The sequence below is a fragment of the Chenopodium quinoa genome, unplaced genomic scaffold (genome assembly GCF_001683475.1).
Source record: "Chenopodium quinoa cultivar QQ74 unplaced genomic scaffold, ASM168347v1, whole genome shotgun sequence".
In the NCBI taxonomy this organism is placed as follows: domain Eukaryota; kingdom Viridiplantae; phylum Streptophyta; class Magnoliopsida; order Caryophyllales; family Amaranthaceae; genus Chenopodium; species Chenopodium quinoa.
In genome coordinates this window covers 1,410-73,498 of record NW_018743602.1, presented here as the reverse complement: position 1 = coordinate 73,498, position 72,089 = coordinate 1,410, and the positions used below count along the sequence as shown (strand labels likewise).

Genomic DNA, 72,089 nt, shown 5'->3' with positions numbered 1-72,089 from the left:
TCAAAGACCATAGACATAGGTACCCCAAACCGGGTGATAATATTCTTCCAGATGAAGGAAATGACATCCTTTGTCTTGATGCCTTTGACCGCCTCTATTTCTACCCACTTGGTGAAGTAGTCAACGGCGACTAGAATATGGCGCCGTCCGCCTGGTGCAGGCGTATATGGACCCAGAATGTCCATGCCCCATTTGGCGAATGGTACTGGGCTATGGATGGCCGTTAGATCAGTGGCTGGACGGTGTATGAGTCTGCCGAACCTTTGACACTTATCACACTTTTTCACCATTTCCATGGCGTCTACCTCAAGAGTTGGCCAAAAGTAGCCTTACCGCCTGGCCCTACCCGCTAGTGCTCTGCCGCCTATGTAAGAGGCGCAGTAGCCCGAATGCAATTCCTCCAGAATTTCTTGCCCCTTTTCAGGGGTGATGCCAAAAGAGGTTGCAGAAAACCCTTCTTGAAAAGCTCTCCATGATGAATTTCAAATTTAGCCGCACATTTTTTCATTGCAGCCATTACTGGATATGTATCCGGCAGAGTTCTGTCTAGCAGATAGACCCGGATGCCGTCCATCCAAGTTGAGCTTTGGTCCAACACTGCAATGGGAACCTCTTCAATGCTTCGCTTGTCCATTACTTCCCAGAAGACTGACCCAGGTGTATCACATAAGGCAGATGAAGCCAATTTGGATAGAGCATCTGCCTGATTGTTCTCAGATCTAGGCACCTAACTTAAGTGAAATTCATCAAGTGTCCCAGCTTCAGCTTTGACCGCCTGCTAATATTTTAACATGGCCGGATAGGTGGCCTCATAGTCACCATTGTACTGGCTAACGACCAATTGTGAATCAGAATAGGCGTCAATTTTTCTTGCCCCTGCCGCCTTGCACATGCGGATGCCGGCTAGCAGGGCTTCATATTCCGCCTCATTATTTGAGGCTTGGAACTTGAACCGTAGTGCATATTCGTACTTGTCCCCTTCAGGAGACTGACATATAATTCCGGCACCACATCCGTTCATAGTAAAGCTCCCGTCTACATACACTTTCCAAACCTGGTCAAGATTCTCCGGCTTATCCGGCCTTGTCATTTCGACAATGAAGTCGGAAAACGCCTGACCCTTCACTACCTTCCATGGTTCGAAAGAGATTTCAAGAATTTGCATTTCAATAGCCCATTTGAGCATCCTATCGGATGACTCCAAGGTTGTCATTGGCCTCTTGAGGGGCTGGTCTATGTAGAACACAACCGGATGTGCCAAGAAGTAAGGCTTCAACTTCTTGACTACCATGTAAAGAGCCAGGCCAAAATTTTCAACCATTAGGTACCGTAGTTCAGCATTTCGATGAACATGGTTGATGAAATAGACCGGGGGTTGGATGTCGTCTCTTTCAGCAAGGAGAACAGCACTGAGAGCATGGTCTGAGACGGCTAAGTACATGTAGAGCGCCTCCTTTGGCAGAGGGCTAACAAGCCTCGGCAAAGAGTGTAAGTGTTCTTTCAATTTCTGAAAGGCCGCCTCAGCAGCTTCCCCCCATTCAAACCTAGTCTTCTTTTTGATAGCTTGGAAAAAATAGAGGCAATTGTCACCTGACCGGCAAAGGAATCTCCCCAATGCCGCCAGATAACCTGTTAGCTTTTGAACTTCTTTGATGTGCAGGGTGACTTCATGTCAATGACCGCCTGTATCTTCTCTGGGTTGGCCTCTATTCCCCTTTGATCAATTAAAAATCCGAGAAACTTCCCAAACTCAACACCAAAGACACACTTCTTGGGATTGAGCATGACCTTGTGCCGCCTGAGTGTGGTGAAGGTTTCTCGGAGGTCAGCAAGATGAACCGTCTGTGGCTTGGATTTGACTATCATGTCCTCAATGTATGCCTCTACATTCCTCTTAATTTGATCAATGAAGACTGTATTAATCATTCGTTGGAAAGTAGCAGGTGTTTCGGGGTTTTCTGATGTCCTGCGGGAGAGTTACAATTCCGAGACTGGAACCGGACGCCTGTACCTGCAAAATAACGGAGACTCCTGAGAGCTCCGCCTCCAACGGTCAAGTTAGTACCTGATTAAGGAGTAATTAATACGGAAATTAAAGTAATAAGATCTCTCTAGGTGAGAGTGCTTAGTGTTGGTAATCTGCGTCGTTAGCGAGATTAGCCGGTTGTTGATGTTCCGTAATAACTCTGTTCTTCTCTGCTTGATTTCTTGATTTTTCGATTACCTAACTAATGAGGATTAATTAAGTATTTATAGCCTTGAGAAGCGTGCCACTCTCTAGGTTTAAGGTAAACCTAGGGCTGATCGGGCCTCTAGACTGAATTGGGCCTTGATGGCCGGTTTTCCCATTTGGCATGAGTGGACACGTGGCGTGTCTAAATTGGTCCGTAGAGGACGTATCTGTGATTGACACGTGGCAGGCTCCTGTTGGCCTTCGTGAAGGACACGTGGCGGAACCTGGTTGGTCCACTTGTCAGACGGTGATTGGTGGATAAAATTCCCCTAATCATTTGCCCCTCACAGGTGGCACGTGACTGGTCACGTGTCGCCTGTGACAGGTGTCGCACGGTGACAGGCGACGGCCTGTTACAGGTGTCACCTTGCAAACGGCCGAGAGATTTTCCCGCCCAAATTTTGAATTTGGAAGCGACCTTTCGCCTTCTCACCATGCCTATATAAGGAAGTGCTGACTTCGGTCATTTTCACATTTGAGAACTTTGCGAGAACATTCGGACCCCTGAACTTGCTCTGACATTTCGGACCTTTTCTGCCTACCGCCTGTTCTGACAAGCCGACTGACCCGAACTTCCAGGACTTCATCAACCATCACTCGTTCAGGTAACTCAGTTCTCTTACTCTTAATTTTCTTTTTATTTTTTGAAATGGCACCATGGAAGCACACGACACGACCTAAGTTAGTGATCAGCCGGTCACCGGGGACGGCTGAATCTAGGACTAGGAGTGCCGCCTGCCCTTTTCTGGACCCATCTTTGCCCTTTATACAAAGTCCGACTGTATCTGTGTCTATGCAGAACGTGATGGCCAGAACGAAACAGACTGCTATGATATCAAACTCAGACGGCTCCTCCCAAAGGGTGCTCCTTAGTGAAACATCTGACCAGGCGCCAGATGTAGAATTGAAACGAGGCGATTGTCAAGCCGACAGTTCTGAGAGAGGGGCCAAGGTGTTCCCTTCCCATCTTACTGTTGACATGTCTAATTTTCCTCCTGCTCCTTCTAAGGGAGAGGAGGCGGGCCCCTCTAGGAGAGGGGAGGAGTCGTCCTCTTCGGACTCGTCAGAGGACGAGTCCGAGTCCAGCTCTTCTGGCCACAGTTCTCCAGGCTCAGAAGAAAAACATAGCCGCCTACAAGAGGCGAGACTTTCTCACGCAGTTGAGAAGGGGGACAATTAGGCGGAGCCGTCCGCCTCTTACAGAGAGGAAAACGCCCCCTACTACTGCATGGTACCCCGGGGCCGGATCGCAACCATGCAAGACAACGTGGCGAGCTTTATTGCTAACCACAAAATGGGCCCGGAATTTTTACTGTTTGTGCCGGATCCAGAAGACACTGTCGTCTGGCCGGCTGGTACCAGCTATGGTAACGGCTGCTTTGGCTGCTATGTGGCGGCCATCAAAGCTGGACTGCGCTTCCCATTACATCCGGCTGTTCAGCGGATTTTAGATGGGTATGATCTGGGGTTATGGCAATTAGCCCCCAACTCTTGGGTAAACGTACTCGGCTATGTGGCCGGGTGCGAAATGTACGGGGTGGAGCCAAGCTTTGAGGCTTTCGTCCACATGAACTATCTCAGCCGGACCCCTAAGTCGGGAGGTACCGGCTGGTACCAACTAACAAGCCATAGGGGTTACCTCATGACGAGAGGTAAGGCGAACAAATGGAAGGATTGGCGGAACACCTTCCTTATTATCGAGGGTTCAGACACGGAGCTGAACAAACGCTTTAACAAGTGGAATAGGGATCCGCCTCTTCTCGCAGGCGGCCGCAGCATGCCGCCTGTTCCCCCAAAGGCTAAAAAAGAGATCCTAGACAAAGGACTCTTCAAAGTAGAGACTAGGGTGAACTCTACTTCAGGGGTACGAGAGCAAGTACCCCTAAACTGCGTCCCGAGCTTCAAGTGGCTCTATGACGAGTACTTTTTGGCCGCCTGTGGCCTCAGCAGTCGGTGCTCTAGAGGTAGCCGGCCTGATAAATACTCTGCTTTTTCACGCCTTGTTTACTTGGGATTTTTACTAACTTTGCTGTTTATTTCTTGCAGCTGACGCCATGAGTAAAATAACAGCATCCAAGACTGCGGCGGCCATGTTGCGGGCCTCGCTCATGAAACAGTCGTATGCCGACTCCCCTAACAAGGAGGCACCCTTGGTAAGCTTCGAAAACACTTCCTCTTTTAGTTGTCTTATGCATATACTAACTCTTTTTGTTTTCAGTCTGGCACTCCAAGGGCTTCTTCCTCGCAACAGTCGGACCCCAAGGCCCGGAGGACGACTGTTGCAAGCTCTCCTGGGTCTTCCAGGAAAACAGTGGCGGCTGAGAAGCAGCCGGCCACTTCTTCTAAAACCCCGGCGGGGCCGCCTAGATGTATGGACACTCACTTGTAAAAACTCACCCTTGCTTCCTTCTTGACTAGGTCTAACTTGTTTTTTTTTTTCTTTCGCTTAATGCAGCCGGCCCCCAGGGACTTGACTTGGTTGAGGTAGCCAAGTCTATGGTTAAAGTAGTTCCTCCATCTGACAGGGAGGCGGTCAGGGGTGCTGGCACCCTTGACCTTGATGGGATTTCAGGGGTCCTTGCTGAGGTATATACTTAGCATTTTTTTTATTTTTATTTTTTTTTTTTTTTTTCGAGTTCCAGGACGCCTGTTAACTTTTCTGTTTGGAAACTGACGCCTGTTTTTCTTTGTACTTAGGCCCTGCTCCGAGTCAACAGCCTTCGCAAGCCGATTGATCGGAAAAAACAAAGAGGTAAAGGCCGCAAAGGCTATGGCCGCCTCCAGCTGTGATAAGGCAATGTTTCAAATTGCCCAAAATGAAGTACTGACCATTGATCTTCTTTATTATCAGGCGCAGGCTACCGCCGCTGTTCGGGCTCAGTTAGAGGCGGCCCAAAAGAAGGTTGACGAGCTGGAGGCGACCGTCACAAACCTTAAGGCCGAGCTGAAACCTCTTCGCCAAAAAATGCACTCTTACGAAGCCATGGAGAAATCTTTGGCCAACGTAAAAGAACGCCTGGTGAACCAAGAGAAGAGTCTTACCCAAGAACTCTCGGATAAGGCCGAGCAAGAGAAACAAGAGCTCGTCCGGGAGATGGTGGAAGACTCCGCTCAAATCCAGCGCATGACCTGGGAACGACTGTTCCCCAGTGCCGACTTTGCCTCATGGGAAAGAACGTACCGCCAGTGTTCGGAAATATATAATCAACAGATCCTGGCGGCTGCTGAAGAAGAGGCGTTGGACGGTGCGTTGGAGGAGGAAGAGCCGGTTGTGGCGCTTGTGCCACTTGGGGGTAAGGCATCAAAAGAGGGTGCAGCTAAAGCCGAGTCCAGCAAGAAGAGTGCTGACCAGGCGGCAACTGCTGATACTGAACTGCCCCCTACTTAAGCTTTTAGTATTTTTTTCACGGCCTGCGTGCCGTTTGCTTTGTAATTACCCGGCCAGGGGGCCGGGGTTTTGAATATTCTGCTGGTCTTTAATGGCCGGCTCATTTATCAAATTTTTGTTTTGGTTCAAATTTGTCTAAGTATTTTTAATTTGTTCACTAGACCGACTGTTGTGTATGGCCGAACGTTAAGACAGGTACAAATAGTAAGTATGCCGCCTATGCCCCTGGACGACTGGTGGTCTGTTTCCAGGGTAGATGATCAGTCGGCCATTTATTCAATCGGTATTCGAACTATTTATTCAATTTGTCTGACCAAGTAAATAGAATTACCTAGTCGCCAAGGAATTAAGTAGGAAAACAAGCGGCGGGTACCGGTTGTTTCCCTTTATTGCCAATGTTGGCTTTTAACTCGTAAATTGTTAACCTAGCAAGAGTATTGGTTGAGAGCCTTTGTTTATTAAAAACAAGTGGACGACTCATACCTTTTAGGCTCCATACTAAGTTTGAGTGACTATTAAGTTAACATAGGAGTTACTTAGTCTTCGTCACAATCTAGATTGAGTAGTAGAGGTACCAGGCGGCGTAGGCCGGCTAAACCCCTTGATTCGCCAATGTTTGTTGGCTATTAACTCAATAGGTTACTTAGTAGGAATAGGGGTTCGAGTGCCCTTGTTTGTTTAAAACAGGTGGACGACTCAAACTTTTTAGATTCCATACCAAATTTGAAGGAGTGACTATGAGTTAACGTTGGAGTTACTCAGTCGCCGTCACTTTTGTTTGAGAAGTAGAGGTACCAGGCGGCGTAGGCCGGCTAGACCCCTTGATTCGCCAATGTTTGTTGGCTATTAACTCAAGGGTACCCCCTGCATTTATCCCAAGTAATACAGGCGGTCATCTGACTCAGATGTCAACTGCTACCACTGATTTGGTTAGTGATAGAGTTATCCTTTTCTCAAAAACGGCTACGTGGTTGCCCTTGGGGACAGTCGTATAGGTGTCGTGTAATTAGTTTATAGAACAATGTTCCACCCAAAAGGGAGCTGCTCTCTGCGACGAATTTCATCCGGAGGGATGCCGTCGGACGCCTGCTATGATGTTGGGACAGGTCGTATTAGTTTTGTAGATTTGATCAGGTGGCTTGGCGCCTGGTCTGATCATTCGGCCGGTGGCCTTGGTAAGTTCTTGGTGAACGTAGGTGCTAAGTAAAAGAAGGGTAGCCGCCTGTTAGGCACAGGGTCGGCCAGGCCCTAATCCTTTTAGCTAAGTGTTTGAGTAAAATACTCAATGGAGAGTAGCCGACTGTAAAGGAACAGACGGCATGCCCCTCTGAAGATTGAGTGAAAAACTCAAATGGAGAGTAGCCGACTGTAAAGGTACAGACGACATGCCCCTCTGAAGATAGAGTGAAAAAACTCAATGGAGAGTAGCCGACTGTAAAGGTACAGACGGCATGCCCCTCGTAATACAAAAATTGAATAGTAAGTGCAAACTTTATTAAGTAGCTCTTTACTTTACATCTTTCAGAAGAAATATTTTTTAAGGTTATCTACATTCCAAGTTCGAGGCAACGGTTGTCCGTCTGGTGTTTCCAGACGGTAGGTACCGTCCCTGACTTCCGCATAGATTCGGTAGGGTCCTTCCCAGTTGGGAGTTAGTTTGCCAGACTCATTAGCCCTACCTACTGCTTCCATTTTTCTAAGTACAAAGTCCCCTACTTTGAGTGGACGCCTGTGTACTTTTTTGTTGTATGATCTAGTCATTCTCAGGCGATAGATCTCATGGCGCAAAACAGCATTGCCCCTCTTTTCAGGAAGTGAGTCTAATGCCAGGCGCATGGCTTCCCAGTTTGCCTCTTCGTTATACAGCATTACTCGAAGAGTCGGCTCGTAGTGTTCTATTGGAAGAACAGCTTCTGCACCATAAGTTAGGAGGAATGGAGTTTCTCCAGTCGCCCCTTTTTCAGTCGTCCTAATGGCCCAGAGAACATGTGGTAGTTCATCTGCCCATAGGCCGCCTGCTCGTTCAATCTTTTTCTTGAGACCGTCCGAGATGATTTTATTAAAGGCTTCTACCTGGCCGTTTGCTTGTGGACGGCCGACAGATGCAAAGTAGTGGGCAATTCCTTGGTCTCCCAACCAGCTTTTGAGAACAGGCGTCTCAAATTGGGGACCATTATCAAAAACCATAGACATGGGAACCCCGAACCGAGTGATGACGTTTTTCCAAATGAATGAAATTACATCTTTCGTCTTGATTCCCTTTACAGCCTCCGCCTCTACCCATTTAGTGAAGTAGTCAACGGCAACAAGTATATACCTTCTGCCGCCTGTAGCAGGCGTATATGGACCCAGAATGTCCATGCCCCACTTAGCAAACGGTAGTGGGCTGTGAATGGTAGTGAGGTCAGTAGCCGGACGGTGAATTAATTTGCCAAACCTTTGGCACTTGTCACATTTTTTCACCATCTCCATTGCATCTGCTTCCAAAGTTGGCCAAAAGTAGCCCTGCCGCCTTGCCCTTTGAGCAAGCATCCTACCACCTATATGGGAAGCACAGAAACCAGAGTGAAGATCATCTAGTATCTCTCGTCCCTTTTCAGGAGTAACACACTTTAAGAAGGGTTGAAGGTACCCCCTCTTGTGAAGTTCTCCCTATATCATTTCAAAACAGGAGGCTCGTTTTTTCAGTGCTGTCGCCTGTTGAGGATCATCCGGCAGTGTACCGTTTGTCAGATATGCCCTGATTGAATCCATCCAGGTTGAGCTTCTGTCTAGGATTCCAATAGGGTTTTCCTCGATGCTTCTCTTCTCCATTACTTCCCAAAAATCAGTTCGAGGAGTATCGGAGGAGGCGGATGATGCTAATTTCGAAAGTGCATCTGCTTGGTTGTTTTCTGATCTCGGCACTTGGATCAGATGGAAATCCTCAAGGGAGCCGACTGCTTGTCGGACCGCCTGTAAATACTTGATCATGGCCGGATGAGTTGCTTCGTATTCGCCATTGTACTGACTCACTATCAATTGTGAATCATAACAGGCGTCTATTTTTCTTGCCCCTGCCGCCTTGCACATGCGGATCCCGGCTAGTAAAGCTTCATATTCTGCCTCATTGTTTGAAGCCTGAAAACTGAAGCGTAGAGCATACTCGAACCTGTCGCCCTCTGGAGATTGACATACGACGCCTGCTCCACAACCGTTTGACGTAGAGCTTCCGTCCACATATACCTTCCAGACTTGGTCTGGAACTTGAGAGTCAGGAGGACGAGTCATCTCTACAATAAAGTCAGCAAAGGCTTGCCCCTTCACTGCTTTTCTAGGCTCGAAAGTAACTTCGAGACTCTGCATTTCTATGGCCCATTTGATCATTCGTCCGGACGACTCCATGGTGGTAAGGGGCCGCTTGATTGGTTGGTCGGTATACACGACGACTGCATGTGCCAAAAAGTAGGGCTTCAATTTTTTAACATCCATGAAGAGTGCAAGACCAAATTTCTCCACTAGGGGATACCTCAACTCGGCATTTTTCAGTACGTGACTGACAAAGTAGACCGGGAGCTGACAGCCGTCCCTTTCAGCTAGGAGCACAGCGCTTAACGCATGATCAGAGACGGCCAGGTACATGTAGAGATCTTCTTTGGGCAAAGGGCTGACCAGCCTCGGCAAGGAATGCAAGTGAACCTTTAATTTCTGGAAGGCGGCCTCAGCATCCGGCCCCCATTCAAACCTTGCCTTTTTCTTAATTGCCTGGAAAAAGTATAGGCATTTGTCGCCTGATCGGCTTAGGAATCTCCCCAAGGCCGCCAGACAACCTGTTAACTTCTGAACCTCTCGGACGGTACGAGGCGACTGCATGTCAATGACCGCCTGTACCTTCTCAGGGTTCGCCTCTATTCCTCTCTGATTGATAAGGAATCCGAGAAATTTCCCAGACTCAACTCCAAATACACATTTCTTGGGATTGAGCATGACATGGTGCCGCCTGAGTGTGGCGAAAGTTTCTCAGAGGTCCGTCAGATGATCTTTCTGAAGTTTAGTCTTGAAAATCATATCATCAATATATGCCTCGACGTTTCTCCCAATCTGATTAAAGAACACTATGTTTATCATTCGTTGGAAGGTAGCCGGGGCATTCTTAAGACCAAACGGCATGACCGTGTAACAGTACAATCCCTGATCAGTGACGAAGGCCGTCTTCTCCTGATCTTTCTTCCATAAAGGAATTTGATGAAAACCAGAATAGGCGTCCATAAAACTCATCAAGGCATGGCCGGCTGTTGAGTCGACCAGGTTATCAATTTTAGGCAGAGGGTAACTGTCTTTGGGGCACGCCTTGTTCAAGTCTGTGTAGTCTACACACATTCGCCAGGTGCCATTCGGCTTTTTAACAAGCACCACATTTGCAACCCAATCTGGGAAGTAACATTGCCGAATGAACCCTGCATCAAGTAATTTTTTGACTTCGGCGGCTGCCGCCTGACCTCTTTCTTCACCATGGTTCCGCTTCTTTTGCCGTACCGGCTTCTTTTTCGGATCCACAGCGAGTTTGTGTACTGCCAGATCAGGACTAATGCCTGGCATTTCATGGACTTCAAATGCAAAGATGTCCTTGTATTCTTTCAACAGGTTGTGAAAGTCGTCACCAAGGTTTCTCAGAGCAGTCGTCCCAACTTTGACTGTTCGGTCAGGACGGGAGTCGTCTAATATCAGGTCCGCATGCTCACCAGCCGGCTGAGGGCGGAACTCATCCGGCCGCTCCTCTGCCAATGATTGCTATTTTCTTGCTTTTCTTGCGGACTCTGTCTGGGACGCCTTTCTCTTTTTGTCGCCTGTTTCTTGAACAGGCGCACTCTTCTTGACATTGTCAAGGTCTGTTTTTTCTCCACTTGACCCAGTGGCCATAACAGTGGGCTTGACATCCGAGAGATAGCACTCTCGGGCCATCCTCTGATCTCCCCTTAGGGAGCCGACTGTTCCATTATCCCTTTCAAACTTAAGCAGCATAAGTGACGGGATTATAACAGCCTTGGAATTATTCAGGGTTGGTCGACCCAGAATCATGTTGTAGGCCGAGAGTTCCTCTACTACTAGGAACCGGACTACCATGTGTCGTCCTTCCCCTTTTTCGCCCAAGCGAATGGGTAGATCTACTCGTCCCAATGGGTGAACGACTCCTCCTCCAAACCTTATTAAAGGGTGGGAGGCCGGATGTATGCAGTCCGTCTGATATTTCAGTTTTGACAGACATTTGCTGCTGATGAGATCTGAGGAGCTCCCGGTATCTATGAGGATTCGGCCAACTCTCTGGTTGGCCACTTTACATTCAATAACGAGAGGGTCGTCATGCGGCCCCCTTACCCCTCCTAGATCCTCTTCAGTGATGACAATCTCAGGGAACGTATATTTAGACGGCCGTTCTTGGTGAACGGAATTTACATCTAACCACCTTATATTATCTTTGTTGCCCCTAATAGTGGGGCCGCCTCCTGAGAAGCCGCCTGCAATGGTGTAGACGACTGCATCATCTGTATCGGAACTGTCGGCCTGTTGATTCTTTTTGGCCGACTGCTTTTTTGAGGAAGTGTTCCCCGTAGATTTCTTGACATAAGTGTCAAGATCACCTTGCTCAGCCAAGCGGTCTAGGTACCGCATGAGACTGATGCAGTCATTGGTGTGATGACCAACGTCATCATGATAAGCACAGATTTTGTCTTGGTTCCGGTTGCTTGCAGAACCCTTCATGGGGAGCGGCTTCTCAATTGAGAACCGTCCCTTTATTTCTTTTAGGATAAACTGGTTATCCTTGTTAAACATATACTTTGGGGAGTATGGTTTGAATTCTTTTTTCTTTTTCTGAGTCGGCTGTTTAGAGGAGTCAGCCGCCCAGACCTCTTTTCTTTTCTCATCTTTGTTGGACGACTGTTTCTGTCGTCCCTCTCTATTGTCGAACCTCTTCCCGTCCGACTGTTTTATCGTACACAGATCAGTCGCCTGTATATAGGCTTCTGCTTCAATCAAGGCCTCTTGAAGAGTCGCCACCCTTTTTCGAACTAAATCAAATTTGAAGGTAGACCCGTCTTTGAGACTTCTAAAAAAGTCAGTATAAGCTACCTCATCCGGTAACCCTTGAATCTGTATTCTCATCAGGTTGAACCGCCTGATGTAAGAACGTAGCCCCTCCTTCTCGCCCTGCTGAATTGTTCCCAAATCAAGGGTCGTTTTCTTCGCAGGGATGTTCATAGCGAAGTTGGAGGCAAATAAGTAAGCAAGCGTCCTGAAGCTGTTTACACAACCAGTCGGCAGGTTGCCGAACCATTGCTGTGCAATTCCCTTGAGAGTCGCTGGGAAACACTTGCACCAAGTGGGATCATCCAACCCTTGAAGGTACATCAGGTTGGTGAATGCCATCAGATGGTCTTCTGGGTTAGTAGTGCCGTCATAGGCGCCTACTAGAACATTTTTTACTTTGGCCGGCTGAACGGCTTCAGTAATTTCCTTGGAGAAGGCCGACGGCTGTTCACCAAGTCTAAGCAGCCGTAGCTGCCAGTCCATAGGTTGGACGTTTTTTGCTGCAGGTCCACCAAATGGAGGTGGCTGCATAAAATATTGTTGTTGCGGCACAAATGGTAAGTTTGGTACCGCCTGGGCACTATGAAAGCCGGACTGACGGGAGGTGCCGCCTGACTGACTCTCATGGTACGACTGAGTATGCCTCATCGAGGCATTTCGCAAACTGTCCTGAAAATTTGAAGTAGAAGCCGACTCTGATAATCGGTCACTCTTCTTCTGCTCTAGCAGGAGCCGAGCATCTGTGAACGTTTGCTTTGACCCGTCCGCCTGAATATGACGAACCGGTTTCCTATTTCCCGTAGGATAACGGAGTTTTGTGAAATCAAGAGCAGGTGGCTCCCGCTTCTTGGATTTAGGATGGGGAGTCGCCTCTCGCCCTTGAACTGGCTTCCTCTTCAGTGAAGTGGAAGGTTTCTTGGCCGACTGCTCTTTGACTGAAGCAGGCGGTTTTTTGTTGATCAACTCTTGAATCTCTCCCTTGAAGTCCCTCATGAAGGTCATGAGTTCGTTCCTTGTGATGGGAGCAGACCCATCAGTCGGCTGTTGCCGAGCAAGCGGTGCGCCTGCTGGCTCGCTTCCTGTTTGAAGATGCTCCCGTTCCCTCCTTTCGGTATGACGGGTACGTCGGGCCCTTAGGGTCCCGTCTGGAGCTGTATGAGTTTCAACTTCAAATTCACTTTCGGTATCATGGTCCGACTGAACTTGAGGGTCGTCTAGGGGACGCCTCTCTTCTGGAGTCGGTACAGACTTGGATGCCATCTCTGAAGTACTCTCCCCACAGACGGCGCCAAATGTTTCGGGGTTTTCTGATGTCCTGCGGGAGAGTTACAATTCCGAGACTGGAACCGGACGCCTGTACCTGCAAAATAACGGAGACTCCTGAGAGCTCCGCCTCCAACGGTCAAGTTAGTACCTGATTAAGGAGTAATTAATACGGAAATTAAAGTAATAAGATCTCTCTAGGTGAGAGTGCTTAGTGTTGGTAATCTGCGTCGTTAGCGAGATTAGCCGGTTGTTGATGTTCCGTAATAACTCTGTTCTTCTCTGCTTGATTTCTTGATTTTTCGATTACCTAACTAATGAGGATTAATTAAGTATTTATAGCCTTGAGAAGCGTGCCACTCTCTAGGTTTAAGGTAAACCTAGGGCTGATCGGGCCTCTAGACTGAATTGGGCCTTGATGGCCGGTTTTCCCATTTGGCATGAGTGGACACGTGGCGTGTCTAAATTGGTCCGTAGAGGACGTATCTGTGATTGACACGTGGCAGGCTCCTGTTGGCCTTCGTGAAGGACACGTGGCGGAACCTGGTTGGTCCACTTGTCAGACGGTGATTGGTGGATAAAAATCCCCTAATCAGCAGGCGCATTTTTCAAGCCAAACAGCGTCACAGTATAGCAGAATAACCCCTGATCAGTGACGAATGCCTTCTTCTCTTGATCTTTTTTCCACAAGGGTAATCAACACATGTCCGGCTGTAGAGTCGACCAAACCATCGATCTTTGGAAGTGGATAACTATCCTTCGGACATGCCTTGTTCAAGTTAGTGTAATCAACACACATGCGCCAGGTACCATTCGGCTTCTTTACAAGCACAACATTCGCAACCCAATTTGGGAAGTAACATTGCAGAATAAACCCGGCGTCTAACAACTTTTTCACTTCGGCAGCTGCCGCTTGACTTCTCTCCTCGCCATGATTTCTTTTCTTTTACCTAACTAGCTTCTTTTTTAGATCCACGGCGAGCTTGTGGACAACTAGATCCGGGCTGATGCCTGGCATCTCTTCCACTTCAAAGGCAAAGATGTCTTTGAATTCCATCAACAAATTGTGCAAGTTTGCACCCAATTTTGCAAAAGCAACCGTCCCCACCTTAACAGTACGCTCCGGACGTGTGTTGTCCAAAGTAATATCAGTGTGTTCAACAGCCGGCTGGGGACGGAGTTCATCCAACCGTTCCCCAGTCAGTGATTGCTATTGTCTTTCCTTCTTCAAGGCCACCAGCTGGTCGACCTTTCTTTTCTTGTCGGCTACTGTTGGAGCAGGCTCGGCTTCCTTGACATCGTCAAGGTCTATTGGAACTTCAGCCTGACCGGATGCGGCCACTGTGGGCTTGACTTCTGAGAGGTAGCACTCTCTAGCCGTCTTCTGGTCCCCGTTTAGGGTGCCAACGGACCCATCATCCTTCTCAAATTTCAACAGCATGAGGGATGGAATAATGAAGGCCTTGGATTCGTTCAGAGTCGGACGGCCCAATATCAGATTATAGGCGGTCAGCTCCTCTACGACTAAGAATCGGACTACCATGTGGCGTCCGTCTCCTTTTTCCCCCAGTCGGATGGGTAGATCAATCCTTTCGACTGGGTGCACAACCCCACCCCCAAAGCCAACCAAGGGGTGAGACACCTTGTGCATGCTGTCGGGCTTGTACTTTAACTTTGAAAAGCACTTCTGGCTATTGATGTTAGACAAGCTTCTGGTGTCAATGAGGATCCGGCCTACCTTCTGGTTGGCCACTTTGCACTCAATGACAATGGGGTCATCATGCGGTCGGCGGACCTTGCCCCCGTCCTTTTAAGTGATGATGACCTCAGGGAAGGTATCAGTAGACGCTTGGCCCTCATCAACCGAACTGACATCCAGCCGTCTGAAATGGTCCTTGGTGCCCCAGATGGTTGGGCCCCCTCCAGCAAAGCCGCCTGCTGTTGTGTAGATCGGCTCTTTGTCAGTGTCCAAACTACTAGAAGGTTGGGCATCCTTTTTGGACGACTGTCCGGGGTTTGTCTTTAGGATCACCTTAGACTTCAGGATGTAAGACTTCAACACCACCTTATCAGCCAGACGGTTCTACAGCCGCTTGAGACTATATCAGTCGTTGGTGTCATGGCCAATATCCTCATGGAAATGGCAGTACTTGTTTTTGTTCCGATTTTTGGCGGAACCTTTCGTAGCAGCGGACTTCTCTATGGTTACCCGGTCCTTTATCTCCATGAGGATGGAGTAGCAGTTTTTGTTAAACTCGTACTTTGGGACGTACGATTAAAACTCTTCCTTTTTCTTCTAGGACGGCTGATCAGAGTCGTCAACCGCCCAGATCTCTTTTCTCTTCTTACTCTCTTCAACTTTCTTAACCGGCTAAGCTTGCCGACTCTCTTTTTTGTCAGACTTCTTGGAGTCCGACTGCTTGCTGATGGAGCAGAGCTCAGTTGCATGTATATAGGCTTCCGCCTCCCATCAGCGCTTCCTGGAGGGTGGCAACCCTCTTTCTGACGAGGTCAAACTCAAAAGTCGACTCGTCCTTCAGACCCTTGAAGAAGTCTGTATAAGCCACATCGTCAGACAGCCCTTGAATCTAGATTCTCACCAAATTGAACCGGCTGTCGTACGACCGTAGCCCTTCTCTGTCCCCCTGCTGCACTGCACCCAAGTCAAGACTTGTTTTCTTGGCACGGATATTCATAAAGAAGTTTGAAGCAAACACGAACGCAAGCGTCTTGAAGCTGTTGATGCAGCCGGCTTGCAAATTGTCGAACCATTGTTGGGTAATGCCCTTCAATGTAGCCGGGAAGCATCGACACCAGGTGGTGTCATCCAACCTCTGCAAGTACATGAGGTTGGTGTAGGCCATGAGGTGATCTTCAGGGTTGGTGGTACCATCATAAGTACCCACCAAAACATTTTTAACCTTGGCCAGCTGTGCTGCCTCGGTTATTTCCCTGGAGAACGCAGAAGGTTGTTCCCCAAGTTTTAGTAGACGGAGCTGCCAGTCCAAAGGTTGTACGTTTTGTGTCGCCTGACCCCCAAAGAGGGCCGGTTGCATGTAGGGTTGTCCATACGACATGTATGGCTGTTGAGGCACATACGGGACTGAATGGATCGTCTGAGGGCCAGTGTGGACGGAAGGGCTGTCTGACTGACTCTCTCGTACAGATTGAGAATACCTCATTGAAGTATTCTAGAAGCTTTCTGGGTAGGTCGACGTTGAAGCCGACTCAGACAGTTGCTGGTTTCTCTTCTGCTCGATTAGGAACCGGGATCAGAGTGTGTCTTCTTTGAGCCATCCGGCTGGACATGCCGGATGGCCTTCCTCTTCCCTTTCTCAGGGAATCAGATCTTGGTAAGATCGATCAAGGGTCGTTTTCCCTCCTTTGATTTAGGATGCGGAGTGAGCTCTTGGTCATTGATCGGTTTGTTCTTCTCAGAGGGGGAAGGTTTCTTGACCGACTGACCCCTGTTGGAGCCAGCCATCCTCTTGTTGATCAGGTCCTTTATCTCCCCCTTGAATCATGAGTCCGTCTCGAGTGACTAGGGTTGTGCCTTCCGCCACTTGGTATTGTCCAGACGGCTGTCCGGATGACTTACTTGGACTAGCTTGATCATCGCCCGTTCCCTTCTTTCCATGGGACAAGTGCGTCTGAGAGACCCATCCGCGGCCACATACGTTTCGACTTCAAGGTCGTCCTCACTGTCATGGTCAAAATAGACCTCTGCTTCGGTCGTAGGCCGTTTCTCATTAGGAGGCGGTACAGACTATTGTGAGGCAATCTTGGAGGTACTCTTCCCACAGACGACGCCAAATGTTTTGGGGTTTTATGTGTAACACCCCCGATTTACTAGCTAATAATAAACGAGAATTAAAGAAAAAAATAAACAACCTTTGAATAAAAACTGCAAGCATACACCTAAATCGGAGGTATTACCGCCACACTCAACAATTTGTCAAGTGCTAAGGCTTACAAAATCCCAATATTTACAACACAATAATCTAAGTGAGCTATTTATACAACTTTACAAACTTGTTATAAAATACTAATCGAAACACTTGAGCTCCTTTAGCTACGATTACTTGATTAACCTGTTTAGACAAACTTAACTGCTCACCATTAAGGACAAATTCCAAAATAGATCGTCGCAGGGCCACCATAAGAAAAAGACATGGTCGCAAACACAAGTAGCACAACAAACAAACACACACACACGTCAGCAAAAAGCTGAGTAATCACCACTGATCAAAATACAAAGAATAATAGAATAATTAATATAATTAACCCACTTAAAACATAGTAGTTCGAAACTACATTACACATATACACCTCAAGGGTAAAATAACTCCGTACTCAGAAAATAACCCCTGTCAAACTCAACCTCAAATAATAATAAGTCAAAATCAAGTTGTCACATAAAATTTATTACTTTAGTTAAGAAAGGAAAAGAGAATGCCAGTAAGCCGGGACTAGTCCCTGTCACCACCTACTTTACAGAGGGCCGCGCGTAACCCTTAATGGCCATAAATTAAACAGAATGTCCCTAGTGTGCACACCCCTCACTAATACCCATTGATTAGGAGGAAGACTAAACAGCAATATACATCAATTTAAACCAACTAGTAGCAACCATAACCACTAGTGGGCAACCTGTTCTTCACCCTTTCGGGTTTCATTTCCCTTCTTAATTAATGTACATTTAAATAGATTAAATTGTCCGATCACATTGCACATGAGTATTGCACAAAATCAATTTAATCCCAAGTAACAGTATTTCAATTTCAATATTATTAGAACATAGTCATTTAACATGACATAATAGTTACAACTCGTTTCCCAATAAGCCTTGGAGACCATCAATCACGTATAATCAATCATCCAAATTCCCAAGATTGTAATTTTATATAAAAAAAAAAACTGATACGATACCAATAATCAAATTTTCAAAAATACTATACTAGTACACAATTATAGAAAACTAGTATATAATATGATTCCATAATATCATACGGTAACACATCCATCACATATAATTACGTAAGCACATAGCTGACACACAATAATACGTTGTACAATCAATACAAACAATAAGTTATAATTAAACAATTTCAAAGATTAAGATTGGTGTGATTACATAAAATAAATAATACAATCAAATTATAATCAAACAATACCAAAAGATTGATAGTGTGATTACTTGATAATAGATTATAAACATACAACTAAAAAAAAAGAAGATTAAATTAGTGTGATTACGAAACAATATATTATAAATATACAACTCCAAGATTAATAAATTCGTGTGATTACCTTTCCAGCTAATTAATCGCACATACTACAGCCTCGACAAAAATAAATCGCCAATGTCTAGTAATTGACTTGCATCATGATGATAATGGAATCATGAGTATAAATTTGCTACTTGCATGCTCTGATGATCACGAATTGAAAGGGTTGACTTCAATTATTGAATACAATTACTCAAGATTTGCATGATTTTGATGATAGGCAAAAACTCACGGCCAAACCACAATATATGCAAATAAAGTTAATTAAAGAAATAAAAGGATAAATAAAAGTGACGGCTGATATATGTATATTTAAGGTTTTACAATAAAATATATTTAGTGGATTAAAGATAATTTTTATAGGATAACAAAAATAGAGTATAAAGTCGAATTTATAAAATAATTTAAAATATCATATTTTAGCCATAAAATATATCTGATAAAATCTTAAAATATTCGGGTATTACAATCTACCCTTCTTAAAACAAGTTTCGTCCCGAAACTTAAAAAGAAAAATTACGGGTATTACATTATGTGTCCCTCGGGAGAGTTACGTCACTAAGTCTAGACTCCGAGCGCCTGTACCTGCAAAACAACGGAGACTCCGGTTGGGTGGAGTTCCGCCTCCGACGATCAAGTAAGAACATGTACGGAGAATGTAAAAAAGTGCGAAAAGTAGAGTGGGATCTTCTCGGATTCCGAGATCAGGTGTTTTCTCTGAGGTGAGAGAATTTAGTGTTTTTCAATAAATGAATGTTGTTCCCAAAGTGGGGAAAATCTCCCGATTTATAGGGTCATTGGGATTCGTACCCCTGTCCTAGGTTACGGAAACATAGGACTGATGGGTTGCGCCGTTTTTTGGCAGTCTAGGGAATTGGGCCCTGAAGGCCGTCATTTTTACACTGATTGGGAGTGCCACGTGTCAGCTGAGGAGAGGTTCATTTTGAACCTCTCTAAAGGTGACACGTGTCACTCTCTTATTGGGCCACGTGGCCTGGGTATTTTTACCCAAAAGAAACCGAATAGAGGATCAGAGTCACACTTGAGGCTCTTTGTCTCCCGCAGAGAAAAAGATTGCTAAGAGGATTCACGCTTCAAAGGTTAATTCTAAACTATTTTGTGATCCTTTATTTGTATATGCATGAGATCCTGTTTAGTGTCTATCAATATGATTCATGAAATTTCGCTTAGAGTATCTAAAACCCTACAGATATAGATGGTTGTATTAGCTGGTTTACTAACTAGTTGTATTAAATGGTTTGACTAGTTGGTTATGTAAAAGTATCTGATCAATAATTCTTAATTGTTTATTTTTTTAATACATAAAATAACCAAAAAGTTAAATGTTCAATACACTACTCCCTTTTTTTATTTTTCAAAGCATCACTTGAGATTTTACGTTAATTATGTATAAGATTTATTTAATTTTTTTAACTAATTATATAGTAATTTTTTTTATATATAATAGATATAAATTTTTAATTTTTTTTATTTTAATAAATGTCAACAACTAATCATAAATCGATATGTACTCCGTATTTAAAATTAAAAATATAAAACAAGGTCACATTTTATAAGTACAATGCTTAAAAAACGTGAAAGAATAAACAACCCTCGTTAGCAAAACCAAACAAAGCCATAAACTACTCCATAGTTTTCTCTTTTAAAAGTTCCCCTTGCCTCCATGTGATCAGCTCACTGTCAGAGATTAAAATTACTGTTACAGTCGAAAAAAGCAGCCAAAAATCTAATTTCACCAGTTTTCCCTACTAATTTCTACATTTTCAATTGAATTTCTAGAACAAAATTCCCAAAATCTCGCATTTCCCCAGTAAGGAACCACTCTCACTTTTTCTGGTTGAGCAACGAGATTCAAGTATAGGTTTCTAGATTGTGGGAGAACCCAGATTATTTGGGGATGATGGATTTTGAAATCTAGGGCATTTTTTTTTCTTTTGGGTGAAGTATTGGAGAGTGAAAGATAGTCTGGGTGACGAGATGAAGGATGTGGTTGGAAGTCCAGGTACAAAGACTGGATTAATGTTAAGAATTGGGCAATGTGGATTTGCTGCTGCTTCCATTGCTTTTATGGTTTGTGCTGCTGGATTTGCTTCCTACACTGCTTTCTGGTAATACTTAATCTTCACTTTATGTTAATTTAGTATATTGTTGTTCTTGTTTTTTTATAATTTTGTTTTTATCATTTGTAAATGAATCTTAATCTTAGGGTTTACTATAACTTGATGTTTATTGCTGGTTTAAGTTAGTTTGTTATTTGAGAAATTTGTTTGATTTTACAAGGTGTGTTTGCATTGCGGAAATTATTTATTGTTTGTTGTTTGACGGGTGGGTTATGCCTACTAAGAGGAGGTATATTATTGGTTATGTTGTGTTAATGAAGTGTTTGAAGGTTTTGTACGGGAGTGATTTTCTTAAACTGTGTTAAGGCCTGTAATGCCATTGTTTTGTGCTTACCGTGGAGGTTGTGTTGTAGTGGAGGGAAATATTCCGGGGATAAATGTTGCGTTTCGTTTCTAAACCAATGGTGAAACTGAAGTTTACGAAATAATGTAGATGGTCCAGGCACCAGAGAATTCTCTTAGCAAATATAGACTAAAGAAAATTCTTAATGGAAAGAGAGGAGTAAAACATTGCAGTGTATTGGGCAGCAAGAAGCATTAAAACAGCTTCATAGCTCTAAATATCATCATTCACCATTTTACTCGACTTCACAGCTAGTTACATGCGATGGTTGTAGCAACGCCTTAGAGCTTGCATTTTAATGCATATGGGTTTAAGGCACCAATTCTTGTCTCCCATGTTTCTTGCTCCACCACATCAATTTCTGTCTCCTCATATTTCACTGATGTGCAAGGAATCAATATTTAGGGGAAGGGTATGTTAGTCATAGTCTATTAGTAGTAACTTGGGGAATAAGCTAAAGGTTTGTCAGGAGGGATTTTCTATAAATAGGTCTCATTAGGAGGAAAGAGGGGATGATGAATATTGAGTGGTTTGTCATTGGGAGAGAGTGAGCCTCTCGAAAGCTCATATTAAGAGAGAATCCACCTCTCGAAAGTGGTATTATCGCATGATTTACTGTAATTCTCATCTTAATACTATAATCAGAATTTTTCTTCTTATTTTCTGCCATTGTTAGTGCTTTAAGCCACCAGTTCCTAGCATGATCATGCCCCAATCTTCCTCTAAGTTCTTGTTTATTCCTATCGCGGAGCTCCAAGGTTGCCACCCTTGCTCTTGACTTTTACTTATGGCTTTCCATTTATATCTACTCTCCAATATATGATTAGTTTAATTTAATCACCGTAAAATATATGATTATGTAACTATATATTTAACATGGTTTAAGCTGTTTATAATTTTAAATAATGCAACCATACTCTATAAATTAGATTACTCATAATATCATCAGTATAGTTATTGTATCATTCAACCATTTTGTATTACAGATTTATAAGAACAGTAGCACATTTGAAAACACTTCCGAGACATTAGATAAGCAGAGTTAATGAATGAAGTACCAAACTGAAATTTGAAAATTTCCTTGGCTTTGTGTGGGTTCAGAGTTTCATTCTTTCAAAATATGTATGCCCTAAGTCTACTTTTATGGTAGGATGCTGTCGGTCAACTTCTTCCTTTTGCCTTTTGAATTCCAATTGGTAGGGCACTCTGGCAGCTCCATATAACATGAAAGTGTTGGTCCTGCTGTATATTGTACTATCGTTTCCTGTGATAAGGAACTAGCTCAGAGCTGATCAGCTACCATTTTGGTCACTTTTTTCCAGCAACAGAATCTCCAATCTTTGAGGTTCTTCTATGTTATCTGAATACTTTAATCTTTTAGTTCTGGGGTAAATTAGTCAAAACCTTAGTTCTGAAATAAATGATAAATTGTTCATATGCCAGTTACAGTAATGTAGAAATGCCACTGCTCGTCATCTTTGCCAGTTATGTCTTATCTTTCTTCATTTGTCTGCTCCTCTCATAATCTAATGATTTTTGTTGTTTTCTCCATAAAATTGCGCATACTGTATAGATTGATAGTTCACCACTCTGAACATTTTACATCTTAATATCACATACCTAAGTGATTTAGTGGGAAAGGGACCTACAAAGTGCCTTGCTCATTTGAGGAAGGGGGAGGGGTGAATTTGGTAAACCTCACTATTTCATTTGTATAATGTGGACATATCAATTAATTTGTGTTCCTTGCATTCTACCTTGAGTAAAATTTATCCCATATTATCTCTTGTTTCGTTACTCTTGATTGATTCAATCAAAGCCTTAGTCCCATAAGTGGGGTCGGCTATATGAACCAAAAGTGACTATTCTGTATAGTCATCCACAAAAATCTTCCCTTTCCATCCCTTATGATCAAATGCCCCATTCTCATCCAAATCCATATGCTTCATATCCTTCTCAACTCCTTCCAACAAAGTTATTTTTAATCTCCTTTTCCCTCGTTTAACCCCTCCATGGTCCTACTCTTCCACTCTTCGTACCGGTGCACCCTTGGGCTCCATCTTACATGTCCGACCAACGCATACGATTTTCTCTTAATTTGTCTGCAATGCCTGCAACACCAACTTTCTTGCGAATAACCTCATTTCTGATTCTATCTCTTAGAGTGTTCCCGCACAATCATCTTAACATGTGCATTTTTGTAACCTCCATCTTCTTATTGTGCTCATACTTAGAATGCTTTGGTCACATAACACTCCCGTGACCTCTCTCCATTTAAGCCACCCCGACTTAATCCCGTGGGCCACGTCTTGATCAATGCCACCATTTTTCTAGATGATCGACCCAAGATATTTAAAAATTCACTCATGGTCAAGTCCTTTTTGTCCAAGCTCACTACATCATCGCTTGTCCCCATGTGTGTACCTAAGCGGCATACCAAATATTCAATTTTACTCCGACTTAGCTTAAACCCTCTAAATTTCTAACCTTTGCCTCTATTGCTCCTATTCAGCATTAACTCCATCTTTAGTTTCATCCACCAAAACAATATCATCAGTAAACAACATACACCATCTTTACTATTGATTAATGTGGCTGTAGAATCTAATGCAACTACCTCATCTCCACCACCATGGGGCATAAATTCCCATTGGTATCCACATAATAGAACTTGATCTTATGAGGTATTTATCCCATCATACAATACTTGTACTGTATATTCCCATCTTAAGCCTCTGACCATATACTGCATTTCATTATTCTGCCTACTATTGTGCATGATTGACTCTTGGTAAGCAAAAAATTTTATTTTTTTTTATTTTTTGTTTTTTTTTGGGTAACAATTGTCACACTTTTGATTGTTTTGGTGTATAAGTCAGAGTTCTACTTCGTTATCTAAATTCAAATTCCAGAGTTTGTCTTAGTTCAACACAACTTTAGACTCTGAAATATGAGGCTCTCTATGAAATTCTAGCTTATCACTGAAGCACTCACTTATCTCATCAAGCAAAGTCATGCTGTCACATAAAAAGCATTTGTCACAGATTTTTGTCGAGGATTGACTGGACTCAAAGTTAATTCTGGTTTAATAGTCAAAATGTATGTAGTAGAATTTTTTTGTCCTTGAAGCATCTCCATAGGTACACATTATAACTTATAAGCCTCATTTAGGATCCCAGGGCAATGAAAACAAAGTAAAGATTCTTATTTTTGAGGTACTTCCTGAAATTTCTTAAGAAATGTATGACTTCTGTTATGAATTTCTCCGGATTGAAACCAAATTGAATGCGTTATATATAAGTAGGAAACTTCACATGAATAATACCGATTATGAGTGTTTTGACATATTAATCTCTACTATGGCATGGGTGTTTACTTTCTCAAATGAATTGATGACCTTCATTAACTGATCTAGCAGGTCACTTGGCCATGTGGCGTTATGTGATTAGCCTTTTTTTTTTTAAAAAAATTATATTCTTAGAAAGTCAGTCCCTAAGGCCATAACTCCTCTCTTTCTCTCGTAGTTCTCCCTCAGTTTTTGCTTGAAAATTGACCAAGGCATTGCTTCACTTCCGTTTGCTCGACGCCAGATTCCATCTTTTCTTGTACTGTGGCTACTGCACTGTGCCACTTGTACTCCTGCTCAGCTTCTGTCATTGTCACTCACTAACTCATGCATCCAGATTAATTAGCAACTAGCAAGGTGCCGCGTGTTAGTTGATTGGCTACCGCCAATTGCTGCACACAAAGCAACAATAGTGCAATGATCTCCTCCTATCTTAACACGCCCTTTGTCTACAAATAATCCTCATGTAAACAATTTCAATATATCCACAAAAACTCTTCCTATTAGTCTATTACTTAAAATAGAAAAATTTCTTCCTTAGTACATGGAAAGTAGACCCCTACCCTAATTCTCTCTCTCACACTATTATTCCACTTTAATAAATTCGTTAATATATGCGTGCCAAAGCCTAACATGAAGATTTTACATGGACAGGGAGTATATTGTTAAAGTTTGTCGAACATAGTTTGTTTTATCTTTTTTCTTGATATTGTAGTGATTGGTTTTGTAATGCGAGTAGAAATCTAGCAGATTTTTTAATATTAGAATTGTATAAGTTATCTTCTTTGTTGCAAAATTACTTATTAATGTGTTGGAATTATCTCATGTTTGCAGATTGCAAAAAGTTTTTAATGATAACATTTGAATGAGGAAAATGAAATTTGTTTAGCAATACTCGAGTGTTTAAGCAACTATTGTTGACCTTCTGATTTTGTACTTTATTTTGCGTTAATAAAGAGGTAGAAGCTTGATGTAGGAAAATGAGATCAGGGAAGATGGAGGTTCTTGAGTTGAGGCGGTAAGGTTAAAAGTTGAGTTAAATGACTAGGCTGGGGGTGCAGTTGTGGTTTGGTTAGCAGGGAAAGGAAGGAGGTGGCTGGGAAAAGAAGGGGAGAGAGAAGGGGAGGAGTTTTTTTTAAAAAAAATAGAGAAAAAGAAATGTAACAGTTGACCAAGTAACCGGTAACCCCGGTTCCTATGGGAAGGAACTTCCCATTGTTGGGATTATACTAGACTAACTAGTATTTGGCATTATACTAGAATAACCCAAAGTTGAGGTTTTTCATTGAAAATTCCATTGTATCCTTTCTCATTGAGCTTCTTCCATGATTTCTGTTTATTTGGCAAACTTCAATTTATCATAAAAGTTATTTGAACTTTGAATTACATTCTGATTTTGTACACCTTCATGTTCAATTTATACTCAATAGTTTGAATTATCCAATATCAACTTTCCAAACTTAATAAAATAAGAATATAATACTTATATTTAGCATTTCAACATCATTTGACATTGTTATGAACAACTGTGAGCTCATCCTAAGAACATTACTTGCATGTAATAAATAAAACATGCTTGTATAATACATTGAATAAGAAAACCAGAACTTTATTAATAAATTAGAACATGCTTGTAAATAAATGTAACAAGAAACCCAGAATTTTATATACCAAAAATGTTTATTAAAAATTGAACGTGATTATGTCTATTGTATAAGCCAAGGGTGAGCAAATGCTGTCCACATGAAATGTCTAAATTGACCTTTTGCACTTGATATCTAATTTAAAATTATGGAATGAAAAAAATCTCTTTTTAAGGCAAGAAATTGAAAACCTTATAAACAATACAATTTCAATGATGGAAATTTTGTGAACCACCACCTTTTAGTTTGCCATTGCCGTTAATTATTACCTTATAAGGTGTTTTTTTAATATATATATATATATATATATATATATATATATATATATATATATATATATTCTGTGAACAGCTACCTTTGTTAGATTTTTTTTTTTTGAGTATCACTACCTATTAATGGCAGAAGTTACCAATATTCGTTTGTGGGCCTCGCTTTTCCTTTTCTTTAACTAATCTTTGCGATATATCTCCTTATCCAATCATGACACCCTAATTGTATCCAATGAACTAACCATGATGTTATATTTCAAGATTTAATACCCAATTTGCAAGCCACAAATCTTAGATGTATTGATTAAACTCATTCCATCCCTATGATATTCATATTAAGCTAATTGGAACTTCAAATTCCTTACTTACCCTTATTTTTTCTAATTTTGGTGCATAATTTGAGTAATTCTAAGCATTTTAAGGGATTAAAGTCTAATTTTTGTAAGGGTTCCATTAAAAATTATCCCCAAAATTTACCCTTACTCTTAAATAACAATTAGGGTTTCAATTTAGGGGTAAAACAACAAGCTTTAAAGTTAGAATTTCAATTTGGAGAATATATTAATCAAAGTTAGTATTAGGTTGGTTAATGGTTGTAATTAAGGGCATTGTGATTAGCCAAAAGAGGAAAGAGGAAGAAGATAAGGTAAACGATTAAAAAGTTATTTGTAATGGAGGGAAAAGGGAAAATTGGAGTCTCAAAAACAAATTTTTTGTAAAGGTTTTCCGTCAAAACGTAGTGGTACTCAAACTTTAATTCAAATAAAGGAGTTCCTTACAAAAAGAAACTTAAAAAGGTTGTTTTTCACAAAATTGACAAACTAAAAGGTAGTAGTTATGAAGCAATTTCGTAGATAGCTTTAAATTCCTGAAAATTTTGGAGTTATAATGACATATGTCGAGTGAATGTTCTTGTAGTTTTGTGGTAAAGGTGGTATTGACTCTAGATTTGGTGTTTCTCTTGTTTCTTATCCATTTTTTTGCAAACACATTTTACATTTATAAAATCATGTTTGTTTTTTAAACGAGTCCAAGGAAAGACATATGAATCGGGTCCAATTGATGTTCATGGTTTTGGATTCTATGCTATAAGACAAATGCTATAGAACTTGTCATTTTACGAAAATGTATTTGATGTTTAACTGTCAAAGAAATTAATAAGGATATTTTTATTGAAGGGGCGAGGGGTGGGGGTGGGAAAAAAGGGTGGGGGGGGGATAATATTTTCTGTGAAAGTGCGTAAGTATTGACATGAAGTTAAAATGTAGATTGTACATGTTTCTTTTTTTTAGCTTCTTTGATTTGTGTTTGTTCTCTCACTTGTGAACTTCCATGGGTTACTGCAAACTCATTACCTATTTATGCCTTTCACTACCCATTTCGTTGTGTTCAATGATATCTTCTTAACTTTATCATAGGTTATGTGGAAGTTCATAAGTAGTGTCATCAAATTAAAATGTGGATTGTATTTGTTTCTTTATTTTGCTCTTGTGATTTGTGCCTGTCTTCTCACCTGTGAACTTTCATAAACTGCTGCTAGATCTTACCTGCCTTTCACTCTCGATTTTGTTGTGTCCAATTGTTTCTTCTTAACTCTATGATAGGCTTGGTGTTAGTTAAATGATTGTTTTGGCAAAAAAATGACTTTCTGGGCTTTGATGGGCTGCTCGTGGGCCTTGAATTTGGGCCTTGTGTTGACCTGCAAAATGAACTTCGAGCCCTGACGGTGGAGGCAGACCCACGCCTAAGTTAGATGCCAAAGTGAATATTTGAGAGTGTTTAAGGGAGAGAGGAGTGTGGTCCTCTTAGGAGTAAGATTGACCTCCTTTTACCTCTGCCCTAAGAAGGGTACTTATAGTGGTACATGGAAGGGCAATGATGGGCCCTAATAGCCTAATAGTGTATTTGTCTTATATGGACCTTTTGAGGCCTTTGGTGCCCTTTGTGCCTATAAGGGTAAGATTAGCTTAGGCTAAAATGGGTAGGACCATTTTAGTACCCGAACAATTATAGTATGTTATTAGGATTTCACAAGTTTCTGTGTAAAACGTAACCTGAGATGGCTTGACAGTGCTCCACTTTTACTCCCATCGATATATTCTGCCTCAATGCCTCAGGATTCTAAGGAATTTGAATTTTTTCGTGTTATATAAAGAATTTCCCTTACACTTGAAAGTATTCAGCTAGTTTCTCTGCCTTTGTCATCCTTGCTGTTTGATGTTTACTCAATTCATGGCGTCATGGAGTATTAGTATAGGAGCAAATTCAAAGGGCAGGTTTTCCCCCTTGAAGAAAGAGCTTAGAAATTGAAGCTCTCTTAAGCCCATCTGTAGACTCATTCCCATGCAGAGGTAGCCACCCAGTCAACCCAAATTATCACTTAGATAGAATGATCACAAGTCCAGGCACAAGCAAACTGATTGTGATAGTAAAATGGAGACAAAAAGCTAATATTCATTTAAAGTCTGTTTTGTAGTCTTAAAATAGGGATAAAGGGAGTAGATGTCAAGATCAGGTAGCTGTTGATAATTTGACATTATCATGACTGCAGCATTTGGTGGAATTTCATCCCTTGTTGAGAGGTTGCATTCTCTTTTAGTTTCTTTCTTTTACTATCAACTTTTGTGTTAGAAATTTTCAACCACAAATATAGCTCTAAGAGTGTACTGCTTTACTTGATCTTTACACATTTTATATGTAGACTATTTGTATGTATGGGATGAAAATATACTGCAGTGCAAGGGCTTCATGTAAACTAGAGGCATATAATAGGTCTTTAGATTAAATGTTTGACCAGCTGAAGTTATGTGCTATTAGCTTGTGTAGTAGACATCTTCATGCATCTTCCATCTGCCTTGTTTGCTGGTTTAATTGTGCATAGTTTTCAGTAGGAGCTGGAAACTCCAATTACTACTTTATTTATTTATTTATTTATTTTTATTATTTTGTGAATCCTGCCTAAAAGGATGCGTTGTTTTCCCTCTCTTTAATTTTTGCAGCTTTGGATATGTTTGCTTTGAATCATTCTAATCAATATCTTTTGGTTTAGCTATTTGATTGCATCTATGGGGCTTCAAGTGCTATGGAGCTTTGGACTTGCTTGTCTGGATGTCTATGCCCTGAAGATAAAGAGAGACCTTCAGAGCCCTGTCTTAGTGAGCCTATTTGTTGTTGGCGACTGGGTACGTATTCAGTAAACTTTATTTATTTATTTATTTTTTACATTATGTGCCTTTACCATGCTTAGGCTAGGCATTTGTGCTTTCCAAACAGGAATTGACATACTTTATATTTGAGAGGCCATTTTCTTTTTTTTGGGGACCTGCTGGAGGCTTAAGTGAATCTGAATATTGTGTTATGATTATATAGGATACTGACAGCATTAGTGTTTCTTGGGAACTTTGTTTCATATAAACACAATTTTTTAGTCACGGTGAGATATATGTACTGAAGAGCATAATCTGGTGCCAATGGGGGAAAGGAAGCAACAACAGAATGAATATTGGTGATACTAGCTGGCATCGATGAAGATTTTCAATAATACTATTTGTGGCAATAAGTGATAATGTTGCTGAAATAGGGGCATTCAGTATCTAAGCAGGTAGTATTTAAAAATGGGAGTTTTTCATGGCAGTCATAAGATTCCGTTTATTTGAATTGGAAGGAGTATTTACAATTTTGCCTCAAATACCCGTGTCGGACCCTCGACACTCGGACATCACTTGGACACTTCATTTTAGCTCAAAATCATAGAATTTTTTCACAAAATAGACGAGTCATAGGCTTTAATTTTGGTTTACCCAAAAAGGAATACAGGCTTTATTTGTATAAATATGTTTTTTTGAAGTCGTTTATTAAAAATATTTTTCACTTAAACAATATAATTAGTTGTTTTTAATACCAGTAGAAAAATAATTTAAAGGCTCGAATCTAGTGGGTTGTGGTCTGCTTAAATTGTGAATGCCAAAGGTTTATTTTTTGTGGTTCTTGCTGATTTGTTTTAAATTTTTTTATAATTATTACTATTTTTTCTTTTCTTTTTTTTCTTCTTTTTTACCCTTTTTTATTTTTATTTTTATTTTTTTTTATGATTTGTGTATCTGTTTCTACTTTCCTGTGACTTCATTAAACCTTCACTTGACTTATAGTTGAGGAAAAGTATGTTTGTTAGTGGTTAAAAAGTTAGCATAAATTTCATATTCGCAAGTTTTAATTTAGTGATTTAACCAGTTATCCTTTCGCTGGGAGCTGGTCATATCATCTCTGAGCTCATATACTACCTACGTTTCTTTTCAATTGCAACAAAGGAATTTTTTGTCTCACGAATAATACCCCTTTGTTGCAATTAATAAGAAATCAAGGTAGTAATTGTATTAGGCATTAGGCTGTGTAATTTTATTCACTATGACTCATTAAGTAGAAATTTGACACCAGGTAACAGCTACTTTATCACTCGCTGCCGCATGCTCATCAGCAGGAATTGTGGTTTTGTATTCCAATGATCTTAGCCTCTGCAGGTCAGAACATCTGCCGTGTTCCAAGTACCAGTTGTCTGTAACGTTTGCCTTCATCACCTGGTTTCTTATTGCCTTGTCTTCATATCTGATGTTATGGATTTTGGCTTCTGTCTGAAATCTAAATTGACCATATGACAACAGCTTGTGACATGAGTCCAATTCTCTTCTATCTAATGTGTAAATGTGCCCCTTTTTTCACTCTTATTTTTATCCTTATCCTCCAGTGTATGCTTCTGAGTTTTGACACCTTATTAAGGTGATTTTATAAGCATTGATTTGAAATGACAAAAAATATTTCCGATGCTTTCATTAGAGAGATCTCTGCTGTCTTATTGTTGTTAGTGATTTACCTTACTGCATATTAATATTCTGTAAATGACTGCTTCTGCACTTTTTTTGTTTGGCATACATGCATAATTTGGTTCCTGGCCATGTTTGCTGTTGTTAATAGTAAGCATACTCATGCTTAAAATTTTGGATTCAGATTCTAGTTTCTTATGTACAGAGCGCAAAGTTATCTGCTGGGTTTTTGTTGTGCAATAACTTTTAAATAAAGTTGAGTTTTAATAAAACTAGTCATTTACATTTATGCATACATGTGCTGATGTGCATCTAAGTATGAATACTGATATAAAATAGCGTTTGAAAATACTACTCCCTCCGTTTAGTATTAGTTGCTACACTTTCCATTTTCAGCCGGTTCATATTAGTTGCAACACTACTATATTTGAAAAGGACCCACCATTATTTTATAATTTCTCTATCCCACTAACCCCACTTTCACAAATATTTTATTATTTCTCTTTCCTACCAACCCCACCCACACTACTTTTTTTTTTTTTTTATTATTTCTATCTCTTACTAATAATACTTTATATTATAAGCCTATAAGCTTAGTCTATATTTTTCTTAAAGTATAAGCCAAGCCTACTGTTGCAACTAATGCGAAAGGAAAGGAGTATATTCTTTATAATTCAAGTTGACAAATTTTTGGCAATAACATAAAAATGTGATTATTGTTTTTTAAAATCAAATATATATTTATACATTATTATTATTTTTTATATATTAAAAAGCGTACTTAAAATTGTTTATGTGCCACGTAGCATTGCGCTACATCATCATTAACCAGCATTGTGCAACGTCACCACTACCATTGCCACATTTAGTCCATATCATTATTGATGAGAAAACAAACATCCTACAAGATTCGAACAATGAACCTCATGAATATAAGTATTGCAGTCTTATCTGGAGTAGGTGATCACCTCTATTAAGACAGTGGTCTCTCACGATGTGAAGTCTAGTGTTGTCCTCTACCACTACTTCACTTAGGGGCTATTTGGTTGAATTTCTTGGAATGGGTTGGAATGAATTTAGAATCAATTCCATGGTTTTATTTGTTTGGTTGGGCTATTTAAGTATGGAATCTCATACCTGTGTGATTTTAACTCTATCCCATTCCATTGGAATCTTATACCCACCTCCCCCCTAAGGATTCATAATCCATACTATTACTTAAGTATGAGAATCCATTCCATCATGATTAAACCAAACAACTTTAGATTGGTATGGGATATAGAATCCATATCACCCAAGTATGAGAGTCCATACCAATCCATTCCAGTTTAGTGAACCAAACGACCTAAGGTTTCCTTTGATGAGAAGCGGCAGACGCTGCCCATTCCAGTTTCTTCTAGTTCCCATTTTAAAGTCCTTAGCTACTCAAAGTGGCGTACAATAGTTTGAAGTGCATAATTGCCCTTCTTGAGTTTGAAAGTCATATGGGGGGAATGAATTTGCAAGGGTCTATGGGAAATATCTAGTTTCCAATTCTCCACTTTGAATACCAATGTCAACTCTTCAAGTGAACCATTTCGTCATCACTTTTGTAGGATGCCACATTGTTCGTGCGGGTGTAAAGCGTAGTCAAGGTCCCGGTGATTTACATGATTTTTTGTGTTTATACCCCCGTTTTACCTTTTATAATCTTACACTTCTTCATTTTTCTCACGTGTTAATATGAGCCTTTTTTTTTTGTTATTTTTTTTTTGCAAATAAAATTTTTATTACCATAATAGAACGGTTACAACTTACAAAGGCTAAGCTGTAACAAGCAAAGCACCCAAAACACCAAAGACCTGAGACAGGCCAAACACACCCCAAATAGTTCCAATCCAAACCAAGCCACCTTCTAGGAAGGGTTCAAGGAAGGACAAGAACTAGCAAACTGGACTCAAGCTTCTTAGCCACCTTCTAGGAAGGGTTCCAAGAAACAATAAACAGGAAAAGAAAACAAACTACAACAGACCATTACATAATCAAAAGACTTACTACAATTACACCTATAAGCGCTGCAGGCTTGCAATCTCCTGTGAACATCATAGAGTTTCTTTCCAACCAGATACTATACACAGTTTCAGAAAAACACATAGCAGCTATTTTGTTCCTTGCAGTTGGTCTTCTGCAGCATCTAGCAATCCACTGCATTTCTTCAGACAAATCAAGAACAGGTCTAGAAAGACCAAGCAGCTGCAGCACTACAAACCAAATATCTCTAGAGTAAGCACAATCAAAGAACAAATGCTCAACACTTTCATTAACAAAAAAAGCACAATGGGTCACAAGGAATATGCCGAGACAACAATCTGTCCTTAATTACCAACTATTCATCAAAGCTAGCCAGGTAATAAACAAGCTTTTAGGAGAAGCTTGATTATTACAAATGATTCTTTTCCAAGTAACTCTAGAGCTTTGGGGCCTGATACAGTTTCTTAATACTATACAGTTTCTTGATGCTCATTTTGCCATTTGCAGTAATATTATCCCAACCACCAATGTCATTGATTATCTACCTGCAAGACATGATCTTTTTCAGTAACCATGAGGATTTCTTTGGAATAGCAGCAGTCCAGAAGTCCTTATTAGCAAAATAATAAATGTGAACCCATTTAACCCACAAATTATCAGATTTGTGAGCCATATCCCAAAGAATCTTAGCAATAACAGCTTTATTCCCGTTTCAAGATAAGTAATGTTCCAGCCACCACAAGACTTAGGTAAACACATAGATTTCCAAGGAACTAGAGCTTTCTTGGAAGGATTACTCTTCCCAGAATATGAGCCTTAATTTAAGTTGACCTAAGGAAGCCATAAAGCAAAGAAACAAAGGAGCAAAAAATAAAGGAAAGTAGAAAAGATGATTTTATAATGCGACCCTCAACTTCAAACAACAATATCTTATTCACCATATAGAATTTTCAAGTGATACAAATTGTAGATGAAATTAGAGTCCAAGAGCTTTCCAATGATAGTTTATAAGCCCAAATTGACCGAGAAATGAAGAGGTTATAGGCGCTTGGAATTAGATTTTCCGGAAGAGGAGTGACTGCTCCGCCAAACCTTATTGCACCCACTAGTCTGCGTTGAGCGCCCACTCCACAAGAGCACATGCTAACAAATAAGGTAGGTGGAGTAATTTCTCCACAAATGAGTAGCGCCAGCTCCATTGGGATTTATCAGTGGAATATTATGTGCATCGTCTTTTCGTACATTGGGGGCTTTCTTGGGACTTATATATATATATACCCAAAGCTCTTGTAATTAATGGTTTTTTTTTTTCGAGATTTAGACCTCTTAGAATATATGTTAGGGTTTAGAGAGTAGATTAGCTTAGTTTTAGAGAAAGAAAGTAGCTAGATTTTCACAAATCTTCATTGTTGCACATTCAAGCTTTCAAGTTCTTCATGTTTTTCAACCCAAATCTTCAATTGTTTAGTAAATTCTTCTTCCTTTACTCTTATTTACTTACTTTCTTTAGTTTAATCCTCGTTCTTAACTTGCTAATTGTTTTGTTAATTAGTTGTTACTCATAGTTTGGTGCTGGTTTATTTGCTCTTAATGTCTAGTTTGATTGTTTTAATTGTTGATTTCTACTTGTTTTCCATGGGTATTTCTCCTCTTTTAGGCTAAGTCTTTAACTAGGGGAGAGGATGAAGGGGCAGTGATTATATAGTATGGTTAATGGTCCTTACTTATAATTAATTGCCTAATTAGAGGAATTAGGTGAAGGGTTTGTTGGGTTTTGTGGTGTCCGACACCGCGCAGAAACAAAACCCGATAATCGGATCGTATGCATAATAATTACAACATAAACAAAAGCATGCAAATAAACAAAAAACACAAACACAAGAGAAGAGAGAGAAAGAATACTCACCCTAGAAGCGTGCTTTGCTCAACCGATAAGCTCGGACTTGAAAGCTTCAAGTTCCGCTAGTGCGAAAACCTCCGACGGCTCATACCCTCGCTACCGAACAGTAACCGGCCCCTACCTCGTAGCTTAGACGAGGCTAGACCAAAATAATTTAGAGTTTACAAAAAACTGTTTTCTCGCTTTTGGAGATCCCTTAGAGTTCACCAACTCAAGTGTATTTTCCAATACCCAATGATTGGTATTTATAGGGAAATGTTCCCAAGAATTCCCATCATCTTTCAATGTGGGATAGTTGGTAAAAAGGCAAAATAAGATTTAATTTAATTTTAAATCTAATTAAAAAGCTAAAACAATCACCAAACAACAAGTGGCACAAGGAGAGCAAGGGGTTAGGTGAGGACCACATGGGAGGACCACACCTCCCTTGCTCCCCAAGCCATCCCTCACAAATGGCCAGGTGCAATAGGAAGCCGCCAAGTGGCAACCCACCTTGGGCACCAAGGCAGCCATGCTGGCGCACGAGCCCTCGGCTGGGCTGCTAGTTAGGCCTTCCCGCAACAGCAAGCAACGAACACGCGGGCTGCTTGTTGCTGGGCGCTGTTGATGTGTCGCGCACTAAGCTTAGTGCTAGCAGCAGCAGCAGCTCGCTAGAGCGAATGCCTGGGCGTGCTAGCCCGGCTAGCTAGCGCTAGCAGCAGCTAGCAAGGCCTAGCGCGCTAGCTTGCGGATGGCCTTGCTAACACTGCTAGCACGCGAGCTCGACCAGCAAGCCCCAGCCAGCACCCTTATGGACTGCTGGGCTTGCGGCCTTGCTTGCAACTATGGCTAGCAACCATATATAGCCTAGCCCTCGCTTGGCTAGGCCAATACGAGGCTACGACTATATTTTGACTGATTTTTTTCGTCTAGTCGATTCATAAATTTGACTCGACTTTTGACGCTCTTAGTTCATAAAATCTCTATTGACTTATTTAATCCTTCAGATTAATTCGTCGCTTCGGTTCGGGTACATGATTGGGTGTGACCCAAATGGTTCAATCAAGATTAAGTTGTAATATTAATTATACATTAATATTATTGATCGGAAGCGGCCTTCAGCTAGGCATTCCGATCACTTGATGTCACTGAATAATTAGCTTTTTTAATTAATTCCGAACCCTCTATCGGAATATTACACTTGTTCGAAGGACACCATTCCTTTCAATCTCCCACTTGTCCTTCGTGCTGTTAGTGTATAGCCTTTTTCCTATGTCACTTAATGTCTCTTCATGAATTATAAGGTAAGATTCTTCGTCATCCTTATTATGTCCAGATTCTCGATTTCCGAGTTCGACTGTCAATAAGCAGATGATTTCTAAAATCCAAATGAGCACGGCCATGCATTTTCACAGTCTCGCTCTTCGAGAGGCCTTGTAAACAACAAAGATATGTTCCCTACTATTAATAAGAGGACATTCCCAGTCTTGCATTGTTAGCTTCCCTTACTAAGAGGCCCTAGCAGCCCGAGTGTTGCCTTTATAATCCCCTTGTACGGTAGACGTTTGACAACATCAAAACGGACTAGTAGTCAAACAAGAGAACTTACAATACTCATGGTCGAGGAAAAAGGTTCTGATAGCCATAATGAGTAATATACTTATGAAGATTGTCAAATCTCTTAAAGTATTCTCATAGGTCGATCCGGTATAGTTCCAAAGTAATACTTATGCAAATGATTTATGACAATCATGTCCTTGTAGCATAAGAAACGGTGCTGTAAATCATACTACACACTAATCTCACGTGGTCATTAGTCGTCCAACTTTCAAATGACTCTGACCATTGTCAACAGCTGTTTGTAAAGCACTTTGATTGTCAGTTTTGTCAGTTTGATTTTATTGCTCATCTTCTCGGAACTTCATCAAGTTTAATTTTCCTCCCACTTGTCATTTTGGAAAGATGCTCCTTTTCCAAAAAGACACCATCTCGAGCAACAAAAACTTTGTTCTCAGATTGGTTGTAGAAGTAATACCCATTTGATTATTTTGGATATCCCACAAAGAAACATTTGTCAGGTTTTGGTGCAAGCTTGTCGGACATGAGTCTTTTGACATATGCTTCGTAACCCCAAATCATAAGAAAAGACAACCGTGGAGGTTTCTTCATCCATAATTCATATAGAGTCATTTCGACAGCTTTTGACGGAGTTCGGTTCGGTGTAAGTGCCGCGGTTAGAAGTGCGTGTCCCCAGAAAGAGATAGGAAGATCGCTAAGACCCATCATTGATCAAACCATGTCTAACATAGTTCGATTTCTCCTCTCGGACACTCCGTTCCATTGTAGGGTTCCAGGAGGTGTCAGTTATGAGAGAATACCATGTTCTTTCAGATGATCGTCGAATTCGTAGCTCAAATACTCGCCACCTCGATCTGATAGAAGTGCTTTGATTTTCTTGCCAAGCTGATTTTCTACTTCACTCTAAAATTCTTTGAATTTCTCAAAAGATTCAAATTTGTGCGACATAAGGTAGACATAGCCATATCTACCATAGTCGTTCGTGAATGTGATAAAATAGCGATAACCATTTCTTGCGGTTGTGCTCATTGGTCCACATACATCCGTGTGTATGAGGATAAATAAGTCACTAGCCCTTTCTCCCAACTTGGAGAATGGCTGCTTTATCATCTTGCCTAGTGAGCATCCTTCGCAGTTTTCAAACGAATCTAAGTCGAATGAATCAAGAATCCCTTCATGAAGAAGTATCTTGATGCATTTGATGTTAATATGGCTAAGACGACAATGCCACAAGTAGGTTTGATTCGACACCACGGTTTTAGCCCTTTTGGTGGTATCATTAACATTATAAACCTGTTTGTCTAGTGAAAGCACATAAAGACCATTTTCTAAATGTGTCGTACCATATAAAACATTATCAAGATAAAATGAACAACTATTGTCTATTATCTGAAATTCAAAACCTTTGGCGTAGAACACCGAAATTGAAATAATGTTTTTGGTAATGTTTGGAACATGAAAACAATCTTCAAGTTCTAAAACAAGCCAGGAGGGCAAAGACAAACTAAGTTTCCCAACGGATACGACAGCAATCCTTGCTCCATTGCTGACCCGGAGTTGCACTTCAACCTTCACTAGCCTCCTACTTTTCCTTAGTCCCTGAGCATTGGAACAAAGGTGTGAGCTACATCCAGTATCTAATACCCATGATGCTTTGCTAGTAAAGTTAAGGTCTATAATAAAAATACCTGATCTAGAAGCAACGGTGCCGTTCTTCTTATCTTCCTTGAACTTGAGGCAATCTCATTTCCAATGTCCCTTCTTCTTGCAGTAGAAACATTCGGAATCGGATTGAGAAGAGGCTACCTTCTTTTCCTTGTTGCCCTTGGTAGCTTTTGACTTAGGCGGAAAGGTCTTCTTACCCTTCCCCTTAAAGCCTTTCTTCTTGCCTGAGCGCTTGAATGGCTTGCCCTTCTTGACCATAAGCATATCATGCTTCCCCTCATCCTTGAGCATTTGCTCGGCTTGGTTCAACTTTCCATAAAGCTCGATGAGGGTTTTCTCCATGCTGTGCATATTATAGTTTATCTTGAATTGATCATAGCCTTTCTGCAGCGAGTGGAATATAATGTCAATTTCCATCTTGGTTGAATACCCACCATCAAGCCTTTCCATGTTCTCAAATAATCCGATCATTTTAAGTACATGTGGGCTGACCGGCTCTCCTTTCTTAAGCTTGCTCTCAAGGATCTGCCTGTGGGTCTCAAACCGCTTTGTTCGGGCCTGCTCTTGGAACATGTACTGAAGTTCAGAAATGATCTCAAATGCCGTCTCCTTTCCAAAGAAGGTCTTTTGGAGATCCAAAGACAGTGTGGCCAACATGATGCATTTGACATCCCGATTGGCAGTGTGCCATTGGTTTAGGGCAGCCTGTGTGACCTCCTCATTAGGAGCGTCAGGCATTTCCTCATCAAGGACGTATTCCTTTGACTCTTGCATGAGAACTATATTCGCAAGTTCCTTTGCCAATCGAGGAAGTTTGTCCCACTCAATTTCTCCTTATCGAGAATTAAGCGTAACGAAAATTGGTTGTTGTTGGTGTTATTTGCAGACATGTTTCTACAACTAAAAGAATTTGTAATGAAAAACCATTCATAAAACCAATAGTTTGAAATTTAAAGCATACATGCAAATTTTCAATCTTATTAAGCGTTTTATCCACACATTAAAAATTTTCCCTATATAGGCGAGAATTAAACGATTCCAAGACCCCATAAATCAAGACGTAGTGATTAAGCATGCTTTGGCTTGTCTAAACACTTAATATTTAAAGGTAAGCAATCCAATTGCCAATAGCTCTAAGCTATATATTCTTGGTTAGATAAAATGTCGCATCTAATGCTTCCATGATGTTTATCTCCATTGCCACGACATCTAAGGACTCCTTCCCGATATCGTTGAGTTTAACCAAAATCAACTTGTATACCTAGTATACCTTACGTTCCTAGGAAAGTAATGATGCCTTGCTTTGGCATAGCCCATCACTATTCTCATTCGTTCGGTAAGTGTTATTTTGGAATGACAAATTTTAACTCAATTTTATAGGGACCTAGGGTTTCTATGTTGGCTGATTTAAGTGAACTAAATTAATAATTCAACATTCGAATTCCTAAACATGCATCTAACATCGCAATTATATATGAGCATAAGCGTAAATATATAAAACATAAATAAAGATGCATTTGGCAACTAGCATGACCTCTTGAAACTTGAATCTTCAAATCTTCAAGGGCCTTCATTACAACTTCTTAGCTTCGTCTTCTTAGAAACGCCATCTTCGAGACATCACCACCAATTATGCAACTACTAATAAGACTAGGACTAATCTAAATATTAAGGTTCAAAAATACTCAACGGCACGTAGTCCGTATTTAGATTTACAAAAATACATAACGGAACGTAGTCCGTATTTACTATCCTAGTCGGGCCCCACTAGTTGCCGTATTGTAAAATCTGCATTAGAATATCTATTCCATTCATCCATTCACTTCTAAAGTGAATGGCCCAAGCATTTTACAAAATAAATTAAGCAACAATAATGCAAAACGCGCTTAATTAATAACTAGTAACTAACTTAGGTGGTTAATCCGATTAACGCGCTTAATTAAAACTAGTCAGAGTTGTTATCCGATTATGTGAATTAACGCAATAATAATAGCTCAAACGATTAATGAAGCTCCCACTAAATTCCACATCCAACTTAATTAAAATTAATCCAATTAAAATTAATTAAGTTGGTTAACCCAAAATTTTGCCAAGTAATTTTGCAAGGCCGGGAAAGACCGAGGCCTAGCCTCATTTTAAATAAAAAAAAACCGCAAAATAATAGTCCCTCAATGGCCGAGCGCCTAGCATCCAAGCCATGAGGCTAGACTTGCTAGGCCCCCATGCCTTGCTGCTGTGCGTGGGTGCTACTCGCACATCCATATCAGCGTGCTAGTACTGGCAGCGTCGTAGCATGCTTGCGTGTCGCTGGCGCTAGCATCGTGCTTCTGCGCATGCTCGTGCTGGCCTGCAGGTGCTGCTATGTAAGCTGGGTACTTCCTGGCAGTGCGCACCCCACGCACCACACGCACGCTTTCTTGCACATACTCGCACACACTTGCACATGCTTTGCCTCGGCAGCAACATGTAGGCTACCGCAAGGAGCCCTTCTGGTCGAGCCTAGGAACTCGAAGCTTCGGCTTCGATTTTGTGCTTGTTGTGCTTCCAGATTTTATTTAGAATTTTTGTGTGACATAAAAAATTAATTCTAAATTGATTTTAAGACTAATATTGAGCAATATTGAAAATAAAACAAGTCCAACTTGATTAAATTAAATTTTAGTGCACAAACCAACATTAATTCAAGAACCATTCTTTAAATTATTTTTGGCTCAACTTGATGCAACAAAAATTGAGGGCTATTCTCACAATTAATTTAACTAACAGAAATTACCAATGAGATTTGACAAAAAAGGTTGAAAAAATAAATAATCATCCAATGAAAAATTTATCCAACACTTACTTATGCATATTTGAATATTGTAATCTTCCAATATGAAAAACAATAATATTTCAAGCACAAGTATGAACATTTAAGATTTTAATCAACTTAAAAATGATTAAAACCAAAATTAGTTCATTATGGATTTTAGCAAATTAGGATCCAACCAAATAAACAATTAAAGATTGAATCTTTAACATTTTAGGGGCTTCAAAAATACATATTCAATATAAACATTCACACTCCAAACAATTAATTTGCAAAAATGTGAAATTGCAAGTTTACGTGAAAATAAGAGCTCTCCAAATTAAGCACCAATTATGACTTCATAAACATGCTTAATAAGGGTTAAAATTGCAGAATATTAATGATATAATCAAACACATAATCCAACAATTGCATGTCATAATTAATCAAGGTTTAAAGATTTAAAATTTTCGTCAAAAACGAAAAACCTCTCGAAAAACCACTTTATGGGTGGATTATGGCTTCTGGAAGGTTATTTTTAAAAACTATGTAGATAAAGAATGATATAGAACATCGATCCTACCCAAAATTCACTATTTTTGAGTCGAAATCAGGGTTCGTAGGCCAAAATTAGCACAAATACGATTTTAATCTAATTAAAAATGAGGTCCTAATCAAATTAGGGTGCTAAACCAGAAATATAAATCCATTTAAATCACCTTAATTAATTTTTAATTGTAAAAATTAAATGCAAGAGGCTCTTACACCGCTGTTGGGTTTCGTGATGTCCGACACTACGCAGAAACAAAAACCTGAAAATCGGATCGCATGCACAATAACTACAACATAAACAAAAGCATGCAAATGAATAAAACACGAACACATAAAGAGAACAGAGAGAAAGAAACTCACCCTAGACGCGTGCTTCGCTCACTCAATGAGCTCGGACTTGAAAGCTTCAAGCTCCACAAGTACGAAACCTCCGACGGCTCACACCTTCGCTAACCGAACCGCAACCGGCCCTTACCCCGTAGCTTAGACGGGGCTAGAGTAAAAATAACTTAGAGTTTACGAACTAAGGTTTTCTCGCTTTTGGAGATCCCTTAGAGTTCACCAACTCAAGTGAAAATCTCAATACCAATAATTGGTATTTATAGGGAAATGTTCCCAAGAATTCCCATATCTTTCAATGTGGGATAGTTGGTAAAAAGGCAAAATAAGATTTAATTTAATTCTAAATTAAATTAAAAAGCTAAAACAATCACCAAACAACAAGTGGCACAAGGAGAGCAAGGGGTTAGGTGAGGACCACATGGGAGGACCACACCTCCCTTGCTCCCTAACAAAAAAAATGGCCGGGTGCAATAGGAAGCCGCCAAGTGGCAGCCCGCCTTGGGCACCAAGGCAGCCATGCTGGAGCGCGAGCCCTCGGCTTGGCCTGCCAGCTGGGTCTTCCCACACCAGCAAGCCACTAAGCTCGGTGCTAGCAGCAGCAGCAACGCGCTGGTGCGAGTGCTTGGGCCTGCTAGCCTGGCTAGCTAGCGCTAACAGCAGCTAGCGAGGCCCAGCACGCTAGCATGCGGCTAGCCTTGCTAGCATTGCTAGCGTGCGAGCTCAGCCAGCAAGCCCCAGCCAACACCCGCATGGGGCAACTGGGCTTGCGGCCTTGTTAGCGGCTATGACTAGCAGCCTTATATAGCCTAGCCCTCGCTTGGCTAGGGCAATGCGAGGCTACGACAATATTTTGACATGTCGTTTGGCTGATTTTTCCGTCTAGTCGATTCATAAATTCGACTCAACTTTTGACGCTCGGTTTCGACACTCTAAGCTCGGAATCCGACATCTTAGTTCGTAAAATCTCTATTGACTTATTTAATCCTTCGGATTAATTCGTCGCTTCGGTTCGGGTACATGATTGGGTGTGACCCGAATGGTTCAGTCAAGATTAAGCTGTAATATTAATTATACATTAATATTACTAATCACAAGCGACCTCTAGCTAGGCACTTCGATTACTTAATTAATTCTGAACACTCTATCGGAATAATATACTTGTTCGCAGGACACCATTCTTTTCAAGGTTATTTGCTTAGGGTCCCTGATCTTCACAAAGGGAAAAATTAGGTATGGCTAAGTGTTTTCACTTAACTAACCTAAATACAAGTATAAAGGAAAGTCGAGGGTCCAACTACTGGAAACGGTTATGGTCAATTGTTTTTAATCTACTCCTAATAAGCTAGGTCGATCTTAAAGATGTGAGAAGATAATACTAACAAGTAATCATCTATGAACACTAAGAAATCAATTAAAATTAATATAGGGAATGAGATCCACATGCATTCATGATAGTTAAGCTAATCAAGGAATCGAGCAATTCAAGTAATGTAAAGACAAATAATAGGAGCAATTAGGAGCCTTCAACCAATCATCCTCATAGTATCTAACCAAGATCCCTCTTAAGAAAAATAATCGAATAAACATGATCAATTCTCAACCAATTATAATGAACTTAATCATGTAATCATGCTTAACATCATGGTTAGCTACTCCAATTAAACAAAACAACTTGCAAACCTCTTTCAACCAATCTAATTACAATACAAGAGCTACTCAAATTCCCAAATCAATCTTATAATCAATCAAGCAAGCCTAACTAAAACCCTAGCAAGCAAGCTACTTGTTTCGGGGTTTTTTGTGTCCCTTGAGAGAGTTACGTCACTAAGTCTAGATTCTGGGAGCCTGTACCTGCAAAACAACGGAGACTCCGGTCGGGTGGAGTTCTGCCTCCAACCATCAAGTTAGAACCGGTCAAAGAATGTAAAAAGGTGTGGAAAGTAAAGTGAGATCTTCTCGGATTCCAAGATTAGGTGTTTTATCAGAGGTGAGAGAATTAAGTGGTTTAAATCATTGAATGTTGTCCCCAAACTGGGGTGAATCTCCGTATTTATAGGTTCATTGGGATTTGTGCCCCTGTCCAAGGTTACAGAAACCTAGGACTAATGGGCTGCGCCGTTTTAGGGCAGTCTAGGGAATTGGGCCTTGAAGGCCGCCAATTCCATGCGGGGTATCTTCCTGCCACATGTCTAGCCCTGGTAGGTCCACTTTGGGCTCTCCCTAGGGTGACACGTGTCACGCTTTGGTTGGTCCACGTGGCAGGGTAAAATACCAAATCATTTTCCCCTCACAGGGGTGACGTGGTGCGGCACGTGACGCCAGTGACATGTGTCATACATGCATGGGTGAACAATATTTTTACTATTTACCTTCTAGAGTAAATGTCAGGGTTGCCCTTGAGACTTTTACCCCTCTATATATATGTTTTCATCCCCTTATTATTTTTGCATATTCACGAGATATTTTCCGAGAGCATCTTTGACTTTTGAGAGAATTTATTTATTGCCGCTTGAGTTCAATCCGCTTGCGTTACAGACGTCCCAAGAGGTTCCTTCGGTACCTACAATACAAGGTAACCGCTTGCTCCATCTCTTTCTTGTTCTTTAAATTTTCGTCTGTGTTTGTTATTACTTGTTTTTCAAAATGGTTTCATAAAAACACACAGCACGACCTAGGGTAGCTATCAGCCGGTCACCAGGGACGGGTGAATCTAGGACTAGGAGTGCCGCCTGCCCCCACTTGGACTCCCCTCTGAAAACTACCCGAATCCGATCGTCTCTGTGTCTATGCAGGACACTATGGTCATAAGTAAAAGGACGGCCTAGGGCCCCATAGGTGATGTGGAAGATGAAGGCGCTATTAGGGTGCCAAGAGATGAGGTTTTTGATCACCCACCTGGCACTCCAAGCACGCAGGATGACTCCATCTTGAACGAGTCAGATGATGAGGCTAATGATAGTGCATCCGGCTTTGAACAAGGGTCATCCCAATCGGATGTGTTTCACGCGGTTCCGAAATAGAACTAAGGTGCCTGTATCCCATGAAGAGCCAGAAAGCTCTGATTCTGCCTCTGACTCAAAGGAGGAGGCCGCCTCTCCTGAAAGAGGACAAGGGGAAGATTCTTCTTCTACTCGAAAAGAATCACTACCTATTTCACCCATGTCTCTGTTGGGACTTAAAGAAATATGTTAAAAAAGCTTGAGGAATTCCGGGACACCTATGTCATGGGGACCGGATATGAGATTCATGTCCCTGACCTGGACGATATAGTCGTCTGGCCAAAGTTATGGGGATTAATGCTTCGGCTGCTACAAAGCATCGATACAAGCGGGCTTGAGATTTCCCCTTGATAACGACGTTGAGAAAATCCTGGACGGATACCGCCTGGGTGTTTGGAAGCTCGACCCTAACTCGTGGGTGAAGGTTCTTAGGTACGTCGGTGCCTGTAAGATGCAGGGGGTGAAACCTGACCTGAATGATACAGTCGTCTGGCCATTTTATCAAAGTTATGGGGATCAATGCTTTGGCTGTTACGAAGCAGCGATATAGGCGGGCTTGAGATTTCCCCTTGATAAAGACGTTGAGAAAATCCTGGACGGATACCGCCTGAGTGTTTGGCAGCTCGCCCCTAACTCGTGGGTGAACGTTCTTGGGTACGTCGCCGCGTGTAAGATGCAGGGGGTGAAACCGGGCTTTGAGGCCTTTGCTTCGATGCAATATTTGAGCAAGGCTCCTAAGGCAGTCGGCCCTGGGTGGTACACCCTAACTTGTCACAAGGGGTTCATGATGACCCTGGCGGAGCTGTTTTTACATCATCTCTTCGCCAGATACCAGGCGGGATCGGTAGTATAACACTCGGATTAGGAACCCGTACCTTCTAGGCCAGAAGGCGATCCTCCCGCCTGTTCCTAATGAAGGCTTGGATTAAATTTTAACGCCTGGCTTATTCAAGGTTTCCACCAAAACCTTAGAGGGAGGGAACAAAAGGGAGATAATTCCCCATAGTTACATCCCTAGGTTTAAGTGGCTAAGGGACCCTTTTTACTTAGCCGCCTGCGGTCTTAGCACAGAAAAAACGAAAGGTAGCTGGTCGGATGAGACCGTCTAGCAAATATATATTTATTCTTCGTATTATTTCTTACTGGCACTCATTCGACCTTTTTTATAGAAGAAGCAATGTCGCAGCTATCTCCGAGTAAGAAACCCGCGAGCTCTGCTTCCACCTATCGCCAAATGATCCGGCAGAAAAACCAGATCTTCAAGAAAGATCATTTGGATCATGTAAGTATTCCACAATTGTCACAGTCAGGAGGACCTTATTGGCTTGAACTTGACGGCTTAACTTAATTTTTAGGAAGGATCAACGAGGCCGCCTGCTTTTGGCGATAAGCCACTGAAGTGTCCGTTTGCTTAGGAGGACCGGACACCCTCTAAATCGAGGATATCTGTGGCGCAGAAAAATCCATCTACCGCCATGTCTAGGGATGATTCCCATCCCTCTACTGCCGGCAAGTCGTCTGCTTCTCTCTAGTCCCTTAAAAACCCGGATGTCCCCCGGACGTCGAAGAGTGGAAAACCACTCACTGCTGTTGTCGGCTCAGCAGCAACAGGCGGGCATGTAAAAGGCGGACGCAAAGACAGGCGTCCTAAAGACTTGGAGGTTGAGCTCCCATGTATTAGTGCCTTCAATCAATTACCTTACCCTAATAGGGTAAAGTCTTATCAGTAGTCGCCCAACAGCTCTGAAGACACCCGGTCTATAGGTCGGGCTTATGTCTACTTCTCACCAAGTGTTGAATGTGCAGATGCTACCCAAAGACCGGATATACAGCAGTTCGCTAAGAACATGTTGAAGGCCGTCTCTACCGAGGAGCGGGACTCTGTGAGGGGGGTTGGCACCCTCAACTTTGATGCCATTTTAGCGCTTCTAGCTGAGGTAACCTGTTTTTAAGTTGGAAAATATTTCTGACCCCTCTCGTGCTATTTGTATATTGATGATCTTCTTTGCCGGATGCAGGCCATGCTGCGGGTGAATAGGCTCAAGAAGCCGTTCTCTGACAAACAAAAAGAGGTAAAGAGTGCCAAAGAAAGGGCCGTCTCTGCTCTAGACCAAGCCAAAGCACTCACTCATTATATCCAGCATTCTTAGGCGGAGGCCAACCTGCAAGTCAAGCAGCAGCTAGAGGTGGCCCAAAAGAGGGTATCTGAGCTTTAGGGCAAGCTGAAGTCAGCCAAGGACGAGCTTGAGAAGCATGAGGATGTCAGTAGGGAAACAGACAGCCTCCGCCATCAAAACGAGAATCTGAAAAGAAAACTCGCCAACCAGGAAGAGCAACCAAGGACGAAAAGAGGTAGCTAGTCGAGAAGAATGAGGCCGACTGTGCCATCCGGATGAGAATGGCTTGGAATGCTTTGCATCCTGACGACAACTACTCCGTTTGGGAGTATCGTTTTGAGCAAGCCGCTGAAGAGCTTGACGAGGAGCGGCCACAGGCGGAGAAAAAGGGCAAAGCTGATGAAGACATGGCTGAGAATGAGGACTTCGAGCATGATGGGGGTCATCCGATTGATGGGAATGTCGAAGAGTCCTCCCCTCAAGATGACCAAGTTTAAATCTTCCTTTAGCCGAATGGCCTGACAATTACTTTTCCGGCCTACGTGTCACTAGACGCTTGACCCTCATCAACTGAACTGACATCCAGCCGTCTGACATGGTCCTTGGTGCCCCTGATTGTTGGGCCCCCTCCAGCAAAGCCGCCTGCTATCGTGTAGATCGACTCTTTTTTAGTGTCTAAACTACTAGAAGGTTGGGCATCCTTTTAAAACGACTGCCCGGGGTTTATCTTCAAGGTCACCTTAGACTTTAGGATGTAAGACTTCAACACCACCTTATCAGCCAGATGGTCCAACAGCCGTTTGAGACTATATCATTTGTTGGTGTCGTGGCCAATATCCTCATGGAAGTGGCAGTACATGTTTTTGTTCCGATTTTTGGCGAAACCTTTCGTAGTAGCGGGCTTCTCTATGGTCACCCGGTCCTTTATCTCCATGAGGATGGAGTAGCAGTCTTTGTTAAACTCGTACTTTGGGATGTACGGTTAAAACTCTTTCTTTTTCATCTGGGACGGCTGATCAGAGTCATCAACCGCTAGGATCTCTTTTCTCTTCTTACTCTCTTCAGCTTTCTTAGCCGGCTGAGCTTGCCGATTCTCTTTTTTTTCAGACTTCTTGGAGTTCGACTGCTTGCTGATGGAGCAGAGCTTGGTCGCCTGTATATAGGCTTCCGCCACCATCAGCGCTTTCTGGAGGGTGGCAACCTTCTTTCTAACGAGTTCAAACTTAAAAGTCGACCCGTCCTTCAGACCCTTGAAGAAGTCTGTATAAGCCACATCGATAGACAGCCCTTGAATCTGGATTCTCACCAAAATTGAACCGGCTGACGTACGACCACAACCCTTCTCTATCCCCCTGCTGCACTGCACCCAAGTCAAGACTTGTTTTCTTAGTAGGGATATTCATAGAGAAGTTAGAAGCAAACAAGAACGCAAGCGTCTTGAAGCTATTTATGCAGCCGGCTGGAAAATTGCCGAACCATTGTTGGGCGATTCCCTTCAATGTAGCCTGGAAGCATGGGCACCAGGTGGCGTCATCCAACCCTGGAAGTACATGAGGTTGGTGTAGGCGATGAGGTGTTCTTCAGGGTTGGTGGTACCATAATAAGTACCCACCAAAACATTTTTAACCTTGGCCGGCTGTGCCGCCTCGGTTTTTTCCTTGGAGAACGCAGAAGGTTGTTCCCCAAGTTTTAGCAGATAGAGCTGCCAGTCCAAAGGTTGTACCTTCGCGCCGCCTGACCCCTAAAGAGGGTCGGTTGCATGTAAGGTTGTCCATACGGCATGCATGGCTGCTGAGGCACATACGTGGCCTAATGGATCATTTGAGGGCTACTGTGGACGAACGACTGCCTAACTGACTCTCTCATACAGATTAAGAATACCTCATTGAGGTATTCTGGATGCTGTCTGGGTCACTCGACGTTGAAGCGGACTCAAACAGTTGCCAGTTTCTCTTCTGCTCGATTAGGAACCAGGCATTAGAGTATGTCTTCTTTGAGCCATCCGGCTGGACATGCTAGATGGCCTTCTTCTTCCCTGCCTCAGGGAATCAGATCTTGGAAAGATCAATCAAGGGCCGCTTCCCCTCCTTTAATTTAGGATGCGGAGTGGGCTCTCGGTCCTAGACTGACTTGTTCTTCTCAGAGTGAGAAGGCTTCTTGGCCGACTAACCCTTGCTTGGACCAGCCGTCCTCTTTGTGATCAAATCCTTGATCTCTCCCTTGAAACTTGACATGAGTTTTATTATCTCATCTCGCGTAACAAGTGCAGTCTCCTCTACCGCCTAGGGCTGACCAAATGGCTGGTCGGACGACCTGCCTGGACCCGATTGATCATTGCCCTGTTCCCTTATATCTTTGGGACTGATGCGTCTGGTTTTGAGTTACCTGTTTTAATTATTTATTGTTGTCCCCAAAGTGGGGTAAATCTCCCTATTTATAGGGTCATTGGGATTTGTGCCCCTGTCCTATGTTACGGAAACCTAGGACTAATGGGTTACGCCGTTTTAGGGCAGTCTAGGGAATTGGGCCTTAAAGGCCGCCAATTCCATGCGGGTTATCTGCTTGCCACATGTCTAGCCCTGGTAGGTCCACTTTGGGCTGTCCCTAGGGGGACACGTGTCACGCTCTGGTTGGTCCACGTGGCAGGGTAAAATACCCAAATCATTTTCCCCTCACAGGGGTGACGTGGCGCAGCACGTGACGCCAGTGACAAGTGTCATACACGTATGGGTGAACAATATTTTTACTGTTTACCTTCTGGAGTAAATGTCAGGGTTGCCCCTGGGACTTTTACCCTTATATATATGTTTTCATCCCCTTATTTTCGCATATTCACGAGATATTTTCCGAGAGAATCTTTGACTTTTGAGAGAATTTGTTTATTGCCGCTTGAGTTTGATCCGCTTGCATTACAGACGTCCCAAGAGGTTCTTTCAGTACCAACAATACAATGTAACCGCCTGCTCCTTCTCTTTCTTGTTCTTTAAATTTTCGTCTGTGTTTGTTATTCCTTGTTTTTCAAAATGGTTTCACAAACACACACAGCACGACCTAGGGTAATCAGCCGGTCACCAGGGATGGGTGAATCTAGGACTAGGAGTGCCGCCTGCCCCCACTTGGATTCCCCTCTGCAAACATACCCCAATCCGACCGTCTCTGTGCCTATGCAGGACACTATGGTCATAACTAAAAGGACAGCTTAGGGCCCCGTAGGTGATGAGGAAGATGGCAGCGCTATTGAATTCAATTAATAAATCTAAAGCAAGAATTAACCATAATTGAAGAAAAAATATTCTAATCAAAGAATCAATCAACAAAACTAAATCAACAAGTAATTAAAGAATGCAATAAAGATGAGATAGAGTAAAATGCTCATTAAATAGTTGAGAAGATTTCCAAAGCAATTGTCACACTTGATTCTTCAATCTTTGAATTCTCTCTATTGAAATTTCTCACTTTCTCTCTCTAAACTACTAATTTAACTACAATCTAGAGAGAGGAGCTCTCAACCTATGAAAGGAATGGTGTCCTTCCATCAAGTGTATTATTCCAATAGAGGGTTCAGAATTATTAGAAAGCTAATTCTTCAGTGAGGTCAAGTGATCAGAATGCCTAGGTGGAGGCCGCTTCCGATCAGTAATATTAATGCATAATTAATATTACGGCTTAATCTTTGCTTAACCCTTCGGGTCGTACCTGTATCAAATAACCGATCCGAAACGACGGATCAATCCTAAGGATTAGATGAGTCATTAGAGTATTATGAACAAAGACGTCGGATGTTGAGCTTAGAGCGTCGAAACCGAGCGTCGCAAGTCGAGTCGAGTTTAGAATTCGACGAGATGAGAAATCAAACAAGCGACAAGTTCGAGCTAGGTTGGCTAGGCATGCGAGTGCTAGGCTAGCTTAAGCTACTATGCGCATCGTAAGCCATGTCGCAAGCCTAGCATGCATTGCGTGCTAGGCCAAGCATGCTAGCAAGGCTGGTGCACGAGGCCGCAAGCATGCTAGCTTTCTAGTGTGCTGGGCCATGCACCCAGCCGCAAGCGTGCATCGCATAGCACTCGCACAACAGCTCGCTATGCGTGCTTCTGCTATGGGCTGTGCATGCTGGGCATCGCATAGCAGCAGCGCTCTCGCTAGCACGAGCATTGTAGCAGCGTGCTAGGCATGCTGGGATGTGCGTGCATGCTAGCGTAGCAGCACCAAGCACTACACCACTCGCATAGCAAGCACGCACCAAGCAGCAGCACACATCATCGCATGCGTGCGTGCTGGTTGGCTGCGCATGTGCTGGGTGCTCGTTGGCTGCGCGTGTGTTGCGTGCTGGCTGGCTGGGCTGCCCAGCCTTGGTGCTAGGCGCCAGCTGGCAGCCTTGGCAGGCTTCCAGCAATCCAAGTGGCGAGGTGTGTGCGGTTTTGTGTGGGGACCGAAATTGAGGGGTTGCTTGGTGAGCAAGGGGATTTGGTCCCCCCTTTGAATGGTCCTCACCTACTCTCTCCCTCTATGTGACACTTGAAGGCTCCTCTGTTGGGTTCTCTTGCTCCAAGATTTCAATGTGGAAATTAAAGACAAAAAGGGAGCAAAGAATGTTGTTGCAGATCACTTGTCAAGGATCAGGTATGATGAGGGGAAGGATTCTCTTCCTATTGATGATTCTTTCCCTGATGACCACTTGTTTACAATTGTAGAGCAACACCCTTGGTATGCAAATTATGCTAATTATTTTGTGGGTGGTACTCTACCTCCTGATATGTCCTACCAACAGAAAAAGAGGTTCCTTTTTTTTTATGTAAAACATTATGTTTGGGATGATCCTTTTTTGTTTCGTGAGTGTGCAGATGGACTATTTCGCAGGTGTGTTCCAGAATGGGAAGTCCACGGTGTACTTAAAAGATGTCACAACTCACCATATGGTGGACATCATGGTCCCACCAAGACGGTTGTAAAGATCAATGAGTCGGGTTTCTATTGGCCCAGCATGTTTAAGGATTCTCACTCCACTCCTTTGTTCAAGCTTGTAACTCTTGCCAGAGGACTTGCAACATCTCGCGGCAGCATGAGATGCCTCAAACTAGTATTTTGGAAGTGAAATTTTTTATGTTCGGGGTGTTGATTATATGGGACCTTTTCCCTCATCAAAAGGGAATCGATATATCCTTGTCGCCGTTGATTATGTATCCAAGTGGGTTGAAGCCATTGCCACACCTACTAATGATGCCAAGGTGGTCCATAAGCTTTTTAAGAAAACCATTTTTCCTAGATTTAGAGTCCCTAGAGCCGTTTTAGTGATGGAGGATCTCACTTTCATGAGAGGAAGTTAGATACCCTTCTCAAGAAGTATGGTGTTTACCGTAGGATGGGTTTAGCTTATCATCTCCAAACTAGTGGCCAAGTTGAGGTTTCTAACCGCGAGATTAAGGCTATTCTAGAGAAGGTGGTAGCAAAGTCTAGGAAGGATTGGAGCGATAAGTTAGATGACACTCTTTGGGCATATAGAACTGCATTTAAGACCCCCATTGGTACTTCCCCCTATAGACTCGTGTATGGAAAATCATGTCACCTTCCAGTGGAATTAGAGTATAAGGCTTATTGGGCAATTAAAGAGCTCAATTTGGATGCTAAGTTAGCGGGAGAAAAGAGGCTACTACAACTTAACCAACTAGATGAGTTTAGGTTGATGGCCCTATGATAGTGCACATGTCTACAAGGAGAAGACCAAGAAATGGCATGACAAGATGATCCTTCCGAGAGAATTCAAAGAGGGTGATAAGGTCTTGTTCTTCAATTCTAGACTCAAACTGTTCCCAGGAAAGTTAAATTCAAGGTGGTCGGGTCCTTTCACTGTTAAAAGGGCAAACAAATTCGGTTCTATGGAGTTATATGATGAACATAGTGGTGATTTTAAGGTAAATGGCCAAAGATTGAAATTATACCATGAAGGGGCTACGATTGGTGCAGTTGAATTACTTCACCTAATCGATTCCATCTAATCTTGATCGACATATAGTAAGGTCGTGCGGGACCTAGATAAACCAGCGCTTTGCGGGAGGGAACCCGTATTTTCTTGCTTTTTAGAATAATTTTTCCCTTATTTTGTCTTTTGAGAGGAGGGAATTTAATGTGTTTTAGAGTATTTTGTACAGGTTGGAGAAAAAGAGTTAGCCAAATTTTGAAGAGAAAAAGAAAAAAAAAATTGGACTCATAATACTATACCGCGCCCGACTGGGCGAGCATCCACCCGACCGGGCGCGACAGAAAGTCCGTATACGAGCAATTTCGCCCGACCGAGCGAGATGGCGCCTGACCGGGCGCGAGGGAAAGAAAGATTTTATCCTAAAAATCGCCCGACCGGGCGAACATCCGCCTGACTGGGCGCGAGAATAAAGTTTGAAAAAAGAGTCAAATTCGCCCGACCGGGCGCGAGAGGAAGCAAACTTGGAACCTTAATCCCACCCGACCGGGCGAGAGTACGCCCGACCGAGCTTGAGCCCAGCAAATTTCAATTCGCTAGATCGCCCGACCGGGCGCGCCTATACCTTCCTACGTGATTTCTTCTTCTTTCTCCTTTCTTCTTCTTTCTTTCTTCTTTCTTACACTTTCCTCCATAGTTTCTCTCTAAAACTCAATTTTCTCTACCTTCTCTCTAAGATCTCTCCTCCAATTCTCACCCAAACTCAGATATTTTTACATATTCCTTCTCCTCTCTTCACCTTCTTTATTTCTATCCTAATTTTGTGTGTTTTTGAAAAAAAAATTGTAATATATTCAAGATGTTTGGAAAGAGGGCAAGAACACAAGGGGGGCGTGGTTCGGGCTCGAGTGCACCAGTCGACCCAGAGCTACAACTACCTCAGTGGCCGACGATCAAGATTGCAACTTCGCAACAACGTGAACGGCTCATCAACCTCTACGAACGGGAGGTAAATCCTTCTCGGTGGTTACACCGAGACACCCTTCAATCTCTAGGTTTATATGAGCATGTTAGACGTTTCATGAATGATATAGCATGCGAAAATTTATTGATATGCACTATCCCACTTATAGAGAAATAACATGTGAATTTCTATCCTCCTTGAATGTGATTCAATCAAATAATGGTCCTATTTTGCATTTTAGGTTGAATAATAGAAATGTTAGTTTAACCTATGTTGAATTTGCTACTTTGTTTGAACTTGATCCCCATCCCCCCATCCAATGGCATGAAGATTATAAGGCCGATGATATATATCTCACTTTGTCGGGCAAACCTTGCCCAAATTCACAACATGCTAGCGCCCTTCCTTTCCACCACCCTGTCCCTAAAATCTTCCAAAGATTTTCGGGGACTTGTTTTCTAGCTCGTCATGAACCTCAAAACGCCCAAAACCACGAGCTAGCTATCCTAGGACATTATGTTTATGGGTACGGGAAATTGAACATTGCTCGATATATTATTACCCATTTGAGTAGGCTCGCCAATGCTTGTAGTAGCAATGTCAAGACCCCTATCCATTGTGGCGGCCTAATCACTAGGATAGCGATTAAGAAGGCGGGGTTTAATGAGTCTAGATACGAGGGGTTGACCAACTGTGGGGGGGATACTCTTATGAATTTTCCATACTTCCAATTTTTGAACCGGGTTAAGCCTAACTGTAGCAAAGTTCTAGAGTGACTTGTGAGGGTAGGGAAGGATTACACACCCGTTTTCCCTCTTCCTAACCCCGAGCTGACTGCCTTTCCCCCTGGACAAGAGTCTTACACTTACGATATTCTACTTGCCCATGCCCAGGGCCGGGCACAACCCTGACCACGTGCACCATCACCGCCACAGCCACACCCTAAGGTACCACTACTGGTAAGAGCGGATTAGATTAGGTCATTAGACTAACTATCCCTCTACCAAACAATATTTTTATACCTAAACCTACACTAGACAAGTTTAATGGTAAGTAAAGGGTCGATCCGCGGAGACGGCTAAACTATCATCACACTACCACCAACTAAGCTAGGTCAAAGAGATATGAGGAGAGAGAACTAAGAGTAAAAGGGAAGACTAACAACTAAGGAATTAGAAACTAAGAGATAACACTAGGGAAGGGGAATCAACCATAATTAATGCTACGAGCACAAGCATAGCAATTAGCATGGACATTCTCGATAAAATACAAGGGGCAAATCTTAATCATCTAGGTCACTCCCGAGCACGCTACACAATCAAGCACCCAATCCCGGCCGAGGCTCGTTAGCAACTCAAAGGGTTCACTTCTACCTAAATAGCTCTTTTCCAAGAAACTAAATAGGGTAGCAATTAGATCATGCATTCAATTAGCCCAAGTGAAAGCAAGCGTTAAACACACCTCAATGAGCACATTCAAATCATTAAGAATTAACCATACGCACCACTATACTAACACTAATCAATCGCAAACAAAAATTATCGATAATCTAATTAGTCAATTTGAATGCATGGAGAATTGTTCAACAACCTAGGTCCCTCCCGCACACACTAGGCCACTAGACTCTCAACCCCCGGCTATAAGGTCGTGGTCAACTAAGCAAAAATATTCTTCTATTAAACTAGCTCACTCCCGTAAAACTAGCATAATAGCAATTAAATCATCATATCGATTGGCTAAAAAGACACCAAGCATTAAGCCCTTCATTCTTAGTTCAAAACACCAACAATCCCAATCAAAACATCAATAAAATGTTCATTTTGTACATTAATCAACAATCATCCCTAACCCTAGCTAAGAAACTAAACTAACATGATTGAACTAACTAGACAAAGAACTAAGCTCATCTAAACTAAAAAAAATAAAGAAGAACAATCAAGAAACGAAATAAAACCTAACTAGCAAAAACAAGTAAACTAAACCATTAAACTAAATAAACAAGAAATTGGGGAAAAATTAAACTAAGCACAAAATTAATTACAAGATCAATTAAACAAAGCAAAAATTAAAGAAAGCAATTAAATTTGGGATAGAGAAAAGAAAACTTATTGGATTTTTGAAGAAATTAATCCTCCATTGTCACATTGGAGCTTCAACTCTCAACCCTCCATTAAAGCCTCTAACTTTCTCCCTCTAAACTACTCTAATCTACATTACAACCTAAGAAAACAAAGATTAAAGACTAGATTAAGCCTAATCTAATTGATGAAAATGATAGAGGAAGCAAGGGGTTTCATCCCCTCCAAGAGGAGAGAGAGAACACGCCCCAAGCTGCTGCCCTCTGTTTTCTTTTGTGAGTTGCGTGATGTTGTTGTAGCTGCTGCCTTCTCCTTTATTTCTTTTGTTGGGTTTTTCTTGGATGGAAGAAGAAGGCATTGGGCTGGAGAAGTGCTAAAGTTGAGCGCCCTCTCCTTAGGTGTGAGAGCCCTCTCACGAAGCAGGTAGAAACCGCGCAAGCTCATTGTAGAGGGCTGACAGCATTTTTCATTTTCAAAGGGCCATAACTTATGTTTTAAGAGGCCTCTTGGGTCGTGCAACCTACCGTTGGAAAGCTCGTTAATTCTAGTTTACAACTCAATTTGAATCACCTAAATCCGATGTGTAGATCAAAAGTTAAGGCCGAAAGAGTAAGCAAGGGTCTGTCTACGCTGAACTTACTGATTTTCAGACCCTCTTCGCCGCGCCCGCGGGTTATTGGGCCGCGCCCGTGGGCCTTCTGGCTGCGCCCTCTCCTGGCCCTCTCCAAGGCATCTTCAGAAAACTTGGGGAGGTCTTTTGAGGCCTAGAGAGCCCTTTTAAAGGCCTCTTACATGGATCCATAGCGCTTAACTTCTCGAGGCTCGTGAACGGCTTCCCGAACTTCCCTCTTTACTCGACTTCCACCTTTTCGGCCTACAAAATATAAGAAATATCCCAAAAGTAGTACAAATAGGCAAATAAGAGGGGAATACAAAGGATTTAGCGTAATGATTGGAAAAACGGGGAAAACCGAGCGAAATAGGCTTAAAGAAACGACAAGCGTAGGGAAATGACATGGAATTGAGGCCTAAATAGTGGCATAAATGCCACTTATCAAAATCCCCTACACTTGCCTCTTGCTTGTACTCAAGCAAGATCAACATACAAATTAGAAATAAAGGTAGACAACCAATACTAAAAAGAAAAGGGAAACAGAAGAATATACACTAACTCACTTTCGTAGGAATCACGGTTGTTTTTAGCGCAAACAATAAGCCATTTAAACCCTAAAGTCGCCTAAGAGGACGAGTGTTCTTTTGTGAGGGTTTCCTAAGAGTTTAACCCACAACTCTTGACAAAAACCAAGGCAAGGTAATAAAACAAAAAGAAAAACACAAGTTCATATTTGGACAAGAGATAGGAACAAGCACCAATGAATGTAAAATTTTCTAAATAGACGAATGGATGCACGTTCCAATATGTCAATGGTTGATTGAAACATAAAATATGCTAAGCATAGAGAACTAATGAGGACTCAATTCACCCTCGCTCCAACCAATCGGGCCACGTTCTCTCCTCTAGCTTCAAATCAACCCTTAAGCTAGCTTCTCATGATTCCTCGAAGGAACCGGAAAAAGATAAAGAAATGAAAATTATGAGAAGGTCATCCCGACATCTTAACTATGCATACTCTCTCCATAGGTTTGAAGACTATCTCCCTCCACCGATGTTGACTCAACCCTCAAGGGTCTAAGGGTCTTTTATTGGTTGTAACGTAAGGCTAGGGGTCAAGGCGGGGGAAAAAATTGAAAAATTTGGTGGTATTTCCTAAATGAAGCAAAAGGGTGATCAAACCTCAAAAACAAACTCAAGAAGTCACCAAACATCAAACAAGAATACCAACAATGCCAACTCCCCAAGCTTATTCAACACCGACACACGAAGTATAAACAAAAACGAAGGAATGCTCCCCCCAAGCTTGAACGAAGCATTGCCCTCAATGCTTAAAATAGGGAAGAAAACGAAACCAACTAATTTTTATTTTTTTTTTTTGTAATTTTTTTTTTGTGTCCTTGCCTTTTTTAACTATGGACGGCTTTTTCTTGAATGCATTTGCTTTTATTACACACAATATATACAATTTACTTTCTTGCTTGGTCCAAAGAGCATATTACTTCCACATTTTCATTCAAACCAACACAATACAAAACAAACTCCCAAACCAAAATGCTTCACCAAACTAAGGGTTAGGGAAATGAAAGGTCATAAGGCTTGTAATGTGGCTCATAATGAAGAAAGGGAATAGGCTCAAAAGGGTTAGCAAGAGGGGCAAATGCAAAATAGAAAACCAAATTAGTAACAAAACAAAAAGAAGATAAGGAAAATGAACAATGCCCTGTCATCCCCTAGAGTGGCTCGATCACGGTCTCGGGAAGCTAGAAAGTCAAACCAAAGAGTAAGACATGCATAGCTAAGGTTCCAAAATTGCCACTCAACAAGGTGATGAAAGGTAGAATAAATGAAACTCACAAGGGATGAATAGCAATTACCAACTAAAGGGCTTCACATCCACTATAGAGAGCAACTCCATCTTACCACTTTCCCATGAACTAAGGTTTCATGGACCCCAAGAGTTCATAAACCGGCTACCTTAGCATATAGTATCCTAGAATCAACCAATGACATTCTCAAACCGTGCACACATTCACCACTTAGGAAGAAAAACATTCAAGGATACAAATTCAAAACATTAAGTCCAAAACAAGAACGGGTGAAAACACATATGCAAACATGCCTTGTTTTCCAAAGAAAAGACTTTATACAAACAAATATTCACAAAGCAAGAAAAATTAGGGGATGTATATACAATAGCGCAAGAAGAAAGCATGATCAACAAATCCATGTATACCAAAAGTCAAGTCAATAAGGCACTCATGGCCATCCAAGTATAGAATAACCAATGTCAAGAAATAAACCTTGTTATGTATGGGGGGTAAATCATGCAATCAAGAGATCAAGAAGGGGAAGAAAGAAACAACAAAACCACAAACATGAGTCTTTCAAACCACATGCGAATAAGAAGGTAAAGCAATAAAAGAGAAAATATGGAAAGAGTGAACCAAATAATGGGTGGGTGTGAAACGCGCAATTGAACTCATTTTACTCATTTTCATCAAATCACTCTTCTTTGATGCTTCCACTTATAGTGCAAGCATTCCTTGGTTTGTTTCTTCTTATGGTTCTCGATCCAAGGTCCATGCGCAAGGATATAGACATCAAAAACCTATACACAAAGAGAAACACGAGGAAAAACAAAATTAAAAGAAATAAAGAAAAGTAAAAGAAATAGAAACACAGGTTACTTCCCGAGAAAGTCTTGTTTAAGGTCCAAGATTGACCTTACTAGTAAATACCTCGACAAGGAACGCAAAAGCTTGTCATATGCATCGGAAAACATTTCAAGAAACAGAGCATATGCGATGCTCATATGATAAGCAAGCACAAAGTTGAAAGAGACTTTATGCTTGAGGGGAGGGGGACAAGAAAAATTAAAAGAAGGAAAAGAAAAATCAAAAGAAGGAAAAGAAGAAACAAACTCATTTAGTTGCTTTTCGGGAGGTGGAAGCTCATCGTTGAAATTAAAAGTTGGGTCATGGTGATTTAGAGAGACAAGGGGCTCCTCAATTGGTTGATTTTTGAGAAAATATGGTAGTGAGATGGGATAAGAAGGAACATTGCTAAACTTCCTTGAAAAAGGGGTATAAGTTGAAAGGATTAGATTCAGGATCTCACTCACAACCTCAACTACTAATCACAAGGTTTCTCTTCCCACACATCTTCACTACCCTCAAAGATTTTCGATATATCCTCAATCACCAATCGGGACTCTTCATTCTCAACAAGAGCATGATCATCACTATTAACATCCCCCAAGTTACCATGAGAAAACTTGGGTATATCATCATCACCTAAACCAAACTTCTCTCTAAGCAACCTCAAACTAATCTCCAATTGCACTAAATTGTTATCATCAATGGGTTGCGAAGAGTTTTGAGGCTCAAATTGGGTGGAGGGGTTGGAATTCACAAAGTCATCAAAATTCTCACCATCCATACTCCCTCCATCACCTACAATATCATCACCTTCAATTATAATTTCAAATGCCAAATGAGTTGTTTCACTCTCTTGATTACCATTAGGCTCACTCAAATGGGAGGAGGGAGAAAAAGGAAAGGCATTCTTTTGGGAAGATTCTATTTGGGCAATTTTGTTGTCCATCATTTTAATCCAATCTTCCTCTTCATCCATACACTCTTCCTTCTCTAATATTTCGACCGAATCACCCTCACAAAAAGACTCATTAGACACATAGGGGAATTCATTAGAAACCGAGTATGAAAGAGGAGAATTGAATGAAGAATCATGCCATTGAGGATTTGGGGTGTTGAAACATCATAGGAATTCATGCACTCATTCGAAGAACAATGAAAAATAGCATGAACATTATCAACATTTGAATGCATCTCTTCACAATTGGAATACAAAGGGGAGGGGTTGCCATCATGCATCAAGGGTTCATCATGGGGAACATAAGTATCATCATTAGATTTCATGCAAGAATTAGGAAAATCACGACAATTAACATAATTATCTTGCTCATAACTATTCCTAGCAAACCCCAAATAGAAATCCCAAGCCTCTTCCGAAGAATTGGCTCGAAATTCACCATTAAACACATTTTCAACTAACCCCCCTAGTGTACTCATTCAAACCCCAATAAATAATCTCACAAGCCTCCCATAAGGCACAATCATGGTAATTAGAGAATTCTTCAAACCTATTAAAGTATGCCCAAAAGGGTTCATGTTCAAATTGAGGCAAAGAAGAACACGACATCTCATTTTTGACAAGTTGATCCATCATTCAATGAAGCAAAATAAATAGCAACCAAATAAGAAAGCTCAAATATTTTTGTTTTTGTTTTTTTTTAGGGAAAAATAAAAAAAAAAAAGAAAGAAAAATATGCATAAAGACCTAGACTGAATAAGGTAATGCAACGATAATGGAAGGCATCCTCGGCAACGGCGCCATTTTGGTAAGAGCGGATTAGATTAGGTCGTTGGACTAACTATCCCTCTACCAAACAATATTTTTATACCTAAACCTACATTAGACAAGTCTAATGGTAAGTAAAGGGTCGATCCGCGGAGACGGCTAAACTATCATCACACTACCACCAACTAAGCTAGGTCAAAAAGATATGAGGAGAGAGAACTAAGAGTAAAAGGGAAGACTAACAACTAAGGAATTAGAAACTAAGAGATAAAGTCACTAGGGAAGGGGAATCGACCATAATTAATGTGACGAGCACAAGCATAGCAATTAGCATGGACATTCTCGATAAAATGCAAGGGGCAAATCTTAATCATCTAGCACTAGTAGAAAAAATGAATTAGGCACCACACTTTTCGCACCGGTTCTTGAAAACCGGTGGTAAAAGAAATGGGCGGGATTGGGAAAATGACTTTTCGCACCGGTTCCTATTAAACCGGTGTGAAATCATCTTTTTCGCACCGGTTCAAACCGGTGCGAATTATAAACGAGGAAAAAAAAGGAGAAAGGGATTTCGCACCGGTTCAAACCAAACCGGTGCGAAATAGTGTTTTAGCACCGGTTCAAACCGGTGCGAAATGTTTTTAAAAAAACCGGGCAGCGTGCTTTTCGTTCTTTCTTTCTTCTTCTTTCTTTCTTTCCCCATACTTTTCCATCTCCTATTTCCCTCTCGTTTTCGCCTTCTCTTCCACCATCCCGAATTTCCATTCCATTGAAGCATCACCTCCTTCTCTCTCCATTGAAGTGATTTACGAGCTTTCTCACTCCATTGAAGCAGCACCTCCTTCTCTCTCCATATCTCTGGTCTCCATTGAACTCGCCGTGCTCTATATTCTCCATTGAAGCCAATTATGAGCTTTCTCACCTCCATTGAAGCAGCTTCGAGGTAAGACTTTTCTTGTGGTCTACTTAATCCCTCGAATTCATTCGCAATCTAGGGTTTGTCGTTGATTTGCTTTTCAATTTAGTAATTTTAGGGTTGTGGTAATCTAGGGTTTGTCATTGAAGCACGCACGGCTCTACCTCCACCACAACGGCCTCCTTGTCACGGCGACAGGGCTTTCTTTTTCTAGGGTTTATTGTCAATTCCCCCCTTTTTCTTCGATTTTTTTTGTTTGATATTTTTTTATTATTGAAGATTTCTTGTGTACTGTGTTTGTTAGTGTGTGACTGCTGCGATTATCGTCGTCGTTATTTTGCTGGAGTAATTTGCGATTCATGCTACGATAGAGGTGAGCAATCAATAATTGTGTTTGTTTGAGTAGATGTAGCTCTATTTTCCTGTGATTGTTGCAAACATAACTATTCTTAGTTGTAGAACATTTTTTCTAAAAAAAATAAATTGTTTTAGGATTTAGATCTTCAATTTCTAGCAATATTGTTGTTATTGCGGATACATTGATTAGTTTTAGTTTCCTCACACGTCTGATATCCAATAACTTTTTTCGTCGTGACACTTGATTGACGATTATATATTGATGCTATTGAAAGATAGGAGGAGATATTTTGATCTTTTGATGTTAATAAAGATAGGAGGATATATGTTGATCTTTTGATGTTACTCTAGGTTCATTTTCTGGCTAGCTACATATGCGCTTGTAGCAATGTCTCATTATAGTGTATGTGCTGTTCATTACTATGTGAAAATCACTAGAGGTTTGTGTACCGTTCATGTGGACAGTCTGGTTGTTGTCGTTGGAGCCAAATCTTCATGACTTCAGTGCAACATATTGGTTTCATTATAAGTCAAACCTTATCCGGTGAATGTAGCTTAAGGTGATTGCCAAGTTTCCAACTATCCCTTCAGATCATATGTCATTCACACGTCTAGCAAGTACATATTAGGCTCCTTTTTCTAAGAGTATTATAGTATTCCTTAATTCATTTTTGACTGACTTATATGTGGCCACAACATACACCATTACACCATGATGTCTTCAAATATTATGATTGGTTGTAGCATTTGATTCTGAACTATAATGAAATCTGTATGTCCCCAAAAGTATGTCACTTTAGGCGCTAAAGTCGAACTTGTATTGCAGAAATTTTTTTAATAAAACTTGTAGTAAAATTTTGGTTTGATTAGTGGAGAAAGAGTTGAGTATTTGTGATAGATCAAAACATATATTTTACTCTTGTAGGACAATGTGTTCCCTTTATTGGACTAAAATGCAGATGCCCAAAAATAGATAATAATGCTTTAAGATGGAAAAAACTACAAGTCGCTGGGTTTGTAGCATCATATAATATGGTAGATTTGACATCTTGAATTCTTCTTGTTGAACTATGATCCTCAGTTTACTTAAAATACAGTGAAACTAGGTTCTTTCATCATCTCAAGCTTCTTACACTAGTAGAACCTGTTTTCATTGCAGAACCTGGTTTGTGCCAAGAATTTGGTGATAAACAAGAGCATCCAAACATCATATATTGGAGCAATCAGATCTGCTCAACATTTCATTTATATAGAAAACTAGTATTTCCTTGGATCATCATATGCTTGGCCAAATTACAAAAATGCTGGTATGAAATTTTTAGCTTCCCTTTCTTATAATCTTGCTGTTGAAGTTGTTTAGAAAATGTGAATGTTCCTGTTGGATTTGATAGCTAGTGTGCTTAATGATAACATACTGGCAGGTGCTGATCATTTGATACCTATGGAGTTGGCACTGAAATTCCTGGTGATGGTGATGCTGATGCTCAACTTCCACTTGCTACTTACCTGTTTCGTGATTGCACTTCTCTGATGATCCGTAACATCCCAGTTCGCCTTAAGTACTATCGATTCTCTTTATTTATTTTTCAGGTTTTATTTACAAATTAAAGGCAAAGATTAATTTATGCAGTCGGGGTGAGCTGCTACGGCTGTTAGACGAGCATTGTCGTGAGGAGAATGAGAAGCGTCGGAGTGATGCTGAGGCTCGTTCGGAGTTTGACTTCCTTTATCTTCCTATTGATTTCAAGTGCGTCTTTATTCTCTATATTTTCTTGTCTTTTTCAGGTTTTATTTCCTTTAATTGAATTTGGTTAATTAACATAGGAGGTAATTTGGGGTATGCCTTTGTGAATTTTACGACGTGGGAAGGAGCTTCAAGGCTTTATGATTCTTGGAAAATAACCACTTGGAAGAATTGCTCCTATAATTCAAAGAAGATCAGCCAACTTGATCCAGCTAAATTTCAGGTACTGTTAGTTTGTTTAATTAATAAAGTTTGTAGGTTTAGGGTTATTGTTTGTGTGTGGAGTCAATTAATGAATTAGATCCAGCAAGATTTTCTGGGTAGGAAGTGGAGATGATTTTAACACTCCAGGAAGAATGAAGAAGAATGAAAGGGCAATTGGGATTTAAAGGACCAGGAGTGCAAAAATCATTTCCCATGTAATCTCACTCAACTGATCCCCCTGATTTTACGTGTTGCAAAATCTGGGAGTCTAACTGAGATTCATGTTTCATCAGTTTTTATGTGATAGTAGGAGTACTGTACTAATGGTGTAGTGGTTGTTACCACTAAACAGTAGTGTTACTGATGGAGTGTAAACTTAACCCAAATCCTTCTCCATTCCATCTTACTGTATCTCCTTCTTTCTTTGTATTTTATCAATCAACTATCTTCATTAACCACTTTGCTTTGCCTTTATTATTTATTTTCATTTAAATTGTTATTTCTCTATTTACAAGGTTCTGTATACTAGATCAGATCATATTAGTATTGTTTTTGTTACTTGTCTCTCAATCTCTTGATATAGCCAACTAATCTCTTGATGACTTAAAAAATACGTATGGTATCACATGCTACTGATCTTTCTTGATCCGGATATGATTTTATCAAATTTTGATACCTTTGCTTGATCTGAAAGCTCCTCGATTCAGTTATCTGTTTGAGCTGATAGATATTATAATAAAGTCTTCTTATTACTCCAGTCTAGTCGGAGCACCCTGCTGTAATTAAACCCTGTTATGATTGCTGCAGTGTCAGAAGAATCTTTGCTGTTGACAATGTTATGATCTGGTTTGCAAGGTAACTGTTAAGGTATTGCTGCTTCTTAAATCATTAGAATCTTTGCTATTGAGGCAAATTAAGGAATGACAATTGAACTTTTTTTTCTTTTAATATATAGATTTATCTCCCTTCCATTTTCTAGAACTCACAACTCGATTCTTTTCTTTTAATTTCTATGAGAAATGGTATGCATACTTTGCTATGAGTTAATTAATATTATCTCTTATCCAATTTGTGAATGAAAGCAATTAACTAAATTGGACCTATCTTTATTGTTGAAATAGGTATCGTGCCATAACCAGTGCCTACTATCGAGGAGCTGTGGGTGCTTTGCTTGTGTATGATGTCACCCGGAAAGCTACATTTGAGAAAGCTGCAAGGTGGTTGAGAGAGCTGCGGGAGCACGCTGATCAGAATTTTGTGGTCATGCTAATTGGTAACAAGTCAGATCTTCGGCATCTGGTTGCTGTTACTACTAATGAAGGGAAGGCTTTTGCAGAGCAGGAGGGTCTCGTCTTCATGGAGACTTCTGCTCTTGAAGCAACCAATGTGGAGCTGGCTTTCACTGAGGTTAGATCCATTGTATCTTCAGCAAGAAGGCTGTTGATGCTGGTGATGCTTCTGCATCGGCTGTTCCATCCCAAGGAAAGAGTATAAATATAGAAAATGAGACCTTAGCTTGGAAGAAGATAGGCTGCTGCTCATACTAGTTACTTACTATAGTAAGTCTTTGCTGTCACACCTTTTTGTTTCGCCGGGAAAAATCCTAACTGGTTGAACTTCTGCTGGTCAGTTCCGTCCCTTGAAAGAAAGAATAAATAGAAATTTTCATTGTCTATATTATATTTTATTTTTTAGACAAAAATTGTAATATTACAGCCTTTTTTAATGAAAATATGTAACTTTATATATATGTTAGTTTTATACATCAATTTAAGTGAAAAAAATGCAAAAAAAAAAATATTTATTTTTTTTTGGCACTTTGGCACCGGTTTTAGAAAAGAACCGGTGCTAAAAGTTTTTTTTAAAATATTTTTTTGGGACTTTTGGCACCGGTTCTAAGTAAAAACCTGTGCAAAAAGTTCAAAATCGGTGGGAAAGGGGGGGTTTGAACCGGTGGGGAATTCGTTTTTTCGCCTAGTGTAGGTCTCTCCCGAGCACGCTACACAATTAAGCACCCAATCCCGGCCGAGGCTCGTTATCAACTCAAAGGGTTCACTTCTACCTAAATAGCTCTTTTCCAAGCAACTAAATAGGGTAGCAATTAAATCATGCATTCAATTAGCCCAAGTTAAAGCAAGCATTAAACACACCTCAATGAGCACATTCAAATCAATAAAGAATTAACCATACGCACCACTATACTAACACTAATCAATCGCAAACAAACATTTTTGATAATCTAATTAGTCAAGTTGAAAGCATGGAGAATTGTTCAACAACCTAGGTCACTCCTGCACACACTAGGCCATTAGACTCTCAACCCCCGCCTATAAGGTCGTCGTCAACTAAGCAACAAAATTCTTCTATTAAACTAGCTCACTCCCGCACAACTAGCATAATAGCAATTAAATCATGATATCGATTGGCTAAAAAGACGCCAAACATTAAGCCCTTCATTCTTAGTTCAATATACCAACAATCCCAATCAAAACATCAATAAAATGTTCATTTTGTACATTAATCAACAATCATCCCTAACCTTAGCTAAGAAACTAAACTAACATGATTGAACTAACTAGACAAGGAACTAAGCTCATCTAAACTAACAAAAATAAAGAGGAACGATCAAGAAACTAAATAAAACCTAACTAGCAAGAACAAGTAAACTAAACCATTAAACTAAATAAACAAGAAATTAGGGAAAAATTAAACTAAGCACAAAATCAATTACAAGATCAATTAAAGACAGCAAAATTTAAAGAAAGCAATTAAATTTGGGATAGAGAAAAGAAAACTTATTGGATTGTTGAAGAAATTTATCCTCCATTGTCACATTGGAGCTTCAACTCTCAACCATCCATTAAAGCCTCTAACTTTCTCCCTCTAAACTACTCTAATCTACATTACAACCTAAGAAAACAAAGATTAAAGACTAGATTAAGCCTAATATAATTGATGAAAATAATAGAGGAAGAAAGGGGTTCCATCCCCTCCAAGAGGAGAGAGAGAACACGCCCCAAGCTGCTGCCCTCTGTTTTTGTTTTTGAGCTGCGTGATGTTGTTGTAGCTGTTTGGGGTAAAAATACCCTAAACACGTGGCCCAATGGCCTAGTGACACGTGGCATCCAGCCGTTGGTCAGCAGTGCTCCAATTCTCTGCTGACACGTGTCCTCTAAACCCTAAAAGGGAAACCATCCCTTCCCCACTATAAATAGTGGAAGGACCCTCATTAATGGGGGGCTGGAACATTTGTTGTTCACATTGAATACTCCTCAAAAAGAAAAACACTTACCCCGAGCAATATTAATTGCAGAATTCTCCCATTACGCGAGAAGTAACTTCCACATTACGTGCATTCTACCTCCCGTATCTTTACTAACTTGATCGTCGGAGGCGGAGCTCTACCCCCAGGAGTCTTCGTGATTTTGCAGGCACAGGCGTCGAAGGGCATTCTTGGAATTGTAACTCTCCCGCAGGACACATAAAAAAACCCCGAAACATTTGGCGGCGTATGTGGGGAGAGTACTTCTAAGATGACTTCTGATACTGTGTCACCGAATCAGGGCAAACGGCCTGTGGTCGAGCCTGAGGTCCAGACGGACCATGAAAGTGGCGACGAAATTGAAACATATGTGGCCCCGGATGGGTCTTTCAGAACGAAGCACCCTCGTGCTAAAGATAGAAGAGAACGGGAAATCAGCCAAGCTGCTCCCAACAACCCAGTCGGGCAACCGGCTGGAATTGCCCAAACGGTGGAGGGCTCAGCCCCCGTTACAAGAAACGAACTCATGTCTTTCATGAATAGTTTCAAGGGTGAGATCAAGAGCCTCATCCGGTCAGCTACTCAAAAGAAGGGTCAGCCGGCCAAGAAGCCTTCTGGAAAGAAGGCGGTCAAAGAACGAGTTCCTACCCCTCATCCCAAGCCAAAGGAGGGGGAGGGCGTAAGGTTTGATTCAAGCAGACTCCGTTTTCCTCAAGGGGAGCTGCGAAAGGCCATCCGGCACGTACAGCCGGATGGCTCCAAGAAAACATTCTCAGACGCCCGCACATTTCTCCAAGAGAAGCGAGGTCAGGCGTCTGCGTCGGCCTCAACGTCGACCTTCCCGGACAGTTTCCATGACGTCTCACACAGGCGTACGGGAACGAACCTTAGGAGCCAGACGGGCGAAGCTTCTGCCCAGTCTGGACCCAAAGTGATCCAGCATGGCCTATTCGGCACACCGAATGGGTTGGGTGGATCCCCTTTCATGTCACCGGGTCTTTTCGGTGGGCAAGCGCAGCAGCCGTTCCAACCCACGGACTGGCAGCTGCGCCTGCTAAATTTGGGGGAACAGCCAACGACGTTCTCACCAGAGATAACCCAGGCGGCACAGCCGCCTAAGATCAAGAATGTTTTGGTGGGGGCCTATGATGGCACCACCAACCTAGAAGACCATCTAATGGCCTACTCTAACCTCATGTACCTCCAGGGGTTAGATGATGTCGTCTGGTGTCGATGCTTCCCGGCAACCCTCAAGGGCATAGCCCAGCGGTGGTTTGGTAACCTACCAGCCGGTTGCATCAACAGCTTTCGAACTTTGGCGTACTTGTTTACGTCAAATTTCTCAATGAATATTCCTGCCAAAAAGACTAGCCTCGACCTAGGGGCAATACAGCAGGGCGACCGGGAGGGCCTCCGGTCGTACGTCAGACGGTTCAATCTGATGAGAATTCAGATTCCAGGACTATCAGACGAAGTGGCCTATACAGACTTCTTTCGAGGTCTGAAGGATGGGTCGACCTTTAAGTTTGACCTCGTCCGGAAGAGGGTTGCTACCCTCCAAGAGGCGTTAATTGAAGCTGAAGCCTATATACAGGCGACGGAGCTTTGTGCTGTCAAGCAGCCGTCAGATTATAAAAAGTCTGACAAAAAAGAGAGCCGGCAACAACATCAGCTGGCAAGAAAGGAAGAAAAGAGAAAAGGGGTCTGGGCAGCTGACCGATCAGGACAGCCGGCCCAGAAGATCAGGCGGAAGTCAGAACCATATGTCCCCAAATACGAGTTCACAAAAGATTGCTCCACCATCCTCCTGGAAATCAAAGACCGGATGTCTCTCGACAAACCGGCTGAAATGAAAAGCCCCGTGAATAAACGGGACAAGAGCAAGTATTGCCAATACCACGAGGATGTTGGCCACGACACCAATGGCTGCTATAGCCTCAGGCGGCTATTGGACCGTCTGGCAGATGAGGGGGCCCTAAAATCCTATCTACCCAAGGCTAAGGGTAATACCCAGGCCAAGAAAGGGCAGGCGGCAAAAACCGGCCCAGTAAACTCCGAGACGGATGAAGAGACCATCTTCACCATAGCAGGCGGTTTTGCCGGAGGGGGTCCCACCATCCGGGGCACCAAAGACAACATCAGGAAGCTGGTCAACTCAGTGGATGAGGGCCAGGCATCGAAAGACATCTTCCCTGAGGTCCTTATTTCTGAAAAGGACCGGGGCAAGGTCAAGCGGCCTCATGATGACCCCATCGTCATCGAATGCAAGGTTGCCAACCAGAAGGTTGGCCGGATCCTAATAGACACCGGGAGCTCGTCTGACCTAATCAGTTATCAGTGCTTGACCAAGCTCAAGTACACATCCGGTAACATGCACCAGGCTCCTCACCCACTAGTCGGTTTTGGGGGTGGAGTAGTGCATCCGGTCGGAAGCATAGATCTTCCGATCCGGCTGGGTGAAAAGGGGCAAGGACGCCACATGATAGTCAAGTTTTTAGTTGTGGAGGAGCTGTCCGCCTACAACATGATATTTGGCCGTCCTACCCTCAACGCATCTAAGGCTGTCATCATCCCGTCCCTCATGTTGGTCAAATTTCAAAAGGATGATGGTACAGTCGGTGCCCTAAGCGGGGACCAGAAGACGGCAAGAGAGTGCTATCTCTCTGACGTCAAGACAACTATGGGTGCAGCCGGCCAGGGCGAGCCCATAGATATTGATAACTGCGACCCAGCAGTCCCGGCTCCAAGGGCAGCCGGTATGAAAAGAAAGGCGGACCAACTGACACCCGTAAAAAAGGAGAAATAGCAATCACTAGCCGGGGAAAGGTCAGATGACCAACGACCTCAGCCGGCTGGTGACTGCCTTGATGTCATCCTAGATGACAGCCGTCCTGAAAGAACAGTCAAGGTCGGGACGGTAGCCTTCGAACGGTTGGGAGAAGGTTTGCTCCAGCTGCAGAAGGAATTCAAAGACATCTTTGCCTTTGAAGTGGAAGAGATGCCAGGCGTCAGCCCGGATCTTGCTGTCCACAAGCTAGCCGTAGATCCCAAAAAGCAGCCGGTTAGGCAGAAAAAGAGGGATCATGGTGGAGAAAGATCTCAAGCGGCAGCGGCTGACGTCAAAAAGCTGTTGGATGCTGGATTCATTAGGCAATGCTACTACCCGGATTGGGTGGCAAATGTCGTTCTAGTAAAGAAGCCGAACGGTACTTGGAGGATGTGTGTGGATTATACAGATCTGAACAAAGCATACCCAAAAGATAGCTACCCGCTTCCAAAGATTGACAGCCTAGTCGACTCAACAGCCGGCCATGCGTTAATGAGCTTTATGGATGCTTATTCCGGCTTCCATCAAATACCTCTCTGGAAGAAAGATCAGGAGAAGACGGCTTTTGTCACTGATCAGGGTTTATTCTGCTATACGGTGATGCCGTTTGGGTTGAAGAATGCACCGGCTACATTCCAGCGCATGATAAACACCGTTTTTATCAACCAGATTGGCAGGAATGTAGAGGCGTATATCGATGACATGATAGTCAAATCCAAGCGACAGACGGATCACCTAGCAGACCTGCGAGAAACCTTCACCACACTCAGGCGGCACCGGGTCATGCTTAACCCAAAGAAATGCGTATTTGGTGTTGAGTCTGGGAAGTGTCTCGGATTCTTGATTAACCAAAGAGGCATCGAAGCTAATCCGGAAAAAATACAGGCGGTAATTGACATGAAGTCTCCCCGCACTGTAAAAGAAGTCCAGAAGTTGACCGGTTGTCTGGCGGCATTGGGGAGGTTCCTCAGCCGGTCAGGTGACAAGTGCCTCTATTTCTTTCAGGCAATCAGGAAGAGGTCAAGGTTTGAATGGGGTAAAGAAGCAGAGGCGGCATTCCAGAGGCTTAAGCAGCACTTGCATTCTTTGCCAAGGCTAGTGAGCCCCCTACCCCGGGAGGTTATGTACATGTACCTAGCCGTCTCTGATCACGCCCTTAGTGCCGTTCTCCTCGCTGAGAGAGACGGCATTCAGCTGCCGGTGTACTTCATCAGCCATGTCTTAAAAAATGCTGAGCTCCGGTACCCCATGATCGAAAAATTTGGGTTGGCCTTATTCGTAGCAGTCAAGCGGTTGAAGCCTTATTTTTTGGCACATCCGGTTGTGGTATACACAGATCAGCCGCTCAAGCGTACGATGACTGCTATAGAGTCATCCGGTAGAATGATCAAGTGGGCTGTTGAAATACAAGGCCTTGAGATAACTTTTGAACCCAGGCGGGCAGTGAAAGGTCAGGCGTTTGCCGACTTTATTGTCGAGGTGACTAGGCCGGTGCACCCGGAAAACCCTGATCAAGTCTGGAAGTTATTTGTAGACGGCAGCTCTACGGTGAACGGCTGTGGTGCAGGTGTTATCTGTCATTTCCCGGAAGGGGATAAGTTTGAATATGCACTACGGTTTAAGTTCCAAGCCTCCAACAATGAGGCAGAGTATGAAGCCCTGCTAGCCGGATTGCGCATGTGTAAGGCAGCCGGTGCAAGAAAGGTCGACGCTTGCTCAGATTCACAGCTGATCGTTAGCCAATACCTTGGTGACTACGAAGCCACCCATCCGGCTATGATCAAATATTTGCAGGCGGTCAAAGAGGAGGCTGGGTCCTTCGATAAATTTCATCTGCGACAGGTGCCCCGGTCTGAAAACAATCAGGCGGATGCCCTCTCAAAGTTGGCATCATCAGCCTCCGGTGATGCTCCTAGGACGGTCTTTTGGGAAGTCATTGAAAAACGAAGTATTCAGAATGATCCCATTGGAGTCTTGGACAGAACTTCTACCTGGATGGATCCCATCCGGTCCTTTTTTGACGGATGGTACCTTGCCGGATGACCCTTCAGAAGCATCAGCGCTCAAGAAGCGTGCTTCAAGTTTTGTTATGCATCAAGG

The 72,089-nt window shown here is 42.0% G+C and overlaps 2 protein-coding genes and 1 pseudogene across 2 annotated transcripts; all 3 read left to right on the top strand.

Annotated features, from left to right (window-relative positions):
- The first annotated feature begins 19,832 nt into the window (after positions 1-19,832).
- On the top strand, positions 19,833-30,813 carry LOC110682860 (CASP-like protein 5B2). Its single transcript, XM_021859202.1, has 3 exons — positions 19,833-20,367; positions 29,030-29,162; positions 30,415-30,813. Exons 1-3 carry the CDS (start codon positions 20,237-20,239, stop codon positions 30,610-30,612), a joined length of 462 nt encoding a protein of 153 aa, XP_021714894.1. The 5' UTR covers positions 19,833-20,236; the 3' UTR covers positions 30,613-30,813.
- A 21,273-nt stretch (positions 30,814-52,086) lies between these two features.
- Positions 52,087-52,419, top strand: LOC110682857. Its single transcript, XM_021859200.1, has one exon. It carries the CDS (start codon positions 52,087-52,089, stop codon positions 52,417-52,419), a length of 333 nt encoding a protein of 110 aa, XP_021714892.1.
- An 8,935-nt stretch (positions 52,420-61,354) lies between these two features.
- LOC110682859 lies at positions 61,355-65,627 on the top strand (annotated as a pseudogene).
- The last annotated feature ends 6,462 nt before the right edge of the window (positions 65,628-72,089 follow it).

Bases quoted from the DNA above. Each gene is read 5' to 3' on its own strand.
- LOC110682860 (XM_021859202.1), top strand. From the start codon at position 20,237: ATGAAGGATGTGGTTGGAAGTCCAGGTACAAAGACTGGATTAATGTTA. The intron at 20,368-29,029 runs GTAATACTTAAT...CTTTTGGTTTAG, and splicing joins GCTTCCTACACTGCTTTCTG to CTATTTGATTGCATCTATGG. The intron at 29,163-30,414 runs GTACGTATTCAG...ATTTGACACCAG, and splicing joins TATTTGTTGTTGGCGACTGG to GTAACAGCTACTTTATCACT.
- LOC110682857 (XM_021859200.1), top strand. From the start codon at position 52,087: ATGGGTTTAGCTTATCATCTCCAAACTAGTGGCCAAGTTGAGGTTTCT.